This window comes from Salmo salar, chromosome 02, assembly GCF_965601325.2.
Source record: "Salmo salar chromosome 02, fSalSal1, whole genome shotgun sequence".
Taxonomy (NCBI): Eukaryota; Metazoa; Chordata; class Actinopteri; order Salmoniformes; family Salmonidae; genus Salmo; species Salmo salar.
In genome coordinates this window covers 12420981-12489047 of record NC_138292.1, presented here as the reverse complement: position 1 = coordinate 12489047, position 68067 = coordinate 12420981, and positions in this window count along the sequence as shown.

The window sequence follows — 68067 nt, the reverse complement described above, 5'->3', positions numbered from 1 at the left end:
GTGGCCAGTGGTGAGGAGGGAGGTAGTTGCTGCGTGGCCTGTGGTGAGGAGGGAGGTAGTTACTGTGTGGTCAGTGGTGAGGAGGGAGGTAATTGCTGTGTGGCCAGTGGTGAGGATGGAGGTAGTTACTGTGTGGCCTGTGGTGAGGAGGGAGGTAGTTACCGTGTGATCAGTGGTGAGGAGGGAGGTAGTTGCTGTGTGGCCAGTAGTGAGGAGGGAGGTAGTTGCTGTGTGGCCAGTGGTGAGGAGGGAGGTAGTTGCTGCGTGGCCAGTGGTGAGGAGGGAGGAGGGAGGTTGTTGCTGCGTGGCCAGTGGTGAGGAGGGAGGTAGTTGCTGCGTGGCCAGTGGTGAGGAGGGAGGAGGGAGGTAGTTGCTGCATGTCCAGTGGTGAGGAGGGAGGTAGTTGCTGTGTGGTCAGTGGTGAGAAGGGAGGTTGTTGCTGCGTGGTCAGTGATGAGGAGGGAGGTAGTTACTGCGTGGCCAGTGGTGAGGAGGGAGGTAGTTGCTGCGTGGCCAGTGGTGAGGAGATAGGAGGAGGGAGGTAGTTGCTGCATGTCCAGTGGTGAGGAGGGAGGTAGTTGCTGTGTGGTCAGTGGTGAGAAGGGAGGTTGTTGCTGCGTGGTCAGTGGTGAGGAGGGAGGTAGTTACTGTGTGGTCAGTGGTGCGCAGGGAGGTAGTTGCTGTGTGGTCAGTGGTGAGGAGGGAGGTAGTTGCTGCGTGGCCAGTGTGAGGAGGGAGGTAGTTGCTGTGTGGTCAGTGGTGAGGAGGGAGGTAGTTGCTGCGTGGCCAAGGGTGAGGAGGGAGGTAGTTGCTGCGTGGCCAAGGGTGAGGAGGGAGGTAGTTACTTTGTGGTCAGTGGTGAGGAGGGAGGTAGTTGCTGCGTGGCCAGCGGTGAGGAGGGAGGTAGTTACTGCATGGCCAGTGGTGAGGAGGGAGGTAGTTACTGCGTGGCCAGTGGTGAGGAGGGAGGTAGTTGCTGTGTGGTCAGTGGTGAGGAGGGAGGTAGTTACTGCCAGTGGTGAGGAGGGAGGTAGTTACTGTGTGGTCAGTGGTGAGGAGGGAGGTAGTTGCTGCGTGGCCAGTGGTGAGGAGGGAGGTAGTTGCTGCGTGGCCTGTGGTGAGGAGGGAGGTAGTTACTGTGTGGTCAGTGGTGAGGAGGGAGGTAGTTGCTGTGTGGCCAGTGGTGAGGAGGGAGGTAGTTACTGTGTGGCCTGTGGTGAGGAGGGAGGTAGTTACCGTGTGATCAGTGGTGAGGAGGGAGGTAGTTGCTGTGTGGCCAGTGGTGAGGAGGGAGGTAGTTGCTGTGTGGCCAGTGGTGAGGAGGGAGGTAGTTGCTGCGTGGCCAGTGGTGAGGAGGGAGGAGGGAGGTTGTTGCTGCGTGGCCAGTGGTGAGGAGGGAGGTAGTTGCTGCGTGGCCAGTGGTGAGGAGGGAGGAGGGAGGTAGTTGCTGCATGTCCAGTGGTGAGGAGGGAGGTAGTTACTGTGTGGTCAGTGGTGAGGAGGGAGGTAGTTGCTGCGTGGCCAGTGGTGAGGAGGGAGGTAGTTACTCTGTGGACAGTGGTGAGGAGGGAGGTAGTTACTGCGTGGCCAGTGGTGAGGAGGGAGGTAGTTACTGCGTGGCCAGTGGTGAGCAGGGAGGTAGTTGCTGTGTGGCCAGTGGTGAGGAGGGAGGTAGGTACTGCGTGGTCAGTGGTGAGGAGGGAGGTAGTTGCTGCGTGGCCAGTGGTGAGGAGGGAGGTAGTTACTGTGTGGCCAGTGGTGAGGAGGGAGGTAGTTACTGTGTGGCCACTGGTGAGGAGGGAGGTAGTTACTGCATGGCCAGTGGTGAGGAGGGAGGTAGTTACTGTGTGGTCAGTGGTGAGGAGGGAGGTAGTTGCTGTGTGGCCAGTGGTGAGGAGGGAGTTAGTTACTGCGTGGCCAGTGGTGAGGAGGGAGGTAGTTGCTGTGTGGCCAGTGGTGAGGAGGGAGGTAGTTACTGTGTGGCCTGTGGTGAGGAGGGAGGTAGTTACCGTGTGATCAGTGGTGAGGAGGGAGGTAGTTGCTGTGTGGCCAGTGGTGAGGAGGGAGGTAGTTGCTGTGTGGCCAGTGGTGAGGAGGGAGGTAGTTGCTGCGTGGCCAGTGGTGAGGAGGGAGGAGGGAGGTTGTTGCATGCGTGGCCACGTGGTGAGGAGGGAGGTAGTTGCTGCGTGGCCAGTGGTGAGGAGGGAGGAGGGAGGGTAGTTGCTGCATGTCCAGTGGTGAGGAGGGAGGTAGTTGCTGTGTGGTCAGTGGTGAGAAGGGAGGTTGTTGCTGCGTGGTCAGTGATGAGGAGGGAGGTAGTTACTGCGTGGCCAGTGGTGAGGAGGGAGGTAGTTGCTGCGTGGCCAGTGGTGAGGAGGGAGGTAGTTGCTGCGTGGCCAGCGGTGAGGAGGGAGGTAGTTACTGCGTGGCCAGTGGTGAGGAGGGAGGTAGTTACTGTGTGGTCAGTGGTGAGGAGGGAGGTAGTTGCTGCGTGGCCAGTGGTGAGGAGGGAGGTAGTTACTGTGTGGCCAGTAATGAGGAGGGAGGTAGTTACTGCGTGGCCAGTGGTGAGGAGGGAGGTAGTTACTGCGTGGCCAGTGGTGAGGAGGGAGGTAGTTGCTGTGTGGCCAGTGGTGAGGAGGGAGGTAGGTACTGCGTGGTCAGTGGTGAGGAGGGAGGTAGTTGCTGCGTGGCCAGTGGTGAGGAGGGAGGTAGTTACTGTGTGGCCAGTGGTGAGGAGGGAGGTAGTTACTGTGTGGCCACTGGTGAGGAGGGAGGTAGTTACTGCATGGCCAGTGGTGAGGAGGGAGGTAGTTACTGTGTGGTCAGTGGTGAGGAGGGAGGTAGTTGCTGTGTGGCCAGTGGTGAGGAGGGAGGTAGTTACTGCGTGGCCAGTGGTGAGGAGGGAGGTAGTTGCAGTGTGGCCAGTGGTGAGGAGTGAGGTAGTTGCTGCGTGTCCAGTGGTGAGGAGGGAGGAGGGAGGTTGTTGCTGCATGGCCAGTGGTGAGGAGGGAGGTAGTTGCTACATGGCCAGTGGTGAGGAGGGAGGTAGTTACTGTGTGGTCAGTGGTGAGGAGGGAGGTAGTTGCTGCATGGCCAGTGGTGAGGAGGGAGGTAGTTGTTGCGTGGCCAGTGGTGAGGAGGGAGGTAGTTGCTGCGTGGCCAGTGGTGAGGAGGGAGGTAGTTGTTGCGTGGCCAGTGGTGAGGAGGGAGGTAGTTGCTGTGTGGCCAGTGGTGAGGAGGGAGGTAGTTGCTGCGTGGCCAGTGGTGAGGAGGGAGGTAGTTACTGTGTGGTCAGTGGTGAGGAGGGAGGTAGTTGCTGTGTGGTCAGTGGTGAGGAGGGAGGTAGTTGCTGCGTGGCCAGTGGTGAGGAGGGAGGTAGTTACTGTGTGGTCAGTGGTGAGGAGGGAGGTAGTTACTGTGTGGCCTGTGGTGAGGAGGGAGATAGTTACCGTGTGATCAGTGGTGAGGAGGGAGGTAGTTGCTGTGTGGCCAGTGGTGAGGAGTGAGGTAGTTGCTGTGTGGCCAGTGGTGAGTAGGGAGGTAGTTGCTGCGTGGCCAGTGGTGAGGAGGGAGGAGGGAGGTTGTTGCTGCGTGGCCAGTGGTGAGGAGGGAGGTAGTTGCTGCGTGGCCAGTGGTGAGGAGGGAGGAGGGAGGTAGTTGCTGCATGTCCAGTGGTGAGGAGGGAGGTAGTTGCTGCGTGGCCAGTGGCGTGGCCAGTGGTGAGGAGGGAGGTAGTTACTGTGTGGCCAGTGGTGAGGAGGGAGGTAGTTACTGCGTGGCCAGTGGTGAGGAGGGAGGTAGTTACTGCGTGGCCAGTGGTGAGGAGGGAGGTAGTTGCTGTGTGGCCAGTGGTGAGGAGGGAGGTAGGTACTGCGTGGTCAGTGGTGAGGAGGGAGGTAGTTGCTGCGTGGCCAGTGGTGAGGAGGGAGGTAGTTACTGTGTGGCCAGTGGTGAGGAGGGAGGTAGTTACTGTGTGGCCACTGGTGAGGAGGGAGGTAGTTACTGCATGGCCAGTGGTGAGGAGGGAGGTAGTTACTGTGTGGTCAGTGGTGAGGAGGGAGGTAGTTGCTGTGTGGCCAGTGGTGAGGAGGGAGGTAGTTACTGCGTGGCCAGTGGTGAGGAGGGAGGTAGTTGCTGTGTGGCCAGTGGTGAGGAGGGAGGTAGTTACTGTGTGGCCTGTGGTGAGGAGGGAGGTAGTTACCGTGTGATCAGTGGTGAGGAGGGAGGTAGTTGCTGTGTGGCCAGTGGTGAGGAGGGAGGTAGTTGCTGTGTGGCCAGTGGTGAGGAGGGAGGTAGTTGCTGCGTGGCCAGTGGTGAGGAGGGAGGAGGGAGGTTGTTGCTGCGTGGCCAGTGGTGAGGAGGGAGGTAGTTGCTGCGTGGCCAGTGGTGAGGAGGGAGGAGGGAGGTAGTTGCTGCATGTCCAGTGGTGAGGAGGGAGGTAGTTACTGTGTGGTCAGTGGTGAGGAGGGAGGTAGTTGCTGCGTGGCCAGTGGTGAGGAGGGAGGTAGTTACTGTGTGGACAGTGGTGAGGAGGGAGGTAGTTACTGCGTGGCCAGTGGTGAGGAGGGAGGTAGTTACTGCGTGGCCAGTGGTGAGGAGGGAGGTAGTTGCTGTGTGGCCAGTGGTGAGGAGGGAGGTAGGTACTGCGTGGTCAGTGGTGAGGAGGGAGGTAGTTGCTGCGTGGCCAGTGGTGAGGAGGGAGGTAGTTACTGTGTGGCCAGTGGTGAGGAGGGAGGTAGTTACTGTGTGGCCACTGGTGAGGAGGGAGGTAGTTACTGCATGGCCAGTGGTGAGGAGGGAGGTAGTTACTGTGTGGTCAGTGGTGAGGAGGGAGGTAGTTGCTGTGTGGCCAGTGGTGAGGAGGGAGTTAGTTACTGCGTGGCCAGTGGTGAGGAGGGAGGTAGTTGCTGTGTGGCCAGTGGTGAGGAGGGAGGTAGTTACTGTGTGGCCTGTGGTGAGGAGGGAGGTAGTTACCGTGTGATCAGTGGTGAGGAGGGAGGTAGTTGCTGTGTGGCCAGTGGTGAGGAGGGAGGTAGTTGCTGTGTGGCCAGTGGTGAGGAGGGAGGTAGTTGCTGCGTGGCCAGTGGTGAGGAGGGAGGAGGGAGGTTGTTGCTGCGTGGCCAGTGGTGAGGAGGGAGGTAGTTGCTGCGTGGCCAGTGGTGAGGAGGGAGGAGGGAGGTAGTTGCTGCATGTCCAGTGGTGAGGAGGGAGGTAGTTGCTGTGTGGTCAGTGGTGAGAAGGGAGGTTGTTGCTGCGTGGTCAGTGATGAGGAGGGAGGTAGTTACTGCGTGGCCAGTGGTGAGGAGGGAGGTAGTTGCTGCGTGGCCAGTGGTGAGGAGGGAGGTAGTTGCTGCGTGGCCAGCGGTGAGGAGGGAGGTAGTTACTGCGTGGCCAGTGGTGAGGAGGGAGGTAGTTACTGTGTGGTCAGTGGTGAGGAGGGAGGTAGTTGCTGCGTGGCCAGTGGTGAGGAGGGAGGTAGTTACTGTGTGGCCAGTAATGAGGAGGGAGGTAGTTACTGCGTGGCCAGTGGTGAGGAGGGAGGTAGTTACTGCGTGGCCAGTGGTGAGGAGGGAGGTAGTTGCTGTGTGGCCAGTGGTGAGGAGGGAGGTAGGTACTGCGTGGTCAGTGGTGAGGAGGGAGGTAGTTGCTGCGTGGCCAGTGGTGAGGAGGGAGGTAGTTACTGTGTGGCCAGTGGTGAGGAGGGAGGTAGTTACTGTGTGGCCACTGGTGAGGAGGGAGGTAGTTACTGCATGGCCAGTGGTGAGGAGGGAGGTAGTTACTGTGTGGTCAGTGGTGAGGAGGGAGGTAGTTGCTGTGTGGCCAGTGGTGAGGAGGGAGGTAGTTACTGCGTGGCCAGTGGTGAGGAGGGAGGTAGTTGCAGTGTGGCCAGTGGTGAGGAGTGAGGTAGTTGCTGCGTGTCCAGTGGTGAGGAGGGAGGAGGGAGGTTGTTGCTGCATGGCCAGTGGTGAGGAGGGAGGTAGTTGCTACATGGCCAGTGGTGAGGAGGGAGGTAGTTACTGTGTGGTCAGTGGTGAGGAGGGAGGTAGTTGCTGCGTGGCCAGTGTGAGGAGGGAGGTAGTTGCTGTGTGGTCAGTAGTGAAGAGGGAGGTAGTTGCTGCGTGGCCAGTGGTGAGGAGGGAGGTAGTTACTGTGTGGTCAGTGGTGAGGAGGGAGGTAGTTGCTGCGTGGCCAGTGGTGAGGAGGGAGGTAGTTGTTGCGTGGCCAGTGGTGAGGAGGGAGGTAGTTGCTGTGTGGCCAGTGGTGAGGAGGGAGGTAGATGCTGCGTGGCCAGTGGTGAGGAGGGAGGTAGTTACTGTGTGGTCAGTGGTGAGGAGGGAGGTAGTTGCTGTGTGGTCAGTGGTGAGGAGGGAGGTAGTTGCTGCGTGGCCAGTGGTGAGGAGGGAGGTAGTTACTGTGTGGTCAGTGGTGAGGAGGGAGGTAGTTACTGTGTGGCCTGTGGTGAGGAGGGAGGTAGTTACCGTGTGATCAGTGGTGAGGAGGGAGGTAGTTGCTGTGTGGCCAGTGGTGAGGAGGGAGGTAGTTGCTGTTTGGCCAGTGGTGAGTAGGGAGGTAGTTGCTGCGAGGCCAGTGGTGAGGAGGGAGGAGGGAGGTTGTTGCTGCGTGGCCAGTGGTGAGGAGGGAGGTAGTTGCTGCGTGGCCAGTGGTGAGGAGGGAGGAGGGAGGTAGTTGCTGCATGTCCAGTGGTGAGGAGGGAGGTAGTTCCTGTTTGGTCAGTGGGGAGAAGGGAGGTTGTTGCTGCGTGGTCAGTGGTGAGGAGGGAGGTAGTTACTGTGTGGTCAGTGGTGCGGAGGGAGGTAGTTGCTGTGTGGTCAGTGGTGAGGAGGGAGGTAGTTGCTGCGTGGCCAGTGTGAGGAGGGAGGTAGTTGCTGTGTGGTCAGTGGTGAGGAGGGAGGTAGTTGCTGCGTGGCCAAGGGTGAGGAGGGAGGTAGTTGCTGTGTGGCCAGTGGTGAGGAGGGAGGTAGTTGCTGCGTGGCCAGTGGTGAGGAGGGAGGTAGTTACTGTGTGGTCAGTGGTGAGGAGGGAGGTAGTTGCTGTGTGGTCAGTGGTGAGGAGGGAGGTAGTTGCTGCGTGGCGAGTGGTGAGGAGGGAGGTAGTTACTGTGTGGTCAGTGGTGAGGAGGGAGGTAGTTACTGTGTGGCCTGTGGTGAGGAGCGAGATAGTTACCGTGTGATCAGTGGTGAGGAGGGAGGTAGTTGCTGTGTGGCCAGTGGTGAGGAGTGGGGTAGTTGCTGTGTGGCCAGTGGTGAGTAGGGAGGTAGTTGCTGCGTGGCCAGTGGTGAGGAGGGAGGAGGGAGGTTGTTGCTGCGTGGCCAGTGGTGAGGAGGGAGGTAGTTGCTGCGTGGCCAGTGGTGAGGAGGGAGGAGGGAGGTAGTTGCTGCATGTCCAGTGGTGAGGAGGGAGGTAGTTGCTGTGTGGTCAGTGGTGAGAAGGGAGGTTGTTGCAGCGTGGTCAGTGGTGAGGAGGGAGGTAGTTACTGTGTGGTCAGTGGTGCGGAGGGAGGTAGTTGCTGTGTGGTCAGTGGTGAGGAGGGAGGTAGTTGCTGCGTGGCCAGTGTGAGGAGGGAGGTAGTTGCTGTGTGGTCAGTGGTGAAGAGGGAGGTAGTTGCTGCGTGGCCAGTGGTGAGGAGGGAGGTAGTTACTGTGTGGTCAGTGGTGAGGAGGGAGGAAGTTGCTGCGTGGCCAGTGGTGAGGAGGGAGGTAGTTGTTGCGTGGCCAGTGGTGAGGAGGGAGGTAGTTGCTGTGTGGCCAGTGGTGAGGAGGGAGGTAGTTGCTGCGTGGCCAGTGGTGAGGAGGGAGGTAGTTACTGTGTGGTCAGTGGTGAGGAGGGAGGTAGTTGCTGTGTGGCCAGTGGTGAGGAGGGAGGTAGTTGCTGTGTGGCCAGTGGTGAGTAGGGAGGTAGTTGCTGCGAGGCCAGTGGTGAGGAGGGAGGAGGGAGGTAGTTGCTGCATGTCCAGTGGTGAGGAGGGAGGTAGTTGCTGCGTGACCAGTGGTGAGGAGGGAGGAGGGAGGTAGTTGCTGCATGTCCAGTGGTGAGGAGGGAGGTAGTTCCTGTTTGGTCAGTGGTGAGAAGGGAGGTTGTTGCTGCGTGGTCAGTGGTGAGGAGGGATGTAGTTACTGTGTGGTCAGTGGTGCGGAGGGAGGTAGTTGCTGTGTGGTCAGTGGTGAGGAGGGAGGTAGTTGCTGCGTGGCCAGTGTGAGGAGGGAGGTAGTTGCTGCGTAGCCAGTGGTGAGGAGGGAGGTAGTTGCTGCGTGGCCAGCAGTGAGGAGGGAGGTAGTTACTGCGTGGCCAGTGGTGAGGAGGGAGGTAGTTACTGTGTGGTCAGTGGTGAGGAGGGAGGTAGTTTCTGCGTGGCCAGTGGTGAGGAGGGAGGTAGTTGCTGCGTGGCCAGTGGTGAGGAGGGAGGTTGTTGCTGCGTGGCCAGTGTTGAGGAGGGAGGTAGTTACTGTGTGGTCAGTGGTGAGGAGGGAGGTAGTTGCTGTGTGGCCAGTGGTGAGGAGGGAGGTAGTTACTGTGTGGTCAGTGGTGAGGAGGGAGGTAGTTGCTGCGTGGCCAGTGGTGAGGAGGGAGGTAGTTGCTGCGTGGCCTGTGGTGAGGAGGGAGGTAGTTACTGTGTGGTCAGTGGTGAGGAGGGAGGTAGTTGCTGTGTGGCCAGTGGTGAGGAGGGAGGTAGATACTGTGTGGCCTGTGGTGAGGAGGGAGGTAGTTACCGTGTGATCAGTGGTGAGGAGGGAGGTAGTTGCTGTGTGGCCAGTGGTGAGGAGGGAGGTAGTTGCTGTTTGGCCAGTGGTGAGTAGGGAGGTAGTTGTTGCGAGGCCAGTGGTGAGGAGGGAGGAGGGAGGTTGTTGCTGCGTGGCCAGTGGTGAGGAGGGAGGTAGTTGCTGCGTGGCCAGTGGTGAGGAGGGAGGAGGGAGGTAGTTGCTGCATGTCCAGTGGTGAGGAGGGAGGTAGTTCCTGTTTGGTCAGTGGTGAGAAGGGAGGTTGTTGCTGCGTGGTCAGTGGTGAGGAGGGAGGTAGTTACTGTGTGGTCAGTGGTGCGGAGGGAGGTAGTTGCTGTGTGGTCAGTGGTGAGGAGGGAGGTAGTTGCTGCGTGGCCTGTGGTGAGGAGGGAGGTAGTTACTGTGTGGTCAGTGGTGAGGAGGGAGGTAGTTGCTGTGTGGCCAGTGGTGAGGAGGGAGGTAGTTACTGTGTGGCCTGTGGTGAGGAGGGAGGTAGTTACCGTGTGATCAGTGGTGAGGAGGGAGGTAGTTGCTGTGTGGCCAGTGGTGAGGAGGGAGGTAGTTGCTGTGTGGCCAGTGGTGAGGAGGGAGGAGGGAGGTTGTTGCTGCGTGGCCAGTGGTGAGGAGGGAGGTAGTTGCTGAGTGGCCAGTGGTGAGGAGGGAGGAGGGAGGTAGTTGCTGCATGTCCAGTGGTGAGGAGGGAGGTAGTTGCTGTGTGGTCAGTGGTGAGAAGGGAGGTTGTTGCTGCGTGGTCAGTGGTGAGGAGGGAGGTAGTTACTGTGTGGTCAGTGGTGCGGAGGGAGGTAGTTGCTGTGTGGTCAGTGGTGAGGAGGGAGGTAGTTGCTGCGTGGTCAGTGTGAGGAGGGAGGTAGTTGCTGTGTGGTTAGTGGTGAGGAGGGAGGTAGTTACTTTGTGTTCAGTGGTGAGGAGGGAGGTAGTTGCTGCGTGGCTAGTGGTGAGGAGGGAGGTAGTTACTTTGTGGTCAGTGGTGAGGAGGGAGGTAGTTGCTGCGTGGCCAGTGGTGAGGAGGGAGGTAGTTGCTGCGTGGCCAGTGGTGAGGAGGGAGGTAGTTGCTGCGTGGCCAGCGGTGAGGAGGGAGGTAGTTACTGCGTGGCCAGTGGTGAGGAGGGAGGTAGTTACTGTGTGGTCAGTGGTGAGGAGGGAGGTAGTTGCTGCGTGGCCAGTGGTGAGGAGGGAGGTAGTTTCTGCGTGGCCAGTGGTGAGGAGGGAGGTTGTTGCTGCGTGGCCAGTGGTGAGGAGGGAGGTAGTTACTGTGTGGTCAGTGGTGAGGAGGGAGGTAGTTGCTGTGTGGCCAGTGGTGAGGAGGGAGGTAGTTACTGTGTGGTCAGTGGTGAGGAGAGAGGTAGTTGCTGCGTGGCCAGTGGTGAGGAGGGAGGTAGTTGCTGCGTGGCCAGTGGTGAGGAGGGAGGTTGTTGCTGCGTGGCCAGTGGTGAGGAGGCAGGTAGTTGCTGCGTGGCCAGTGTGAGGAGGGAGGTAGTTGCTGTGTGGTCAGTGGTGAGGAGGGAGGTAGTTGCTGTGTGGTCAGTGGTGAGGAGGGAGGTAGTTGCTGCGTGGCCAGTGTGAGGAGGGAGGTAGTTGCTGTGTGGTCAGTGGTGAGGAGGGAGGTAGTTGCTGCGTGGCCAGTGGTGAGGAGGGAGGTAGTTGTTGCGTGGCCAGTGGTGAGGAGGGAGGTAGTTGCTGTCTGGCCAGTGGTGAGGAGGGAGGTAGTTGCTGCGTGGCCAGTGGTGAGGAGGGAGGTAGTTACTGTGTGGTCAGTGGTGAGGAGGGAGGTAGTTGCTGTGTGGTCAGTGGTGAGGAGGGAGGTAGTTGCTGCGTGGCCAGTGGTGAGGAGGGAGGTAGTTACTGTGTGGTCAGTGGTGAGGAGGGAGGTAGTTACTGTGTGGCCTGTGGTGAGGAGGGAGGTAGTTACCGTGTGATCAGTGGTGAGGAGGGAGGTAGCTGCTGTGTGGCCAGTGGTGAGGAGGGAGGTAGTTGCTGTGTGGCCAGTGGTGAGTAGGGAGGTAGTTGCTGCGTGGCCAGTGGTGAGGAGGGAGGAGGGAGGTTTTTGCTGCGTGGCCAGTGGTGAGGAGGGAGGTTGTTGCAGCGTGGTCAGTGGTGAGGAGGGAGGTAGTTACTGTGTGGTCAGTGGTGCGGAGGGAGGTAGTTGCTGTGTGGTCAGTGGTGAGGAGGGAGGTAGTTGCTGCGTGGCCAGTGTGAGGAGGGAGGTAGTTGCTGTGTGGTCAGTGGTGAAGAGGGAGGTAGTTGCTGCGTGGCCAGTGGTGAGGAGGGAGGTAGTTACTGTGTGGTCAGTGGTGAGGAGGGAGGTAGTTGCTGCGTGGCCAGTGGTGAGGAGGGAGGTAGTTGTTGCGTGGCCAGTGGTGAGGAGGGAGGTAGTTGCTGTGTGGCCAGTGGTGAGGAGGGAGGTAGTTGCTGTCTGGCCAGTGGTGAGGAGGGAGGTAGTTGCTGCGTGGCCAGTGGTGAGGAGGGAGGTAGTTACTGTGTGGTCAGTGGTGAGGAGGGAGGTAGTTGCTGTGTGGTCAGTGGTGAGGAGGGAGGTAGTTGCTGCGTGGCCTGTGGTGAGGAGGGAGGTAGTTACCGTGTGATCAGTGGTGAGGAGGGAGGTAGTTGCTGCGTGGCTAGTGGTGAGGAGGGAGGTAGTTACTTTGTGGTCAGTGGTGAGGAGGGAGGTAGTTGCTGCGTGGCCAGTGGTGAGGAGGGAGGTAGTTGCTGCGTGGCCAGTGGTGAGGAGGGAGGTAGTTGCTGCGTGGCCAGCGGTGAGGAGGGAGGTAGTTACTGCGTGGCCAGTGGTGAGGAGGGAGGTAGTTACTGTGTGGTCAGTGGTGAGGAGGGAGGTAGTTGCTGCGTGGCCAGTGGTGAGGAGGGAGGTAGTTTCTGCGTGGCCAGTGGTGAGGAGGGAGGTTGTTGCTGCGTGGCCAGTGGTGAGGAGGGAGGTAGTTACTGTGTGGTCAGTGGTGAGGAGGGAGGTAGTTGCTGTGTGGCCAGTGGTGAGGAGGGAGGTAGTTACTGTGTGGTCAGTGGTGAGGAGAGAGGTAGTTGCTGCGTGGCCAGTGGTGAGGAGGGAGGTAGTTGCTGCGTGGCCAGTGGTGAGGAGGGAGGTTGTTGCTGCGTGGCCAGTGGTGAGGAGGCAGGTAGTTGCTGCGTGGCCAGTGTGAGGAGGGAGGTAGTTGCTGTGTGGTCAGTGGTGAGGAGGGAGGTAGTTGCTGTGTGGTCAGTGGTGAGGAGGGAGGTAGTTGCTGCGTGGCCAGTGTGAGGAGGGAGGTAGTTGCTGTGTGGTCAGTGGTGAGGAGGGAGGTAGTTGCTGCGTGGCCAGTGGTGAGGAGGGAGGTAGTTGTTGCGTGGCCAGTGGTGAGGAGGGAGGTAGTTGCTGTCTGGCCAGTGGTGAGGAGGGAGGTAGTTGCTGCGTGGCCAGTGGTGAGGAGGGAGGTAGTTACTGTGTGGTCAGTGGTGAGGAGGGAGGTAGTTGCTGTGTGGTCAGTGGTGAGGAGGGAGGTAGTTGCTGCGTGGCCAGTGGTGAGGAGGGAGGTAGTTACTGTGTGGTCAGTGGTGAGGAGGGAGGTAGTTACTGTGTGGCCTGTGGTGAGGAGGGAGGTAGTTACCGTGTGATCAGTGGTGAGGAGGGAGGTAGCTGCTGTGTGGCCAGTGGTGAGGAGGGAGGTAGTTGCTGTGTGGCCAGTGGTGAGTAGGGAGGTAGTTGCTGCGTGGCCAGTGGTGAGGAGGGAGGAGGGAGGTTTTTGCTGCGTGGCCAGTGGTGAGGAGGGAGGTTGTTGCAGCGTGGTCAGTGGTGAGGAGGGAGGTAGTTACTGTGTGGTCAGTGGTGCGGAGGGAGGTAGTTGCTGTGTGGTCAGTGGTGAGGAGGGAGGTAGTTGCTGCGTGGCCAGTGTGAGGAGGGAGGTAGTTGCTGTGTGGTCAGTGGTGAAGAGGGAGGTAGTTGCTGCGTGGCCAGTGGTGAGGAGGGAGGTAGTTACTGTGTGGTCAGTGGTGAGGAGGGAGGTAGTTGCTGCGTGGCCAGTGGTGAGGAGGGAGGTAGTTGTTGCGTGGCCAGTGGTGAGGAGGGAGGTAGTTGCTGTGTGGCCAGTGGTGAGGAGGGAGGTAGTTGCTGTCTGGCCAGTGGTGAGGAGGGAGGTAGTTGCTGCGTGGCCAGTGGTGAGGAGGGAGGTAGTTACTGTGTGGTCAGTGGTGAGGAGGGAGGTAGTTGCTGTGTGGTCAGTGGTGAGGAGGGAGGTAGTTGCTGCGTGGCCAGTGGTGAGGAGGGAGGTAGTTACTGTGTGGTCAGTGGTGAGGAGGGAGGTAGTTACTGTGTGGCCTGTGGTGAGGAGGGAGGTAGTTACCGTGTGATCAGTGGTGAGGAGGGAGGTAGCTGCTGTGTGGCCAGTGGTGAGGAGGGAGGTAGTTGCTGTGTGGCCAGTGGTGAGTAGGGAGGTAGTTGCTGCGTGGCCAGTGGTGAGGAGGGAGGAGGGAGGTTTTTGCTGCGTGGCCAGTGGTGAGGAGGGAGGTTGTTGCAGCGTGGTCAGTGGTGAGGAGGGAGGTAGTTACTGTGTGGTCAGTGGTGCGGAGGGAGGTAGTTGCTGTGTGGTCAGTGGTGAGGAGGGAGGTAGTTGCTGCGTGGCCAGTGTGAGGAGGGAGGTAGTTGCTGTGTGGTCAGTGGTGAAGAGGGAGGTAGTTGCTGCGTGGCCAGTGGTGAGGAGGGAGGTAGTTACTGTGTGGTCAGTGGTGAGGAGGGAGGTAGTTGCTGCGTGGCCAGTGGTGAGGAGGGAGGTAGTTGTTGCGTGGCCAGTGGTGAGGAGGGAGGTAGTTGCTGTGTGGCCAGTGGTGAGGAGGGAGGTAGTTGCTGCGTGGCCAGTGGTGAGGAGGGAGGTAGTTGCTGCGTGGCCAGTGGTGAGGAGGGAGGTAGTTACTGTGTGGTCAGTGGTGAGGAGGGAGGTAGTTGCTGTGTGGTCAGTGGTGAGGAGGGAGGTAGTTGCTGCGTGGCCAGTGGTGAGGAGGGAGGTAGTTACTGTGTGGTCAGTGGTGAGGAGGGAGGTAGTTACTGTGTGGCCTGTGGTGAGGAGGGAGGTAGTTACCGTGTGATCAGTGGTGAGGAGGGAGGTAGTTGCTGTGTGGCCAGTGGTGAGGAGGGAGGTAGTTGCTGTGTGGCCAGTGGTTAGTAGGGAGGTAGTTGCTGCGAGGCCAGTGGTGAGGAGGGAGGAGGGAGGTTGTTGCTGCGTGGCCAGTGGTGAGGAGGGAGGTAGTTGCTGCGTGGCCAGTGGTGAGGAGGGAGGAGGGAGGTAGTTGCTGCATGTCCAGTGGTGAGGAGGGAGGTAGTTCCTGTTTGGTCAGTGGTGAGAAGGGAGGTTGTTGCTGCATGGTCAGTGGTGAGGAGGGAGGTAGTTACTGTGTGGTCAGTGGTGCGGAGGGAGGTAGTTGCTGTGTGGTCAGTGGTGAGGAGGGAGGTAGTTGCTGCGTGGCCAGTGTGAGGAGGGAGGTAGTTGCTGTGTGGTCAGTGGTGAGGAGGGAGGTAGTTGCTGTGTGGCCAAGGGTGAGGAGGGAGGTAGTTGCTGCGTGGCCAAGGGTCAGGAGTGAGGTAGTTACTTTGTGGTCAGTGGTGAGGAGGGAGGTAGTTGCTGCGTGGACAGTGGTGAGGATGGAGGTAGTTGCTGCGTAGCCAGTGGTGAGGAGGGAGGTAGTTGCTGCGTGGCCAGCAGTGAGGAGGGAGGTAGTTACTGCGTGGCCAGTGGTGAGGAGGGAGGTAGTTACTGTGTGGTCAGTGGTGAGGAGGGAGGTAGTTTCTGCGTGGCCAGTGGTGAGGAGGGAGGTAGTTGCTGCGTGGCCAGTGGTGAGGAGGGAGGTTGTTGCTGCGTGGCCAGTGGTGAGGAGGGAGGTAGTTACTGTGTGGTCAGTGGTGAGGAGGGAGGTAGTTGCTGTGTGGCCAGTGGTGAGGAGGGAGGTAGTTACTGTGTGGTCAGTGGTGAGGAGGGAGGTAGTTGCTGCGTGGCCAGTGGTGAGGAGGGAGGTAGTTGCTGCGTGGCCTGTGGTGAGGAGGGAGGTAGTTACTGTGTGGTCAGTGGTGAGGAGGGAGGTAGTTGCTGTGTGGCCAGTGGTGAGGAGGGAGGTAGTTACTGTGTGGCCTGTGGTGAGGAGGGAGGTAGTTACCGTGTGATCAGTGGTGAGGAGGGAGGTAGTTGCTGTGTGGCCAGTGGTGAGGAGGGAGGTAGTTGCTGTGTGGCCAGTGGTGAGGAGGGAGGAGGGAGGTTGTTGCTGCGTGGCCAGTGGTGAGGAGGGAGGTAGTTGCTGAGTGGCCAGTGGTGAGGTGGGAGGAGGGAGGTAGTTGCTGCATGTCCAGTGGTGAGGAGGGAGGTAGTTGCTGTGTGGTCAGTGGTGAGAAGGGAGGTTGTTGCTGCGTGGTCAGTGGTGAGGAGGGAGGTAGTTACTGTGTGGTCAGTGGTGCGGAGGGAGGTAGTTGCTGTGTGGTCAGTGGTGAGGAGGGAGGTAGTTGCTGCGTGGTCAGTGTGAGGAGGGAGGTAGTTGCTGTGTGGTCAGTGGTGAGGAGGGAGGTAGTTACTTTGTGTTCAGTGGTGAGGAGGGAGGTAGTTGCTGCGTGGCTAGTGGTGAGGAGGGAGGTAGTTACTTTGTGGTCAGTGGTGAGGAGGGAGGTAGTTGCTGCGTGGCCAGTGGTGAGGAGGGAGGTAGTTGCTGCGTGGCCAGTGGTGAGGAGGGAGGTAGTTGCTGCGTGGCCAGCGGTGAGGAGGGAGGTAGTTACTGCGTGGCCAGTGGTGAGGAGGGAGGTAGTTGCTGTGTGGTCAGTGGTGAGGAGGGAGGTAGTTGCTGCGTGGCCAGTGGTGAGGAGGGAGGTAGTTTCTGCGTGGCCAGTGGTGAGGAGGGAGGTTGTTGCTGCGTGGCAAGTGGTGAGGAGGGAGGTAGTTACTGTGTGGTCAGTGGTGAGGAGGGAGGTAGTTGCTGTGTGGCCAGTGGTGAGGAGGGAGGTAGTTACTGTGTGGTCAGTGGTGAGGAGAGAGGTAGTTGCTGCGTGGCCAGTGGTGAGGAGGGAGGTAGTTGCTGCGTGGCCAGTGGTGAGGAGGGAGGTTGTTGCTGCGTGGCCAGTGGTGAGGAGGCAGGTAGTTGCTGCGTGGCCAGTGTGAGGAGGGAGGTAGTTGCTGTGTGGTCAGTGGTGAGGAGGGAGGTAGTTGCTGTGTGGTCAGTGGTGAGGAGGGAGGTAGTTGCTGCGTGGCCAGTGTGAGGAGGGAGGTAGTTGCTGTGTGGTCAGTGGTGAGGAGGGAGGTAGTTGCTGCGTGGCCAGTGGTGAGGAGGGAGGTAGTTGTTGCGTGGCCAGTGGTGAGGAGGGAGGTAGTTGCTGTCTGGCCAGTGGTGAGGAGGGAGGTAGTTGCTGCGTGGCCAGTGGTGAGGAGGGAGGTAGTTACTGTGTGGTCAGTGGTGAGGATGGAGGTAGTTGCTGTGTGGTCAGTGGTGAGGAGGGAGGTAGTTGCTGCGTGGCCAGTGGTGAGGAGGGAGGTAGTTACTGTGTGGTCAGTGGTGAGGAGGGAGGTAGTTACTGTGTGGCCTGTGGTGAGGAGGGAGGTAGTTACCGTGTGATCAGTGGTGAGGAGGGAGGTAGCTGCTGTGTGGCCAGTGGTGAGGAGGGAGGTAGTTGCTGTGTGGCCAGTGGTGAGTAGGGAGGTAGTTGCTGCGTGGCCAGTGGTGAGGAGGGAGGAGGGAGGTTGTTGCTGCGTGGCCAGTGGTGAGGAGGGAGGAGGGAGGTAGTTGCTGCATGTCCAGTGGTGAGGTTGGAGGTAGTTGCTGTGTGGTCAGTGGTGAGAAGGGAGGTTGTTGCTGCGTGGTCAGTGGTGAGGAGGGAGGTAGTTACTGTGTGGTCAGTGGTGCGGAGGGAGGTAGTTGCTGTGTGGTCAGTGGTGAGGAGGGAGGTAGTTGCTGCGTGGCCAGTGTGAGGAGGGAGGTAGTTGCTGTGTGGTCAGTGGTGAGGAGGGAGGTAGTTGCTGCGTGGCCAAGGGTGAGGAGGGAGGTAGTTGCTGCGTGGCCAAGGGTGAGGAGGGAGGTAGTTAATTTGTGGTCAGTGGTGAGGAGGGAGGTAGTTGCTGCGTGGCCAGTGGTGAGGAGGGAGGTAGTTGCTGCGTAGCCAGTGGTGAGGAGGGAGGTAGTTGCTGCGTGGCCAGCAGTGAGGAGGGAGGTAGTTACTGCGTGGCCAGTGGTGAGGAGGGAGGTAGTTACTGTGTGGTCAGTGGTGAGGAGGGAGGTAGTTTCTGCGTGGCCAGTGGTGAGGAGGGAGGTAGTTGCTGCGTGGCCAGTGGTGAGGAGGGAGGTTGTTGCTGCGTGGCCAGTGGTGAGGAGGGAGGTAGTTACTGTGTGGTCAGTGGTGAGGAGGGAGGTAGTTACTGTGTGGTCAGTGGTGAGGAGGGAGGTAGTTGCTGCGTGGCCAGTGGTGAGGAGGGAGGTAGTTGCTGCGTGGCCTGTGGTGAGGAGGGAGGTAGTTACTGTGTGGTCAGTGGTGAGGAGGGAGGTAGTTGCTGTGTGGCCAGTGGTGAGGAGGGAGGTAGTTACTGTGTGGCCTGTGGTGAGGAGGGAGGTAGTTGCTGCGTGGCCAGTGGTGAGGAGGGAGGAGGGAGGTTGTTGCTGCGTGGCCAGTGGTGAGGAGGGAGGTAGTTGCTGCGTGGCCAGTGGTGAGGAGGGAGGAGGGAGGTAGTTGCTGCATGTCCAGTGGTGAGGAGGGAGGTAGTTGCTGTATGGTCAGTGGTGAGAAGGGAGGTTGTTGCTGCGTGGTCAGTGGTGAGGAGGGAGGTAGTTACTGTCTGGTCAGTGGTGCGGAGGGAGGTAGTTGCTGTGTGGTCAGTGGTGAGGAGGGAGGTAGTTGCTGCGTGGCCAGTGTGAGGAGGGAGGTAGTTGCTGTGTGGTCAGTGGTGAGGAGGGAGGTAGTTACTTTGTGTTCAGTTTTGAGGAGGGAGGTAGTTGCTGCGTGGCTAGTGGTGAGGAGGGAGGTAGTTACTTTGTGGTCAGTGGTGAGGAGGGAGGTAGTTGCTGCGTGGCCAGTGGTGAGGAGGGAGGTAGTTGCTGCGTGGCCAGTGGTGAGGAGGGAGGTAGTTGCTGCGTGGCCAGCGGTGAGGAGGGAGGTAGTTACTGCGTGGCCAGTGGTGAGGAGGGAGGTAGTTACTGTGTGGTCAGTGGTGAGGAGGGAGGTAGTTGCTGCGTGGCCAGTGGTGAGGAGGGAGGTAGTTTCTGCGTGGCCAGTGGTGAGGAGGGAGGTTGTTGCTGCGTGGCCAGTGGTGAGGAGGGAGGTAGTTACTGTGTGGTCAGTGGTGAGGAGGGAGGTAGTTGCTGTGTGGCCAGTGGTGAGGAGGGAGGTAGTTACTGTGTGGTCAGTGGTGAGGAGGGAGGTAGTGTCTGCGTGGCCAGTGGTGAGGAGGGAGGTAGTTGCTGCGTGGCCAGTGGTGAGGAGGGAGGTTGTTGCTGCGTGGCCAGTGGTGAGGAGGCAGGTAGTTGCTGCGTGGCCTGTGGTGAGGAGGGAGGTAGTTACTGTTTGGTCAGTGGTGAGGAGGGAGGTAGTTGCTGTGTGGCCAGTGGTGAGGAGGGAGGTAGTTACTGCGTGGCCAGTGGTGAGGAGGGAGGGAGTTGCTGTGTGGCCAGTGGTGAGGAGTGAGGTAGTTGCTGCGTGTCCAGTGGTGAGGAGGGAGGAAGGAGGTAGTTACTGTGTGGCCTGTGGTGAAGAGGGAGGTAGTTACCGTGTGATCAGTGGTGAGGAGGGAGGTAGTTGCTGTGTGGCCAGTGGTGAGGAGGGAGGTAGTTGCTGTGTGGCCAGTGGTGAGTAGGGAGGTAGTTGCTGCGTGGCCAGTGGTGAGGAGGGAGGAGGGAGGTTGTTGCTGCGTGGCCAGTGGTGAGGAGGGAGGTAGTTGCTGCGTGGCAAGTGGTGAGGAGGGAGGAGGGAGGTAGTTGCTGCATGTCCAGTGGTGAGGAGGGAGGTAGTTGCTGTCTGGTCAGTGGTGAGAAGGGAGGTTGTTGCTGCGTGGTCAGTGGTGAGGAGGGAGGTAGTTACTGTGTGGTCAGTGGTGCGGAGGGAGGTAGTTGCTGTGTGGTCAGTGGTGAGGAGGGAGGTAGTTGCTGCGTGGCCAGTGTGAGGAGGGAGGTAGTTGCTGTGTGGTCAGTGGTGAGGAGGGAGGTAGTTGCTGCGTGGCCAAGGGTGAGGAGGGAGGTAGTTGCTGCGTGGCCAAGGGTGAGGAGGGAGGTAGTTACTTTGTGGTCAGTGGTGAGGAGGGAGGTAGTTGCTGCGTGGCCAGTGGTGAGGAGGGAGGTAGTTGCTGCGTAGCCAGTGGTGAGGAGGGAGGTAGTTGCTGCGTGGCCAGCAGTGAGGAGGGAGGTAGTTACTGCGTGGCCAGTGGTGAGGCAGGAGGTAGTTACTGTGTGGTCAGTGGTGAGGAGGGAGGTAGTTTCTGCGTGGCCAGTGGTGAGGAGGGAGGTAGTTGCTGCGTGGCCAGTGGTGAGGAGGGAGGTTGTTGCTGCGTGGCCAGTGGTGAGGAGGGAGGTAGTTACTGTGTGGTCAGTGGTGAGGAGGGAGGTAGTTGCTGTGTGGCCAGTGGTGAGGATGGAGGTAGTTACTGTGTGGTCAGTGGTGAGGAGGGAGGTAGTTGCTGCGTGGCCAGTGTTGAGGAGGGAGGTAGTTGCTGCATGGCCTGTGGTGAGGAGGGAGGTAGTTACTGTGTGGTCAGTGGTGAGGAGGGAGGTAGTTGCTGTGTGGCCAGTGGTGAGGAGGGAGGTAGTTGCTGTGTGGCCAGTGGTGAGGAGGGAGGTAGTTACTGTGTGGCCTGTGGTGAGGAGGGAGGTAGTTACCGTGTGATCAGTGGTGAGGAGGGAGGTAGTTGCTGTGTTGCCAGTGGTGAGGAGGGAGGTAGTTGCTGTGTGGCCAGTGGTGAGGAGGGAGGTAGTTGCTGCGTGGCCAGTGGTGAGGAGGGAGGAGGGAGGTTGTTGCTGCGTGGCCAGTGGTGAGGAGGGAGGTAGTTGCTGCGTGGCCAGTGGTGAGGAGGGAGGAGGGAGGTAGTTGCTGCATGTCCAGTGGTGAGGAGGGAGGTAGTTGCTGTGTGGTCGGTGGTGAGAAGGGAGGTTGTTGCTGCGTGGTCAGTGGTGAGGAGGGAGGTAGTTACTGTGTGGTCAGTGGTGCGGAGGGAGGTAGTTGCTGTGTGGTCAGTGGTGAGGAGGGAGGTAGTTGCTGCGTGGCCAGTGTGAGGAGGGAGGTAGTTGCTGTGTGGTCAGTGGTGAGGAGGGAGGTAGTTACTTTGTGTTCAGTGGTGAGGAGGGAGGTAGTTGCTGCGTGGCCAGTGGTGAGGAGGGAGGTAGTTGCTGCGTGGCCAGTGGTGAGGCGGGAGGTAGTTGCTGCGTGGCCAGCGGTGAGGAGGGAGGTAGTTACTGCGTGGCCAGTGGTGAGGAGGGAGGTAGTTACTGTGTGGTCAGTGGTGAGGAGGGAGGTAGTTGCTGCGTGGCCAGTGGTGAGGAGGGAGGTAGTTTCTGCGTGGCCAGTGGTGAGGAGGGAGGTTGTTGCTGCGTGGCCAGTGGTGAGGAGGGAGGTAGTTACTGTGTGGTCAGTGGTGAGGAGGGAGGTAGTTGCTGTGTGGCCAGTGGTGAGGAGGGAGGTAGTTACTGTGTGGTAAGTGGTGAGGAGGGAGGTAGTTGCTGCGTGGCCAGTGGTGAGGAGGGAGGTAGTTGCTGCGTGGCCAGTGGTGAGGAGGGAGGTTGTTGCTGCGTGGCCAGTGGTGAGGAGGCAGGTAGTTGCTGCGTGGCCTGTGGTGAGGAGGGAGGTAGTTACTGTGTGGTCAGTGGTGAGGAGGGAGGTAGTTGCTGTGTGGCCAGTGGTGAGGAGGGAGGTAGTTACTGCGTGGCCAGTGGTGAGGAGGGAGGTAGTTGCTGTGTGGCCAGTGGTGAGGAGTGAGGTAGTTGCTGCGTGTCCAGTGGTGAGGAGGGAGGAGGGAGGTTGTTGCTGTGTGGCCAGTGGTGAGGAGGGAGGTATTTGCTACATGGCCAGTGGTGAGGAGGGAGGTAGTTACTGTGTGGTCAGTGGTGAGGAGGGAGGTAGTTACTGCGTGGTCAGTGTTGAGGAGGGAGGTAGTTGATGCGTGGCCAGTGGTGAGGAGGGAGGTAGTTGCTGTGTGGCCAGTGGTGAGGAGGGAGGTAGTTACTGCGTGGCCACTGGTTAGGAGGGAGGTAGTTACTGAGTGGCCAGTGGTGAGGAGGGAGGTAGTTACTGTGTGGTCAGTTGTGAGGAGGGAGGTAGTTACTGTGTTGCCAGTGGTGAGGAGGGAGGTAGCTACTGTGTGGCCAGTGGTGAGGAGGGAGGTAGTTACTGCATGGCCAGTGGTGAGGAGGGAGGTAGTTGCTGTGTGGCCAGTGGTGAGGAGGGAGGTAGTTACTGCATGGCCAGTGGTGAGGAGGGAGGTAGTTGCTGTGTGGCCAGTGGTGAGGAGGGAGGTAGTTACTGTGTGGCCAGTGGTGAGGAGGGAGGTAGTTACTGTGTGGTCAGTGGTGAGGAGGGAGGTAGTTACTGCGTGGCCAGTGGTGAGGAGGGAGGTAGTTGCTGCGTGGCCAGTGGTGAGGAGGGAGGTAGTTGCTGCGTGGCCAGTGGTGATGAGGGAGGTAGTTACTGTGTGGTCAGTGGAGAGGAGGGAAGTAGTTGCTGTGTGGTCAGTGGAGAGGAGGGAGGTAGTTGCTGCGTGGCCAGTGGTGATTAGGGAGGTAGTTGCTGTGTGGTCAGTGGTGAGGAGGTTGTTAAGTTACTGCGTGGTAAGTGGTGAGGAGGGAGGTGGTTGCTGCGTGGCCAGTGGTGAGGAGGGAGGTAGTTGCTGTGTGATCAGTGGTGAGGAGGTAGTTAAGTTACTGCGTGGTCAGTGGTGAAGACGGAGGTAGTTGCTGTGTGGCCAGTGGTGAGGAGGGAGGTAGTTGCTGTGTGGCCAGTGGTGATTAGGGAGGTAGTTGCTGTGTGGTCAGTGGTGAGGAGGGAGGTAGTTGCTGCGTGGCCAGTGGTGAGGAGGGAGGTAGTTACTGTGTGGCCAGTGGTGAGGAGGGAGGTAGTTACTGTGTGGCCAGTGGTGAGGAGGGAGGTAGTTACTGCGTGGCCAGTGGTGAGGAGGGAGGTAGTTACTGTGTGGTCAGTGGTGAGGAGGGAGGTAGTTGCTGCGTGGCCAGTGGTGAGGAGGGAGGTAGTTGCTGCGTGGCCAGTGGTGAGGAGGGAGGTAGTTGCTGCGTGGCCAGCAGTGAGGAGGGAGGTAGTTACTGCGTGGCCAGTGGTGAGGAGGGAGGTAGTTACTGTGTGGTCAGTGGTGAGGAGGGAGGTAGTTGCTGCGTGCTCAGTGGTGAGGAGGGAGGTAGTTGCTGCGTGGCCAGTGGTGAGGAGGGAGGTTGTTGCTGCGTGGCCAGTGGTGAGGAGGGAGGTAGTTACTGTGTGGTCAGTGGTGAGGAGGGAGGTAGTTGCTGTGTGGCCAGTGGTGAGGAGGGAGGTAGTTACTGTGTGGTCAGTGGTGAGGAGGGAGGTAGTTGCTGCGTGGCCAGTGGTGAGGAGGGAGGTAGTTGCTGCGTGGCCAGTGGTGAGGAGGGAGGTAGTTGCTGCGTGGCCAGTGGTGAGGAGGCAGGTAGTTGCTGTGTGGTCAGTGGTGAGGAGGTAGTTAAGTTACTGCGTGGTCAGTGGTGAAGAGGGAGGTAGTTGCTGCGTGGCCAGTGGTGATTAGGGAGGTAGTTGCTGTGTGGTCAGTGGTGAGGAGGTTGTTAAGTTACTGCGTGGTCAGTGGTGAAGAGGGAGGTAGTTGCTGCGTGGCCAGTGGTGATTAGGGAGGTAGTTGCTGCGTGGCCAGTGGTGAGGAGGGAGGTAGTTACTGTGTGGTCAGTGGTGAGGAGGGAGGTAGTTGCTGCGTGGCCAGTGGTGAGGAGGGAGGTAGTTACTGTGTGGCCAGTGGTGAGGAGGGAGGTAGTTACTGTGTGGCCAGTGGTGAGGAGGGAGGTAGTTACTGCATGGCCAGTGGTGAGGAGGGAGGTAGTTACTGTGTGGTCAGTGGTGAGGAGGGAGGTAGTTGCTGCGTGGCCAGTGGTGAGGAGGGAGGTAGTTGCTGCGTGGCCAGTGGTGAGGAGGGAGGTAGTTGCTGCGTGGCCAGCGGTGAGGAGGGAGGTAGTTACTGCATGGCCAGTGGTGAGGAGGGGGGTAGTTACTGTGTGGTCAGTGGTGAGGAGGGAGGTAGTTGCTGCGTGCCCAGTGGTGAGGAGGGAGGTAGTTGCTGCGTGGCCAGTGGTGAGGAGGGAGGTTGTTGCTGCGTGGCCAGTGGTGAGGAGGGAGGTAGTTACTGTGTGGTCAGTGGTGAGGAGGGAGGTAGTTGCTGTGTGGCCAGTGGTGAGGAGGGAGGTAGTTGCTGCATGGCCAGTGGTGAGGAGGGAGGTAGTTGCTGCGTGGCCAGTGGTGAGGAGGGAGGTAGTTGCTGCGTGGCCAGTGGTGAGGAGGCAGGTAGTTGCTGCGTGGCCTGTGGTGAGGAGGGAGGTAGTTACTGTGTGGTCAGTGGTGAGGAGGGAGGTAGTTGCTGTGTGGCCAGTGGTGAGGAGGGAGGTAGTTACTGCGTGGCCAGTGGTGAAGAGGGAGGTAGTTGCTGTGTGGCCAGTGGTGAGGAGTGAGGTAGTTGCTGCGTGTCCAGTGGTGAGGAGGGAGGAGGGAGGTTGTTGCTGCGTGGCCAGTGGTGAGGAGGGAGGTAGTTGCTACATGGCCAGTGGTGAGGAGGGAGGTAGTTACTGTGTGGTCAGTGGTGAGGAGGGAGGTAGTTTCTGCATGGCCAGTGGAGAGGAGGGAGGTAGTTGTTGCGTGGCCAGTGGTGAGGAGGGAGGTAGTTGCTGCGTGGCCAGTGGTGAGGAGGGAGGTAGTTGATGCGTGGCCAGTGGTGAGGAGGGAGGTAGTTGCTGTGTGGCCAGTGGTGAGGAGGGAGGTAGTTGCTGCGTGGCCAGTGGTGAGGAGGGAGGTAGTTACTGTGTGGTCAGTGGTGAGGAGGGAGGTAGTTGCTGTGTGGTCAGTGGTGAGGAGGGAGGTAGTTGCTGCGTGGCCAGTGGTGAGGAGGGAGGTAGTTACTGTGTGGTCAGTGGTGAGGAGGGAGGTAGTTACTGTGTGGCCTGTGGTGAGGAGGGAGGTAGTTACTGTGTGATCAGTGGTGAGGAGGGAGGTAGTTGCTGTGTGGCCAGTGGTGAGGAGGGAGGTAGTTGCTGTGTGGCCAGTGGTGAGGAGGGAGGTAGTTGCTGCGTGGCCAGTGGTGAGGAGGGAGGAGGGAGGTTTTTGCTGCGTGGCCAGTGGTGAGGAGGGAGGTAGTTGCTGCGTAGCCAGTGGTGAGGAGGGAGGAGGGAGGTAGTTGCTGCATGTCCAGTGGTGAGGAGGGAGGTAGTTGCTGCGTGGCCAGCAGTGAGGAGGGAGGTAGTTACTGCGTGGCCAGTGGTGAGGAGGGAGGTAGTTACTGTGTGGTCAGTGGTGAGGAGGGAGGTAGTTGCTGCGTGCTCAGTGGTGAGGAGGGAGGTAGTTGCTGCGTGGCCAGTGGTGAGGAGGGAGGTTGTTGCTGCGTGGCCAGTGGTGAGGAGGGAGGTAGTTACTGTGTGGTCAGTGGTGAGGAGGGAGGTAGTTGCTGTGTGGCCAGTGGTGAGGAGGGAGGTAGTTACTGTGTGGTCAGTGGTGAGGAGGGAGGTAGTTGCTGCGTGGCCAGTGGTGAGGAGGGAGGTAGTTGCTGCGTGGCCAGTGGTGAGGAGGGAGGTAGTTGCTGCGTGGCCAGTGGTGAGGAGGCAGGTAGTTGCTGTGTGGTCAGTGGTGAGGAGGTAGTTAAGTTACTGCGTGGTCAGTGGTGAAGAGGGAGGTAGTTGCTGCGTGGCCAGTGGTGATTAGGGAGGTAGTTGCTGTGTGGTCAGTGGTGAGGAGGTTGTTAAGTTACTGCGTGGTCAGTGGTGAAGAGGGAGGTAGTTGCTGCGTGGCCAGTGGTGATTAGGGAGGTAGTGGCTGCGTGGCCAGTGGTGAGGAGGGAGGTAGTTACTGTGTGGTCAGTGGTGAGGAGGGAGGTAGTTGCTGCGTGGCCAGTGGTGAGGAGGGAGGTAGTTACTGTGTGGCCAGTGGTGAGGAGGGAGGTAGTTACTGTGTGGCCAGTGGTGAGGAGGGAGGTAGTTACTGCATGGCCAGTGGTGAGGAGGGAGGTAGTTACTGTGTGGTCAGTGGTGAGGAGGGAGGTAGTTGCTGCGTGGCCAGTGGTGAGGAGGGAGGTAGTTGCTGCGTGGCCAGTGGTGAGGAGGGAGGTAGTTGCTGCGTGGCCAGCGGTGAGGAGGGAGGTAGTTACTGCATGGCCAGTGGTGAGGAGGGAGGTAGTTACTGTGTGGTCAGTGGTGAGGAGGGAGGTAGTTGCTGCGTGCCCAGTGGTGAGGAGGGAGGTAGTTGCTGCGTGGCCAGTGGTGAGGAGGGAGGTTGTTGCTGCGTGGCCAGTGGTGAGGAGGGAGGTAGTTGCTGTGTGGCCAGTGGTGAGGAGGGAGGTAGTTGCTGCGTGGCCAGTGGTGAGGAGGGAGGTAGTTACTGTGTGGTCAGTGGTGAGGAGGGAGGTAGTTGCTGTGTGGTCAGTGGTGAGGAGGGAGGTAGTTGCTGCGTGGCCAGTGGTGAGGAGGGAGGTAGTTACTGTGTGGTCAGTGGTGAGGAGGGAGGTAGTTGCTGTGTGGTCAGTGGTGAGGAGGGAGGTAGTTGCTGCGTGGCCAGTGGTGAGGAGGGAGGTAGTTACTGTGTGGTCAGTGGTGAGGAGGGAGGTAGTTACTGTGTGGCCTGTGGTGAGGAGGGAGGTAGTTACTGTGTGATCAGTGGTGAGGAGGGAGGTAGTTGCTGTGTGGCCAGTGGTGAGGAGGGAGGTAGTTGCTGTGTGGCCAGTGGTGAGGAGGGAGGTAGTTGCTGCGTGGCCAGTGGTGAGGAGGGAGGAGGGAGGTTTTTGCTGCGTGGCCAGTGGTGAGGAGGGAGGTAGTTGCTGCGTAGCCAGTGGTGAGGAGGGAGGAGGGAGGTAGTTGCTGCATGTCCAGTGGTGAGGAGGGAGGTAGTTGCTGCGTGGCCAGCAGTGAGGAGGGAGGTAGTTACTGCGTGGCCAGTGGTGAGGAGGGAGGTAGTTACTGTGTGGTCAGTGGTGAGGAGGGAGGTAGTTGCTGCGTGCTCAGTGGTGAGGAGGGAGGTAGTTGCTGCGTGGCCAGTGGTGAGGAGGGAGGTTGTTGCTGCGTGGCCAGTGGTGAGGAGGGAGGTAGTTACTGTGTGGTCAGTGGTGAGGAGGGAGGTAGTTGCTGTGTGGCCAGTGGTGAGGAGGGAGGTAGTTACTGTGTGGTCAGTGGTGAGGAGGGAGGTAGTTGCTGCGTGGCCAGTGGTGAGGAGGGAGGTAGTTGCTGCGTGGCCAGTGGTGAGGAGGGAGGTAGTTGCTGCGTGGCCAGTGGTGAGGAGGCAGGTAGTTGCTGTGTGGTCAGTGGTGAGGAGGTAGTTAAGTTACTGCGTGGTCAGTGGTGAAGAGGGAGGTAGTTGCTGCGTGGCCAGTGGTGATTAGGGAGGTAGTTGCTGTGTGGTCAGTGGTGAGGAGGTTGTTAAGTTACTGCGTGGTCAGTGGTGAAGAGGGAGGTAGTTGCTGCGTGGCCAGTGGTGATTAGGGAGGTAGTTGCTGCGTGGCCAGTGGTGAGGAGGGAGGTAGTTACTGTGTGGTCAGTGGTGAGGAGGGAGGTAGTTGCTGCGTGGCCAGTGGTGAGGAGGGAGGTAGTTACTGTGTGGCCAGTGGTGAGGAGGGAGGTAGTTACTGTGTGGCCAGTGGTGAGGAGGGAGGTAGTTACTGCATGGCCAGTGGTGAGGAGGGAGGTAGTTACTGTGTGGTCAGTGGTGAGGAGGGAGGTAGTTGCTGCGTGGCCAGTGGTGAGGAGGGAGGTAGTTGCTGCGTGGCCAGTGGTGAGGAGGGAGGTAGTTGCTGCGTGGCCAGCGGTGAGGAGGGAGGTAGTTACTGCATGGCCAGTGGTGAGGAGGGAGGTAGTTACTGTGTGGTCAGTGGTGAGGAGGGAGGTAGTTGCTGCGTGCCCAGTGGTGAGGAGGGAGGTAGTTGCTGCGTGGCCAGTGGTGAGGAGGGAGGTTGTTGCTGCGTGGCCAGTGGTGAGGAGGGAGGTAGTTACTGTGTGGTCAGTGGTGAGGAGGGAGGTAGTTGCTGTGTGGCCAGTGGTGAGGAGGGAGGTAGTTGCTGCATGGCCAGTGGTGAGGAGGGAGGTAGTTGCTGCGTGGCCAGTGGTGAGGAGGGAGGTAGTTGCTGCGTGGCCAGTGGTGAGGAGGCAGGTAGTTGCTGCGTGGCCTGTGGTGAGGAGGGAGGTAGTTACTGTGTGGTCAGTGGTGAGGAGGGAGGTAGTTGCTGTGTGGCCAGTGGTGAGGAGGGAGGTAGTTACTGCGTGGCCAGTGGTGAAGAGGGAGGTAGTTGCTGTGTGGCCAGTGGTGAGGAGTGAGGTAGTTGCTGCGTGTCCAGTGGTGAGGAGGGAGGAGGGAGGTTGTTGCTGCGTGGCCAGTGGTGAGGAGGGAGGTAGTTGCTACATGGCCAGTGGTGAGGAGGGAGGTAGTTACTGTGTGGTCAGTGGTGAGGAGGGAGGTAGTTTCTGCATGGCCAGTGGAGAGGAGGGAGGTAGTTGTTGCGTGGCCAGTGGTGAGGAGGGAGGTAGTTGCTGCGTGGCCAGTGGTGAGGAGGGAGGTAGTTGCTGCGTGGCCAGTGGTGAGGAGGGAGGTAGTTGCTGTGTGGCCAGTGGTGAGGAGGGAGGTAGTTGCTGCGTGGCCAGTGGTGAGGAGGGAGGTAGTTACTGTGTGGTCAGTGGTGAGGAGGGAGGTAGTTGCTGTGTGGTCAGTGGTGAGGAGGGAGGTAGTTGCTGCGTGGCCAGTGGTGAGGAGGGAGGTAGTTACTGTGTGGTCAGTGGTGAGGAGGGAAGTAGTTACTGTGTGGCCTGTGGTGAGGAGGGAGGTAGTTACTGTGTGATCAGTGGTGAGGAGGGAGGTAGTTGCTGTGTGGCCAGTGGTGAGGAGGGAGGTAGTTGCTGTGTGGCCAGTGGTGAGGAGGGAGGTAGTTGCTGCGTGGCCAGTGGTGAGGAGGGAGGAGGGAGGTTTTTGCTGCGTGGCCAGTGGTGAGGAGGGAGGTAGTTGCTGCGTGGCCAGTGGTGAGGAGGGAGGAGGGAGGTAGTTGCTGCATGTCCAGTGGTGAGGAGGGAGGTAGTTGCTGTGTGGTCAGTGGTGAGAAGTGAGGTTGTTGCTGCGTGGTCAGTGGTGAGGAGGGAGGTAGTTACTGTGTGGTCAGTGGTGCGGAGGGAGGTAGTTGCTGTGTTGTCAGTGGTGAGGAGGGAGGTAGTTACTGTGTGGTCAGTGGTGAGGAGGGAGATAGTTGCTGTGTGGCCAGTGGTGAGGAGGGAGGTAGTTGCTGCGTGGCCAGTGTGAGGAGGGAGGTAGTTGCTGTGTGGTCAGTGGTGAGGAGGGAGGTAGTTACTTTGTGTTCAGTGGTGAGGAAGGAGGTAGTTGCTGCGTGGCTAGTGGTGAAGAGGGAGGTAGTTACTATGTGGTCAGTGGTGAGGAGGGAGGTAGTTGCTGCGTGGCCAGTGGTGAGGAGGGAGGTAGTTGCTGCGTGGCCAGTGGTGAGGAGGGAGGTAGTTGCTGCGTGGCCAGCGGTGAGGAGGGAGGTAGTTACTGCGTGGCCAGTGGTGAGGAGGGAGGTAGTTACTGTGTGGTCAGTGGTGAGGAGGGAGGTAGTTGCTGCGTGGCCAGTGGTGAGGAGGGAGGTAGTTGCTGCGTGGCCAGTGGTGAGGAGGGAGGTTGTTGCTGCGTGGCCAGTGGTGAGGAGGGAGGTAGTTACTGTGTGGTCAGTTGTGAGGAGGGAGGTAGTTGCTGTGTGGCCAGTGGTGAGGAGGGAGGTAGTTACTGTGTGGTCAGTGGTGAGGAGGGAGGTAGTTGCTGCGTGGCCAGTGGTGAGGAGAGAGGTAGTTGCTGCGTGGCCAGTGGTGAGGAGGGAGGTTGTTGCTGCGTGGCCAGTGGTGAGGAGGCAGGTAGTTGCTGCTTGGCCTGTGGTGAGGAGGGAGGTAGTTGCTGTGTGGCCAGTGGTGAGGAGTGAGGTAGTTGCTGCGTGTCCAGTGGTGAGGAGGGAGGAGGGAGGTTGTTGCTGCGTGGCCAGTGGTGAGGAGGGAGGTAGTTGCTACATGGCCAGTGGTGAGGAGGGAGGAGGGAGGTAGTTGCTGCATGTCCAGTGGTGAGGTTGGAGGTAGTTGCTGTGTGGTCAGTGGTGAGAAGGGAGGTTGTTGCTGCGTGGTCAGTGGTGAGGAGGGAGGTAGTTACTGTGTGGTCAGTGGTGCGGAGGGAGGTAGTTGCTGTGTGGTCAGTGGTGAGGAGGGAGGTAGTTGCTGCGTGGCCAGTGTGAGGAGGGAGGTAGTTGCTGTGTGGTCAGTGGTGAGGAGGGAGGTAGTTGCTGCGTGGCCAAGGGTGAGGAGGGAGGTAGTTGCTGCGTGGCCAAGGGTGAGGAGGGAGGTAGTTAATTTGTGGTCAGTGGTGAGGAGGGAGGTAGTTGCTGCGTGGCCAGTGGTGAGGAGGGAGGTAGTTGCTGCGTAGCCAGTGGTGAGGAGGGAGGTAGTTGCTGCGTGGCCAGCAGTGAGGAGGGAGGTAGTTACTGCGTGGCCAGTGGTGAGGAGGGAGGTAGTTACTGTGTGGTCAGTGGTGAGGAGGGAGGTAGTTTCTGCGTGGCCAGTGGTGAGGAGGGAGGTAGTTGCTGCGTGGCCAGTGGTGAGGAGGGAGGTTGTTGCTGCGTGGCCAGTGGTGAGGAGGGAGGTAGTTACTGTGTTGTCAGTGGTGAGGAGGGAGGTAGTTACTGTGTGGTCAGTGGTGAGGAGGGAGGTAGTTGCTGCGTGGCCAGTGGTGAGGAGGGAGGTTGTTGCTGCGTGGCCAGTGGTGAGGAGGGAGGTAGTTACTGCGTGGCCAGTGGTGAGGAGGGAGGTAGTTACTGTGTGGTCAGTGGTGAGGAGGGAGGTAGTTTCTGCGTGGCCAGTGGTGAGGAGGGAGGTAGTTGCTGCGTGGCCAGTGGTGAGGAGGGAGGTTGTTGCTGCGTGGCCAGTGGTGAGGAGGGAGGTAGTTACTGTGTTGTCAGTGGTGAGGAGGGAGGTAGTTACTGTGTGGTCAGTGGTGAGGAGGGAGGTAGTTGCTGCGTGGCCAATGGTGAGGAGGGAGGTAGTTGCTGCGTGGCCTGTGGTGAGGAGGGAGGTAGTTACTGTGTGGTCAGTGGTGAGGAGGGAGGTAGTTGCTGTGTGGCCAGTGGTGAGGAGGGAGGTAGTTACTGTGTGGCCTGTGGTGAGGAGGGAGGTAGTTGCTGCGTGGCCAGTGGTGAGGAGGGAGGAGGGAGGTTGTTGCTGCGTGGCCAGTGGTGAGGAGGGAGGTAGTTGCTGCGTGGCCAGTGGTGAGGAGGGAGGAGGGAGGTAGTTGCTGCATGTCCAGTGGTGAGGAGGGAGGTAGTTGCTGTATGGTCAGTGGTGAGAAGGGAGGTTGTTGCTGCGTGGTCAGTGGTGAGGAGGGAGGTAGTTACTGTGTGGTCAGTGGTGCGGAGGGAGGTAGTTGCTGTGTGGTCAGTGGCAAGGAGGGAGGTAGTTGCTGCGTGGCCAGTGTGAGGAGGGAGGTAGTTGCTGTGTGGTCAGTGGTGAGGAGGGAGGTAGTTACTTTGTGTTCAGTTTTGAGGAGGGAGGTAGTTGCTGCGTGGCTATTGGTGAGGAGCGAGGTAGTTACTTTGTGGTCAGTGGTGAGGAGGGAGGTAGTTGCTGCGTGGCCAGTGGTGAGGAGGGAGGTAGTTGCTGCGTGGCCAGTGGTGAGGAGGGAGGTAGTTGCTGCGTGGCCAGCGGTGAGGAGGGAGGTAGTTACTGCGTGGCCAGTGGTGAGGAGGGAGGTAGTTACTGTGTGGTCAGTGGTGAGGAGGGAGGTAGTTGCTGCGTGGCCAGTGGTGAGGAGGGAGGTAGTTTCTGCGTGGCCAGTGGTGAGGAGGGAGGTTGTTGCTGCGTGGCCAGTGGTGAGGAGGGAGGTAGTTACTGTGTGGTCAGTGGTGAGGAGGGAGGTAGTTGCTGTGTGGCCAGTGGTGAGGAGGGAGGTAGTTACTGTGTGGTCAGTGGTGAGGAGGGAGGTAGTTACTGTGTGGTCAGTGGTGAGGAGGGAGGTAGTTGCTGTGTGGCCAGTGGTGAGGAGGGAGGTAGTTACTGTGTGGTAAGTGGTGAGGAGGGAGGTAGTTGCTGCGTGGCCAGTGGTGAGGAGGGAGGTAGTTGCTGCGTGGCCAGTGGTGAGGAGGGAGGTTGTTGCTGCGTGGCCAGTGGTGAGGAGGCAGGTAGTTGCTGCGTGGCCTGTGGTGAGGAGGGAGGTAGTTACTGTGTGGTCAGTGGTGAGGAGGGAGGTAGTTGCTGTGTGGCCAGTGGTGAGGAGGGAGGTAGTTACTGCGTGGCCAGTGGTGAGGAGGGAGGTAGTTGCTGTGTGGCCAGTGGTGAGGAGTGAGGTAGTTGCTGCGTGTCCAGTGGTGAGGAGGGAGGAGGGAGGTTGTTGCTGTGTGGCCAGTGGTGAGGAGGGAGGTATTTGCTACATGGCCAGTGGTGAGGAGGGAGGTAGTTACTGTGTGGTCAGTGGTGAGGAGGGAGGTAGTTACTGCGTGGTCAGTGTTGAGGAGGGAGGTAGTTGATGCGTGGCCAGTGGTGAGGAGGGAGGTAGTTGCTGTGTGGCCAGTGGTGAGGAGGGAGGTAGTTACTGCGTGGCCACTGGTTAGGAGGGAGGTAGTTGCTGTGTGGTCAGTGGTGAGGAGGGAGGTAGTTGCTGCGTGGCCAGTGTGAGGAGGGAGGTAGTTGCTGTGTGGTCAGTGGTGAGGAGGGAGGTAGTTACTTTGTGTTCAGTTTTGAGGAGGGAGGTAGTTGCTGCGTGGCTAGTGGTGAGGAGGGAGGTAGTTACTTTGTGGTCAGTGGTGAGGAGGGAGGTAGTTGCTGCGTGGCCAGTGGTGAGGAGTGAGGTAGTTGCTGCGTGGCCAGTGGTGAGGAGGGAGGTAGTTGCTGCGTGGCCAGCGGTGAGGAGGGAGGTAGTTACTGCGTGGCCAGTGGTGAGGAGGGAGGTAGTTACTGTGTGGTCAGTGGTGAGGAGGGAGGTAGTTGCTGCGTGGCCAGTGGTGAGGAGGGAGGTAGTTTCTGCGTGGCCAGTGGTGAGGAGGGAGGTTGTTGCTGCGTGGCCAGTGGTGAGGAGGGAGGTAGTTACTGTGTGGTCAGTGGTGAGGAGGGAGGTAGTTGCTGTGTGGCCAGTGGTGAGGAGGGAGGTAGTTACTGTGTGGTCAGTGGTGAGGAGGGAGGTAGTGTCTGCGTGGCCAGTGGTGAGGAGGGAGGTAGTTGCTGCGTGGCCAGTGGTGAGGAGGGAGGTTGTTGCTGCGTGGCCAGTGGTGAGGAGGCAGGTAGTTGCTGCGTGGCCTGTGGTGAGGAGGGAGGTAGTTACTGTGTGGTCAGTGGTGAGGAGGGAGGTAGTTGCTGTGTGGCCAGTGGTGAGGAGGGAGGTAGTTACTGCGTGGCCAGTGGTGAGGAGGGAGGGAGTTGCTGTGTGGCCAGTGGTGAGGAGTGAGGTAGTTGCTGCGTGTCCAGTGGTGAGGAGGGAGGAGGGAGGTAGTTACTGTGTGGCCTGTGGTGAAGAGGGAGGTAGTTACCGTGTGATCAGTGGTGAGGAGGGAGGTAGTTGCTGTGTGGCCAGTGGTGAGGAGGGAGGTAGTTGCTGTGTGGCCAGTGGTGAGTAGGGAGGTAGTTGCTGCGTGGCCAGTGGTGAGGAGGGAGGAGGGAGGTTGTTGCTGCGTGGCCAGTGGTGAGGAGGGAGGTAGTTGCTGCGTGGCAAGTGGTGAGGAGGGAGGAGGGAGGTAGTTGCTGCATGTCCAGTGGTGAGGAGGGAGGTAGTTGCTGTCTGGTCAGTGGTGAGAAGGGAGGTTGTTGCTGCGTGGTCAGTGGTGAGGAGGGAGGTAGTTACTGTGTGGTCAGTGGTGCGGAGGGAGGTAGTTGCTGTGTGGTCAGTGGTGAGGAGGGAGGTAGTTGCTGCGTGGCCAGTGTGAGGAGGGAGGTAGTTGCTGTGTGGTCAGTGGTGAGGAGGGAGGTAGTTGCTGCGTGGCCAAGGGTGAGGAGGGAGGTAGTTGCTGCGTGGCCAAGGGTGAGGAGGGAGGTAGTTACTTTGTGGTCAGTGGTGAGGAGGGAGGTAGTTGCTGCGTGGCCAGTGGTGAGGAGGGAGGTAGTTGCTGCGTAGCCAGTGGTGAGGAGGGAGGTAGTTGCTGCGTGGCCAGCAGTGAGGAGGGAGGTAGTTACTGCGTGGCCAGTGGTGAGGCAGGAGGTAGTTACTGTGTGGTCAGTGGTGAGGAGGGAGGTAGTTTCTGCGTGGCCAGTGGTGAGGAGGGAGGTAGTTGCTGCGTGGCCAGTGGTGAGGAGGGAGGTTGTTGCTGCGTGGCCAGTGGTGAGGAGGGAGGTAGTTACTGTGTGGTCAGTGGTGAGGAGGGAGGTAGTTGCTGTGTGGCCAGTGGTGAGGATGGAGGTAGTTACTGTGTGGTCAGTGGTGAGGAGGGAGGTAGTTGCTGCGTGGCCAGTGGTGAGGAGGGAGGTAGTTGCTGCGTGGCCTGTGGTGAGGAGGGAGGTAGTTACTGTGTGGTCAGTGGTGAGGAGGGAGGTAGTTGCTGTGTGGCCAGTGGTGAGGAGGGAGGTAGTTACTGTGTGGCCTGTGGTGAGGAGGGAGGTAGTTACCGTGTGATCAGTGGTGAGGAGGGAGGTAGTTGCTGTGTTGCCAGTGGTGAGGAGGGAGGTAGTTGCTGTGTGGCCAGTGGTGAGGAGGGAGGTAGTTGCTGCGTGGCCAGTGGTGAGGAGGGAGGAGGGAGGTTGTTGCTGCGTGGCCAGTGGTGAGGAGGGAGGTAGTTGCTGCGTGGCCAGTGGTGAGGAGGGAGGAGGGAGGTAGTTGCTGCATGTCCAGTGGTGAGGAGGGAGGTAGTTGCTGTGTGGTCAGTGGTGAGGAGGGAGGTAGTTGCTGTGTGGCCAGTGGTGAGGAGGGAGGTAGTTACTGTGTGGTAAGTGGTGAGGAGGGAGGTAGTTGCTGCGTGGCCAGTGGTGAGGAGGGAGGTAGTTGCTGCGTGGCCAGTGGTGAGGAGGGAGGTTGTTGCTGCGTGGCCAGTGGTGAGGAGGCAGGTAGTTGCTGCGTGGCCTGTGGTGAGGAGGGAGGTAGTTACTGTGTGGTCAGTGGTGAGGAGGGAGGTAGTTGCTGTGTGGCCAGTGGTGAGGAGGGAGGTAGTTACTGCGTGGCCAGTGGTGAGGAGGGAGGTAGTTGCTGTGTGGCCAGTGGTGAGGAGTGAGGTAGTTGCTGCGTGTCCAGTGGTGAGGAGGGAGGAGGGAGGTTGTTGCTGTGTGGCCAGTGGTGAGGAGGGAGGTATTTGCTACATGGCCAGTGGTGAGGAGGGAGGTAGTTACTGTGTGGTCAGTGGTGAGGAGGGAGGTAGTTACTGCGTGGTCAGTGTTGAGGAGGGAGGTAGTTGATGCGTGGCCAGTGGTGAGGAGGGAGGTAGTTGCTGTGTGGCCAGTGGTGAGGAGGGAGGTAGTTACTGCGTGGCCACTGGTTAGGAGGGAGGTAGTTGCTGTGTGGTCAGTGGTGAGGAGGGAGGTAGTTGCTGCGTGGCCAGTGTGAGGAGGGAGGTAGTTGCTGTGTGGTCAGTGGTGAGGAGGGAGGTAGTTACTTTGTGTTCAGTTTTGAGGAGGGAGGTAGTTGCTGCGTGGCTAGTGGTGAGGAGGGAGGTAGTTACTTTGTGGTCAGTGGTGAGGAGGGAGGTAGTTGCTGCGTGGCCAGTGGTGAGGAGTGAGGTAGTTGCTGCGTGGCCAGTGGTGAGGAGGGAGGTAGTTGCTGCGTGGCCAGCGGTGAGGAGGGAGGTAGTTACTGCGTGGCCAGTGGTGAGGAGGGAGGTAGTTACTGTGTGGTCAGTGGTGAGGAGGGAGGTAGTTGCTGCGTGGCCAGTGGTGAGGAGGGAGGTAGTTTCTGCGTGGCCAGTGGATGAGGAGGGAGGTTGTTGCTGCGTGGCCAGTGGTGAGGAGGGAGGTAGTTACTGTGTGGTCAGTGGTGAGGAGGGAGGTAGTTGCTGTGTGGCCAGTGGTGAGGAGGGAGGTAGTTACTGTGTGGTCAGTGGTGAGGAGGGAGGTAGTGTCTGCGTGGCCAGTGGTGAGGAGGGAGGTAGTTGCTGCGTGGCCAGTGGTGAGGAGGGAGGTTGTTGCTGCGTGGCCAGTGGTGAGGAGGCAGGTAGTTGCTGCGTGGCCTGTGGTGAGGAGGGAGGTAGTTACTGTGTGGTCAGTGGTGAGGAGGGAGGTAGTTGCTGTGTGGCCAGTGGTGAGGAGGGAGGTAGTTACTGCGTGGCCAGTGGTGAGGAGGGAGGGAGTTGCTGTGTGGCCAGTGGTGAGGAGTGAGGTAGTTGCTGCGTGTCCAGTGGTGAGGAGGGAGGAGGGAGGTAGTTACTGTGTGGCCTGTGGTGAAGAGGGAGGTAGTTACCGTGTGATCAGTGGTGAGGAGGGAGGTAGTTGCTGTGTGGCCAGTGGTGAGGAGGGAGGTAGTTGCTGTGTGGCCAGTGGTGAGTAGGGAGGTAGTTGCTGCGTGGCCAGTGGTGAGGAGGGAGGAGGGAGGTTGTTGCTGCGTGGCCAGTGGTGAGGAGGGAGGTAGTTGCTGCGTGGCAAGTGGTGAGGAGGGAGGAGGGAGGTAGTTGCTGCATGTCCAGTGGTGAGGAGGGAGGTAGTTGCTGTCTGGTCAGTGGTGAGGAGGGAGGTAGTTGCTGCGTGGCCAGTGGTGAGGAGGGAGGTTGTTGCTGCGTGGTCAGTGGTGAGGAGGGAGGTAGTTACTGTGTGGTCAGTGGTGCGGAGGGAGGTAGTTGCTGTGTGGTCAGTGGTGAGGAGGGAGGTAGTTGCTGCGTGGCCAGTGTGAGGAGGGAGGTAGTTGCTGTGTGGTCAGTGGTGAGGAGGGAGGTAGTTGCTGCGTGGCCAAGGGTGAGGAGGGAGGTAGTTGCTGCGTGGCCAAGGGTGAGGAGGGAGGTAGTTACTTTGTGGTCAGTGGTGAGGAGGGAGGTAGTTGCTGCGTGGCCAGTGGTGAGGAGGGAGGTAGTTGCTGCGTAGCCAGTGGTGAGGAGGGAGGTAGTTGCTGCGTGGCCAGCAGTGAGGAGGGAGGTAGTTACTGCGTGGCCAGTGGTGAGGCAGGAGGTAGTTACTGTGTGGTCAGTGGTGAGGAGGGAGGTAGTTTCTGCGTGGCCAGTGGTGAGGAGGGAGGTAGTTGCTGCGTGGCCAGTGGTGAGGAGGGAGGTTGTTGCTGCGTGGCCAGTGGTGAGGAGGGAGGTAGTTACTGTGTGGTCAGTGGTGAGGAGGGAGGTAGTTGCTGTGTGGCCAGTGGTGAGGATGGAGGTAGTTACTGTGTGGTCAGTGGTGAGGAGGGAGGTAGTTGCTGCGTGGCCAGTGGTGAGGAGGGAGGTAGTTGCTGCGTGGCCTGTGGTGAGGAGGGAGGTAGTTACTGTGTGGTCAGTGGTGAGGAGGGAGGTAGTTGCTGTGTGGCCAGTGGTGAGGAGGGAGGTAGTTACTGTGTGGCCTGTGGTGAGGAGGGAGGTAGTTACCGTGTGATCAGTGGTGAGGAGGGAGGTAGTTGCTGTGTTGCCAGTGGTGAGGAGGGAGGTAGTTGCTGTGTGGCCAGTGGTGAGGAGGGAGGTAGTTGCTGCGTGGCCAGTGGTGAGGAGGGAGGAGGGAGGTTGTTGCTGCGTGGCCAGTGGTGAGGAGGGAGGTAGTTGCTGCGTGGCCAGTGGTGAGGAGGGAGGAGGGAGGTAGTTGCTGCATGTCCAGTGGTGAGGAGGGAGGTAGTTGCTGTGTGGTCGGTGGTGAGAAGGGAGGTTGTTGCTGCGTGGTCAGTGGTGAGGAGGGAGGTAGTTACTGTGTGGTCAGTGGTGCGGAGGGAGGTAGTTGCTGTGTGGTCAGTGGTGAGGAGGGAGGTAGTTGCTGCGTGGCCAGTGTGAGGAGGGAGGTAGTTGCTGTGTGGTCAGTGGTGAGGAGGGAGGTAGTTACTTTGTGTTCAGTGGTGAGGAGGGAGGTAGTTGCTGCGTGGCCAGTGGTGAGGAGGGAGGTAGTTGCTGCGTGGCCAGTGGTGAGGAGGGAGGTAGTTGCTGCGTGGCCAGCGGTGAGGAGGGAGGTAGTTACTGCGTGGCCAGTGGTGAGGAGGGAGGTATTTACTGTGTGGTCAGTGGTGAGGAGGGAGGTAGTTGCTGCGTGGCCAGTGGTGAGGAGGGAGGGTAGTTTCTGCGTGGCCAGTGGTGAGGAGGGAGGTTGTTGCTGCGTGGCCAGTGGTGAGGAGGGAGGTAGTTACTGTGTGGTCAGTGGTGAGGAGGGAGGTAGTTGCTGTGTGGCCAGTGGTGAGGAGGGAGGTAGTTACTGTGTGGTAAGTGGTGAGGAGGGAGGTAGTTGCTGCGTGGCCAGTGGTGAGGAGGGAGGTAGTTGCTGCGTGGCCAGTGGTGAGGAGGGAGGTTGTTGCTGCGTGGCCAGTGGTGAGGAGGCAGGTAGTTCGCTGCGTGGCCTGTGGTGAGGAGGGAGGTAGTTACTGTGTGGTCAGTGGTGAGGAGGGAGGTAGTTGCTGTGTGGCCAGTGGTGAGGAGGGAGGTAGTTACTGCGTGGCCAGTGGTGAGGAGGGGAGGTAGTTGCTGTGTGGCCAGTGGTGAGGAGTGAGGTAGTTGCTGCGTGTCCAGTGGTGAGGAGGGAGGAGGGGAGGTTGTTGCTGTGTGGCCAGTGGTGAGGAGGGAGGTATTTGCTACATGGCCAGTGGTGAGGAGGGAGGTAGTTACTGTGTGGTCAGTGGTGAGGAGCGGAGGTAGTTACTGCGTGGTCAGTGTTGAGGAGGGAGGTAGTTGATGCGTGGCCAGTGGTGAGGAGGGAGGTAGTTGCTGTGTGGACAGTGGTGAGGAGGGAGGTAGTTACTGCGTGGCCACTGGTTAGGAGGGAGGTAGTTACTGAGTGGCCAGTGGTGAGGAGGGAGGTAGTTACTGTGTGGTCAGTTGTGAGGAGGGAGGTAGTTACTGTGTTGCCAGTGGTGAGGAGGGAGGTAGCTACTGTGTGGCCAGTGGTGAGGAGGGAGGTAGTTACTGCATGGCCAGTGGTGAGGAGGGAGGTAGTTGCTGTGTGGCCAGTGGTGAGGAGGGAGGTAGTTACTGCATGGCCAGTGGTGAGGAGGGAGGTAGTTGCTGTGTGGCCAGTGGTGAGGAGGGAGGTAGTTACTGTGTGGCCAGTGGTGAGGAGGGAGGTAGTTACTGTGTGGTCAGTGGTGAGGAGGGAGGTAGTTACTGCGTGGCCAGTGGTGAGGAGGGAGGTAGTTGCTGCGTGGCCAGTGGTGAGGAGGGAGGTAGTTGCTGCGTGGCCAGTGGTGATGAGGGAGGTAGTTACTGTGTGGTCAGTGGAGAGGAGGGAAGTAGTTGCTGTGTGGTCAGTGGAGAGGAGGGAGGTAGTTGCTGCGTGGCCAGTGGTGATTAGGGAGGTAGTTGCTGTGTGGTCAGTGGTGAGGAGGTTGTTAAGTTACTGCGTGGTCAGTGGTGAGGAGGGAGGTGGTTGCTGCGTGGCCAGTGGTGAGGAGGGAGGTAGTTGCTGTGTGGTCAGTGGTGAGGAGGTAGTTAAGTTACTGCGTGGTCAGTGGTGAAGACGGAGGTAGTTGCTGTGTGGCCAGTGGTGAGGAGGGAGGTAGTTGCTGTGTGGCCAGTGGTGATTAGGGAGGTAGTTGCTGTGTGGTCAGTGGTGAGGAGGGAGGTAGTTGCTGTGTGGTCAGTGGTGAGGAGGGAGGTAGTTGCTGCGTGGCCAGTGTGAGGAGGGAGGTAGTTGCTGTGTGGTCAGTGGTGAGGAGGGAGGTAGTTACTTTGTGTTCAGTGGTGAGGAGGGAGGTAGTTGCTGCGTGGCCAGTGGTGAGGAGGGAGGTAGTTGCTGCGTGGCCAGTGGTGAGGAGGGAGGTAGTTGCTGCGTGGCCAGCGGTGAGGAGGGAGGTAGTTACTGCGTGGCCAGTGGTGAGGAGGGAGGTAGTTACTGTGTGGTCAGTGGTGAGGAGGGAGGTAGTTGCTGCGTGGCCAGTGGTGAGGAGGGAGGTAGTTTCTGCGTGGCCAGTGGTGAGGAGGGAGGTTGTTGCTGCGTGGCCAGTGGTGAGGAGGGAGGTAGTTACTGTGTGGTCAGTGGTGAGGAGGGAGGTAGTTGCTGTGTGGCCAGTGGTGAGGAGGGAGGTAGTTACTGTGTGGTAAGTGGTGAGGAGGGAGGTAGTTGCTGCGTGGCCAGTGGTGAGGAGGGAGGTAGTTGCTGCATGGCCAGTGGTGAGGAGGGAGGTTGTTGCTGCGTGGCCAGTGGTGAGGAGGCAGGTAGTTGCTGCGTGGCCTGTGGTGAGGAGGGAGGTAGTTACTGTGTGGTCAGTGGTGAGGAGGGAGGTAGTTGCTGTGTGGCCAGTGGTGAGGAGGGAGGTAGTTACTGCGTGGCCAGTGGTGAGGAGGGAGGTAGTTGCTGTGTGGCCAGTGGTGAGGAGTGAGGTAGTTGCTGCGTGTCCAGTGGTGAGGAGGGAGGAGGGAGGTTGTTGCTGTGTGGCCAGTGGTGAGGAGGGAGGTATTTGCTACATGGCCAGTGGTGAGGAGGGAGGTAGTTACTGTGTGGTCAGTGGTGAGGAGGGAGGTAGTTACTGCGTGGTCAGTGTTGAGGAGGGAGGTAGTTGATGCGTGGCCAGTGGTGAGGAGGGAGGTAGTTGCTGCATGGTCAGTGGTGAGGAGGGAGGTAGTTACTGTGTGGCCAGTGGTGAGGAGGGAGGTAGTTACTGTGTGGCCAGTGGTGAGGAGGGAGGTAGTTGCTGTGTGGCCAGTGGTGAGGAGGGAGGTAGTTACTGTGTGGCCAGTGGTGAGGAGGGAGGTAGTTAGTGTGTGGTCAGTGGTGAGGAGGGAGGTAGTTGCTGTGTGGCCAGTGGTGAGGAGGGAGGTAGTTACTGTGTGGCCAGTGGTGAGGAGGGAGGTAGTTACTGTGTGGTCAGTGGTGAGGAGGGAGGTAGTTGCTGCGTGGTCAGTGGTGAGGATGTAGGTAGTTACTGTGTGGTCAGTGGTGAGGAGGGAGGTAGTTACTGCGTGGTCAGTGGTAAGGAGGGAGGTAGTTACTGTGTGGCCAGGGGTGAGGAGGAAGGTAGTTGCTGTGTGGCCAGTGGTGAGGAGGGAGGTAGTTACTGTGTGGCCAGTGGTGAGGAGGGAGGTAGTTAGTGTGAGGTCAGTGGTGAGGAGGGAGGTAGTTGCTGTGTGGCCAGTGGTGAGGAGGGAGGTAGTTACTGTGTGGCCAGTGGTGAGGAGGGAGGTAGTTAGTGTGAGGTCAGTGGTGAGGAGGGAGGTAGTTGCTGTGTGGCCAGTGGTGAGGAGGGAGGTAGTTACTGTGTGGTCAGTGGTGAGGAGGGAGGTAGCTACTGTGTGGCCAGTGGTGAGGAGGGAGGTATTTACTGTGTGGCCAGTAGTGAGGAGGGAGGTAGTTGCTGTGTGGTAAGTGGTGAGGAGGGAGGTAGTTACTGTGTGGCCAGTGGTGAGGTGGGAGGTAGTTACTGTGTGGCCAGTGGTGAGGAGGGAGGTAGTTGCTGCGTGGCCAGTGGTGAGGATGGAGGTAGTTACTGTGTGGTCAGTGGTGAGGAGGGAGGTAGTTGTTGTGTGGTCAGTGGTGAGGAGGGAGGTAGTTACTGCGTGGCCAGTGATGAGGAGGGAGGTAGTTACTGTGTGGTCAGTGGTGAGGAGGGAGGTAGTTACTGTGTGGTCAGTGGTGAGGAGGGAGGTAGTTACTGCTTGGCCAGTGATGAGGAGGGAGGTAGTTGCTGCATGGCCAGTGGTGAGGATGGAGGTAGTTGCTGTGTGGTCAGTGGTGAGGAGGGAGGTAGTTACTGTGTGGGCAGTGGTGAGGAGGGAGGTAGTTACTGTGTGGCCAGTGGTGAGGAGGGAGGTAGTTACTGTGTGGTCAGTGGTGAGGAGGGAGGTAGTTACTGCATGGCCAGTGGTGAGGAGGGAGGTAGTTGCTGTGTGGCCAGTGATGAGGAGGGAGGTAGTTACTGTGTGGTCAGTGGTGAGGAGGGAGGTAGTTACTGTGTGGCCAGTGGTGAGGAGGGAGGTAGTTGCTGTGTGGCCAGTGGTGAGGAGGGAGGTAGTTACTGTGTGGCCAGTGGTGAGGAGGGAAGTAGTTACTGTGTGGCCAGTGGTGAGGAGGGAGGTAGTTACTGTGTGGTCAGTGGTGAGGAGGGAGGTAGTTACTGTGTGGCCAGTGGTGAGGAGGGAGGTAGTTGCTGCGTGGCCAGTGGTGAGGATGGAGGTAGTTACTGTGTGGTCAGTGGTGAGGAGGGAGGTAGTTGCTGTGTGGTCAGTGGTGAGGAGGGAGGTAGTTACTGCGTGGCCAGTGATGAGGAGGGAGGTAGTTACTGTGTGGTCAGTGGTGAGAAGGGAGGTAGTTACTGTGTGGTCAGTGGTGAGGAGGGAGGTAGTTACTGCTTGGCCAGTGATGAGGAGGGAGGTAGTTGCTGCGTGGCCAGTGGTGAGGATGGAGGTAGTTGCTGTGTGGTCAGTGGTGAGGAGGGAGGTAGTTACTGTGTGGTCAGTGGTGAGGAGGGAGGTAGTTACTGTGTGGCCAGTGGTGAGGAGGGAGGTAGTTGCTGTGTGGCCAGTGGTGAGGAGGGAGGTAGTTACTGTGTGGCCAGTGGTGAGGAGGGAGGTAGTTACTGTGTGGCCAGTGGTGAGGAGGGAGGTAGTTGCTGTGTGGTCAGTGGTGAGGAGGGAGGTAGTTACTGTGTGGCCAGTGGTGAGGAGGGAGGTTGTTACTGTGTGGCCAGTGGTGAGGAGGGAGGTAGTTGCTGTGTGGTCAGTGGTGAGGAGGGAGGTAGTTGCTGCTTGGCCAGTGGTGAGGAGGGAGGTAGTTACTGTGTGGTCAGTGGTGAGGAGGGAGGTAGTTGCTGCGTGGCCAGTGGTGAGGAGGGAGGTAGTTACTGTGTGGTCAGTGGTGAGGAGGGAGGTAGTTACTGTGTGGTCAGTGGTGAGGAGGGAGGTAGTTACTGTGTGGCCAGTGGTGAGGAGGGAGGTAGTGACTGCGTGGTCAGTGGTGAGGAGGGAGGTAGTTACTGTGTGGCCAGTGGTGAGGAGGGAGGTAGTTACTGTGTGGTCAGTGGTGAGGATGGAGGTAGTTACTGTGTGGCCAGTGGTGAGGAGGGAGGTAGTTACTGTGTGGTCAGTGGTGAGGAGGGAGGTAGTTACTGTGTGGCCAGTGGTGAGGAGGGAGGTAGTTGCTGCGTGGCCAGTGGTGAGGATGGAGGTAGTTACTGTGTGGCCAGTGGTGAGGAGGGAGGTAGTTACTGTGTGGCCAGTGGTGAGGAGGGAGGTAGTTGCTGCGTGGCCAGTGGTGAGGATGGAGGTAGTTACTGTGTGGCCAGTGGTGAGGAGGGAGGTAGTTACTGTGTGGTCAGTGGTGAGGAAGGAGGTAGTTACTGTGTGGTCAGTTGTAAGGAGGGAGGTAGTTACTGTGTGGCCAGTGGTGAGGAGGAAGGTAGTTACTGCGTGGCCAGTGGTGAGGATGGAGGTAGTTACTGTGTGGCCAGTGGTGAGGATGGAGGTAGTTACTGCGTGGCCAGTGGTGAGGAGGGAGGTAGTTACTGTGTGGCCAGTGGTGAGGAGGGAGGTAGTTACTGTGTGGCCAGTGGTGAGGATGGAGGTAGTTGCTGTGTGGCCAGTGGTGAGGATGGAGGTAGTTGCTGCGTGGCCAGTGGTGAGGAGGGAGGTAGTTACTGTGTGGCCAGTGGTGAGGAGGGAGGTAGTTACTGTGTGGCCAGTGGTGAGGATGGAGGTAGTTGCTGTGTGGCCAGTGGTGAGGATGGAGGTAGTTACTGCGTGGCCAGTGGTGAGGAGGGAGGTAGTTGCTGTGTGGCCAGTGGTGAGGAGGGAGGTAGTTACTGCGTGGCCAGTGGTGAGGAGGGAGGTAGTTACTGCGTGGCCAGTGGTGAGTAGGGAGGTAGTTACTGCGTGGCCAGTGGTGAGAAGGGAGGTACTGTTGGTAGAAGAGAGGACTACAATCTGTCACAACTCCACTGCTGTCTTTTCAATTAGTTTGTCCTTTCCTGCAGCCCTATAGCATCTCTCAGCACCTGAGGACGACGGCACGGCACCATGTGAGATTCTGTTTGTCCTCCCCTTCCATCCTCCTTTCCACTCCAAACCTGTTCTGTTAGTCCTTACCTTCCATCCTCCTTTCCACTCCAAACCTGTTCTGTTAGTCCTTACCTTCCATCCTCCTTTCCACTCCAAACCTGTTCTGTTAGTCCTTACCTTCCATCCTCCTTTCCACTCCAAACCTGTTCTGTTAGTCCTTACCTTCCATCCTCCTTTCCACTCCAAACCTGTTCTGTTAGTCCTTACCTTCCATCCTCCTTTCCACTCCAAACCTGTTCTGTTAGTCCTTACCTTCCATCCTCCTTTCCACTCCAAACCTGTTCTGTTAGTCCTTACCTTCCATCCTCCTTTCCACTCCAAACCTGTTCTGTTAGTCCTTACCTTCCATCCTCCTTTCCACTCCAAACCTGTTCTGTTAGTCCTTACCTTCCATCCTCCTTTCCACTCCAAACCTGTTCTGTTAGTCCTTACCTTCCATCCTCCTTTCCACTCCAAACCTGTTCTGTTAGTCCTTACCTTCCATCCTCCTTTCCACTCCAAACCTGTTCTGTTAGTCCTTACCTTCCATCCTCCTTTCCACTCCAAACCTGTTCTGTTAGTCCTTACCTTCCATCCTCCTTTCCACTCCAAACCTGTTCTGTTAGTCCTTACCTTCCATCCTCCTTTCCACTCCAAACCTGTTCTGTTAGTCCTTACCTTCCATCCTCCTTTCCACTCCAAACCTGTTCTGTTAGTCCTTACCTTCCATCCTCCTTTCCACTCCAAACCTGTTCTGTTAGTCCTTACCTTCCATCCTCCTTTCCACTCCAAACCTGTTCTGTTAGTCCTTACCTTCCATCCTCCTTTCCACTCCAAACCTGTTCTGTTAGTCCTTACCTTCCATCCTCCTTTCCACTCCAAACCTGTTCTGTTAGTCCTTACCTTCCATCCTCCTTTCCACTCCAAACCTGTTCTGTTAGTCCTTACCTTCCATCCTCCTTTCCACTCCAAACCTGTTCTGTTAGTCCTTACCTTCCATCCTCCTTTCCACTCCAAACCTGTTCTGTTAGTCCTTACCTTCCATCCTCCTTTCCACTCCAAACCTGTTCTGTTAGTCCTTACCTTCCATCCTCCTTTCCACTCCAAACCTGTTCTGTTAGTCCTTACCTTCCATCCTCCTTTCCACTCCAAACCTGTTCTGTTAGTCCTTACCTTCCATCCTCCTTTCCACTCCAAACCTGTTCTGTTAGTCCTTACCTTCCATCCTCCTTTCCACTCCAAACCTGTTCTGTTAGTCCTTACCTTCCATCCTCCTTTCCACTCCAAACCTGTTCTGTTAGTCCTTACCTTCCATCCTCCTTTCCACTCCAAACCTGTTCTGTTAGTCCTTACCTTCCATCCTCCTTTCCACTCCAAACCTGTTCTGTTAGTCCTTACCTTCCATCCTCCTTTCCACTCCAAACCTGTTCTGTTAGTCCTTACCTTCCATCCTCCTTTCCACTCCAAACCTGTTCTGTTAGTCCTTACCTTCCATCCTCCTTTCCACTCCAAACCTGTTCTGTTAGTCCTTACCTTCCATCCTCCTTTCCACTCCAAACCTGTTCTGTTAGTCCTTACCTTCCATCCTCCTTTCCACTCCAAACCTGTTCTGTTAGTCCTTACCTTCCATCCTCCTTTCCACTCCAAACCTGTTCTGTTAGTCCTCCCCTTCCATCCTCCTTTCCACTCCAAACCTGTTCTGTTAGTCCTTACCTTCCATCCTCCTTTCCACTCCAAACCTGTTCTGTTAGTCCTTACCTTCCATCCTCCTTTCCACTCCAAACCTGTTCTGTTAGTCCTCACCTTCCATCCTCCTTTCCACTCCAAACCTGTTCTGTTAGTCCTTACCTTCCATCCTCCTTTCCACTCCAAACCTGTTCTGTTAGTCCTTACCTTCCATCCTCCTTTCCACTCCAAACCTGTTCTGTTAGTCCTTACCTTCCATCCTCCTTTCCACTCCAAACCTGTTCTGTTAGTCCTTACCTTCCATCCTCCTTTCCACTCCAAACCTGTTCTGTTAGTCCTTACCTTCCATCCTCCTTTCCACTCCAAACCTGTTCTGTTAGTCCTTACCTTCCATCCTCCTTTCCACTCCAAACCTGTTCTGTTAGTCCTTACCTTCCATCCTCCTTTCCACTCCAAACCTGTTCTGTTAGTCCTTACCTTCCATCCTCCTTTCCACTCCAAACCTGTTCTGTTAGTCCTTCCCTTCCATCCTCCTTTCCACTCCAAACCTGTTCTGTTAGTCCTTACCTTCCATCCTCCTTTCCACTCCAAACCTGTTCTGTTAGTCCTCACCTTCCATCCTCCTTTCCACTCCAAACCTGTTCTGTTAGTCCTCCCCTTCCATCCTCCTTTCCACTCCAAACCTGTTCTGTTAGTCCTTACCTTCCATCCTCCTTTCCACTCCAAACCTGTTCTGTTAGTCCTCCCCTTCCATCCTCCTTTCCACTCCAAACCTGTTCTGTTAGTCCTCCCCTTCCATCCTCCTTTCCACTCCAAACCTGTTCTGTTAGTCCTTACCTTCCATCCTCCTTTCCACTCCAAACCTGTTCTGTTAGTCCTTACCTTCCATCCTCCTTTCCACTCCAAACCTGTTCTGTTAGTCCTCCCCTTCCATCCTCCTTTCCACTCCAAACCTGTTCTGTTAGTCCTTACCTTCCATCCTCCTTTCCACTCCAAACCTGTTCTGTTAGTCTTCTCCTCAGCTTTCCTCTCGCCCACCTTCACCGCACTCATAACATGTTTCTAATGTTCTTAAATAATATTCAGTGGACAAATGATTTAGGAGGTCTTCTCCTAACAGTCTGAATGGTAGGTAGTGAGGGCGGTCATGTTTGAACAGCTCTCTACTCAGTGAGTCCAACCGGTGCCTGGCTCTTTGGCTTGTCTCTTTGAGGCTGTGTCCCAAATGGCACCCTATTCCCTACATAGTGCACTACTTTTGACCAGACTTCTATGGGTTCTGATCAAAAACGGTGCACTATATAGGGAATAGGGGGCATTTGGGCCACAACCTGGTGCTCTGAAGCTTTGTGGGGGACAACAATGTCATTATCCATTAAATGTGGGACAGAGTCTATCAATGTCATGAGTCTGAGATCAGATGGAGAGGGATGAGGAGGCCTACAGATAACCCCACTGTCTGAGATTGATAGCAGGGCTGGTCTGGACAGCTTATCACTGTGGACTTGCTCTTTGATGACTATCTTATGAGAACAAATCATCACATCAAGGGTAACAAGAGATGGGCAGTTGTTGGTTAATAAAGACAGACTGTGGACGGGGAGGGAGGAGCACAGCACCACTACAACAGTAGGACCTCTTATTCTACTTTTTGTTTCCTCATCTGACCTGAACAATTTAGAGTTACATCTTACATCTTTTTGGACTTTAAAAAAATTATTGTTTGATTTTAAGTGTGGATTTTTCAAGACTTATACCACCTGTAGAGTAAACAGATTTCTGACTTGCCCCAGAACATAGCTGCTATGGAATGATACAGAGTAGAGAGTCTATTATCAGATCAAGGTAACATGGTACAGAGTAGAGAGTCTATTATCAGATCAAGGTAACATGGTACAGAGTAGAGAGTCTATTATCAGATCAAGGTAACATGGTACAGAGTAGAGAGTCTATTATCAGATCAAGGTAACATGGTACAGAGTAGAGAGTCTATTGTCAGATGATGGTAACATGCTACAGAGTAGAGAGTCTATTGTCAGATGATGGTAACATGGTGCAGAGTAGAGAGTCTATTGTCAGATGATGGTAACATGGTGCAGAGTAGAGAGTCTATTGTCAGATCAAGGTAACATGCTACAGAGTAGAGAGTCTATTGTCAGATCAAGGTAACATGCTACAGAGTAGAGAGTCTATTGTCAGATGATGGTAACATGGTACAGAGAGAGAGTCTATTGTCAGATCAAGGTAACATGCTACAGAGTAGAGAGTCTATTGTCAGATGATGGTAATATGGTACAGAGAGAGAGTCTATTGTCAGATCAAGGTAACATGCTACAGAGTAGAGAGTCTATTGTCAGATCAAGGTAACATGGTGCAGAGTAGAGAGTCTATTGTCAGATCAAGGTAACATGGTGCAGAGTAGAGAGTCTATTGTCAGATCAAGGTAACATGGTGCAGAGTAGAGAGTCTATTGTCAGATCAAGGTAACATGGTGCAGAGTAGAGAGTCTATTGTCAGATGATGGTAACATGGTACAGAGAGAGAGTCTATTGTCAGATCAAGGTAACATGCTACAGAGTAGAGAGTCTATTGTCAGATCAAGGTAACATGCTACAGAGTAGAGAGTCTATTGTCAGATCAAGGTAACATGCTACAGAGTAGAGAGTCTATTATCAGATCAAGGTAACATGGTACAGAGTAGAGAGTCTATTGTCAGATCAAGGTAACATGCTACAGAGTAGAGAGTCTATTGTCAGATCAAGGTAACATGGTGCAGAGTAGAGAGTCTATTGTCAGATCAAGGTAACATGCTACAGAGTAGAGAGTCTATTGTCAGATTATGGTAACATGGTGCAGAGTAGAGAGTCTATTGTCAGATGATGGTAACATGGTGCAGAGTAGAGAGTCTATTGTCAGATTATGGTAACATGGAAACAAAACAGACCATCCTGACTCTCAGATCAAGTGTATTGGACAGTAAGGCTCTATACCAGTTGATGGAATTCTAGAAGGAAATCAGGTGCAAGATGAAAACAGTGATTAACATGACAAATGACCACACACATCCATGTGTGGGTAATGAGGGCTGGGCTGCTTGTGGAGGGCTGAGGAGGAGGGGTGTTGTGAAGGCCCCCCTTGGAGCTCCAACATGCTCAGACCCAACGCCTTCTTCTCCAGATGGTGCAGGTGACTCAGTGTGTCTGGCACACACACACACACACACACACACACACACACACACACACACACACACACACACACACACACACACACACACACACACACACACCTACTATCACTGCACACGTTCCATTAGACATACAGTATGCAGCCTGCCAGCAATATGTAAATGACTGCAGTGCTTTGACAGAGTTTGATTAATTACTCCAGATAGACTGTCTCAATTTATCTGCTGTGGCTAATGAACAATCGCACATTTATAAAGAAAGCCCCTCTGTCACCACAAGCACAAGTTCCCTCCTTTATGTTTCTGGACTTCTGACCTTTGATGAGAAGAAGCCTACTGGAGCGGCTTGCAGCGTGACCTTTGGAGAACAGAAACCTACTGTACAGGAACTGGAGGGTCTTGCAGCGTGACCTTTGGAGAACAGAAACCTACTGTACAGGAACTGGAGGGTCTTGCAGCGTGACCTTTGGTGAACAGAAAACTACTGTACAGGAACTGGAGGGTCTTGCAGCATGACCTGTGGTGAACAGAAACCTACTATACAGGAACTGAAGGGTCTTGCAGCATGATCTGTGGTGAACAGAAACCTACTGTACAGGAACTGAAGGGTCTTGCAGCATGACCTGTGGTGAACAGAAACCTACTGTACAGGGACTGAAGGGTCTTGCAGCATGACCTGTGGTGAACAGAAATCTACTGTACAGGAACTGAAGGGTCTTGCAGAATGACCTGTGGTGAACAGAAACCTACTGTACAGGAACTGGAGGGTCTTGCAGCGTGACCTTTGGAGAACAGAAACCTACTGTACAGGAACTGGAGGGTCTTGCAGCATGACCTTTGGAGAACAGAAACCTACTGTACAGGAACTGGAGGGTCTTGCAGCGTGACCTTTGGAGAACAGAAACCTACTGTACAGGAACTGGAGGGTCTTGCAGCGTGACCTTTGGAGAACAGAAACCTACTGTACAGGAACTGGAGGGTCTTGCAGCGTGACCTTTGGTGAACAGAAACCTACTGTACAGGAACTGATCCTTTTACAATTAGTGGAGTCTTCTCTCTCTGTGTGAAATCAGTTAGCAGAGCTGCACTACCCGAACACGGCCTTCCTGTCTGTATGGAACCAACAGATATCCTGGTTTACTGTCTGTATGGAACCAACAGATATCCTGGTTTACTGTCTGTATGGAACCAACAGATATCCTGGTTTACTATCTGTATGGAACCAACATATATCCTGGTTTACTGTCTGTATGGAACGAACAGAGAACCTGGTTTACTGTGTGTATGGAACCAACAGAGATCCTGGTTTACTGTCTGTATGGAACCAACAGATATCCTGGTTTACTGTCTGTATGTAACGAACATATATCCTGGTTTACTGTCTGTATGGAACCAACAGAGATCCTGGTTTACTGTCTGTATGGAACGAACAGAGATCCTGGTTTACTGTCTGTATGTAACCAACATATATCCTGGTTTACTGTCTGTATGGAACCAACAGAGATCCTGGTTTACTGTCTGTATGGAACGAACAGATATCCTGATATACTGTCTGTATGGAACGAACAGAGAACCTGGTGTACTGTCTGTATGGAACCAACATATATCCTGATTTACTGTCTGTATGGAACCAACATATATCCTGATTTACTGTCTGTATGTAACGAACATATATCCTGGTTTACTGTCTGTATGGAACCAACATATATCCTGATTTACTGTCTGTATGTAACGAACATATATCCTGGTTTACTGTCTGTATGGAACGAACAGATATCCTGGTTTACTGTCTGTATGGAACCAACATATATCCTGATTTACTGTCTGTATGGAACCAACATATATCCTGATTTACTGTCTGTATGTAACGAACATATATCCTGGTTTACTGTCTGTATGGAACCAACATATATCCTGGTTTACTGTCTGTATGGAACGAACAGCTATCCTGGTTTACTGTCTGTATGGAACGAACAGATATCCTGGTTTACTGTCTGTATGGAACGAACAGATATCCTGGTTTACTGTCTGTATGGAACCAACAGAGAGCCTGGTTTACTGTCTGTATGGAACCAACAGAGAACCTGGTTTACTGTCTGTATGGAACCAACATATATCCTGATTTACTGTCTGTATGTAACGAACATATATCCTGGTTTACTGTCTGTATGGAACGAACAGAGAACCTGGTTTACTGTCTGTATGGAACCAACATATATCCTGATTTACTGTCTGTATGGAACCAACATATATCCTGATTTACTGTCTGTATGTAACGAACATATATCCTGGTTTACTGTCTGTATGTAACGAACATATATCCTGGTTTACTGTCTGTATGGAACCAACATATATCCTGATTTACTGTCTGTATGGAACCAACATATATCCTGATTTACTGTCTGTATGTAACGAACATATATCCTGGTTTACTGTCTGTATGTAACGAACAGAGAACCTGGTTTACTGTCTGTATGGAACCAACATATATCCTGATTTACTGTCTGTATGGAACCAACATATATCCTGATTTACTGTCTGTATGTAACGAACATATATCCTGGTTTACTGTCTGTATGGAACCAACAGATATCCTGGTTTACTGTCTGTATGGAATGAACAGCTATGCTGGTTTACTGTCTGTATGGAACCAACATATATCCTGGTTTACTGTCTGTATGGAACGAACAGCTATCCTGGTTTACTGTCTGTATGGAACGAACAGAGAGCCTGGTTTACTGTCTGTATGGAACCAACAGAGAACCTGGTTTACTGTCTGTATGGAACCAACATATATCCTGATTTACTGTCTGTATGTAACGAACATATATCCTGGTTTACTGTCTGTATGGAACGAACAGAGAACCTGGTTTACTGTCTGTATGGAACCAACATATATCCTGATTTACTGTCTGTATGGAACCAACATATATCCTGATTTACTGTCTGTATGGAACCAACATATATCCTGGTTTACTGTCTGTATGGAACGAACATATATCCTGGTTTACTGTCTGTATGGAACCAACATATATCCTGGTTTACTGTCTGTATGGAACCAACATATATCCTGGTTTACTGTCTGTATGTAACGAACATATATCCTGGTTTACTGTCTGTATGGAACCAACATATATCCTGATTTACTGTCTGTATGTAACGAACATATATCCTGGTTTACTGTCTGTATGGAACGAACATATATCCTGGTTTACTGTCTGTATGGAACGAACAGATATCCTGGTTTACTGTCTGTATGGAACCGAACATATATCCTGGTTTACTGTCTGTATGGAACCAACATATATCCTGGTTTACTGTCTGTATGGAACCAACATATATCCTGATTTATTGTCTGTATGTAACGAACATATATCCTGGTTTACTGTCTGTATGGAACCAACATATATCCTGATTTACTGTCTGTATGTAACGAACATATATCCTGGTTTACTGTCTGTATGTAACGAACATATATCCTGGTTTACTGTCTGTATGGAACCAACATATATCCTGGTTTACTGTCTGTATGGAACGAACAGCTATCCTGGTTTACTGTCTGTATGGAACGAACAGATATCCTGGTTTACTGTCTGTATGGAACGAACAGATATCCTGGTTTACTGTCTGTATGGAACCAACAGAGAGCCTGGTTTATACTGCCTTCCTGTGGGTATGGAATGAACAGAGAACCTGGTTTACTGTCTGTATGGAACTAACATATATCCTGGTTCATACTGCCTTCCTGTGGGTATGGAACGAACAGAGAACCTGGTTTACTGTCTGTATGGAACGAACAGAGAACCTGGTTCATACGGCCTTCCTGTGGGTATGCAACGAACAGAGAACCTGGTTTATACTGCCTTCCTGTGGGAATGGAACGAACAGAGAGCCTGGTTTACTGTCTGCATGGAACGAACAGAGAACCTGGTTTATACTGCCTTCCTGTGGGAATGGAACGAACAGAGAACCTGGTTTATATTGCCTTCCTGTGGGTATGGAACGAACAGAGAACCTGGTTCATATGGCCTTCCTGTGGGTATGCAACGAACAGAGAACCTGGTTTATACTGCCTTCCTGTGGGAATGGAACGAACAGAGAGCCTGGTTTACTGTCTGCATGGAACGAACAGAGAACCTGGTTTATACTGCCTTCCTGTGGGAATGGAACGAACAGAGAACCTGGTTTATATTGCCTTCCTGTGGGTATGGAACGAACAGAGAACCTGGTTTACGCTGCCAGCTGGGCTGCAGGCTCTCCAGAGGGAAGCTCACACTCACTCACACACACACACACACACACACACACACACACACACACACACACACACACACACACACACACACACACACACACACACACAGGTAATCCTTACTGCAGCTGAATGACCACATACCACCAGGAGCTGCTGGTGTGTGTGTATGTATGCATTCCTGTGACGTTAGTGTGTTTGTGTGTGTGTGTGTGTGTGTGTGTGTGTGTGTGTGTGTGTGTGTGTGTGTGTGTGTGTGTGTGTGTGTGTGTGTGTGTGTGTGTGTGTGTGTGTATGGTTTTGTTTGTTGCCGTGTGTATGCGTGTGTTTGTGTGTGGGGGGTGTTTGTGTGTGTGTGTGGGGGGGGGGGGTGTTTGCGGCTGTTGACAGATTTAAATCTACTAAACTGCAGTGATCATACTGTAACAGTGGAGCTCACCAGTGTCTTAACACAATGATCTGCTCTGTGAACTCTGCAGTGAGATTTGTGGATAGAGAGAGAGAGAGAGAGAGAGAGAGAGAGAGGCAGAGAGAGAGAGAGAGAGAGAGAGAGAGGTAGAGAGAGAGAGAGAGAGAGAGAGAGGCAGAGAGAGAAAGACAGAGGTGGTGTGAGAGAGAGGTAGAGAAAGAGAGAGGTAGTGATCATACTGTAACAGTGGAGCTCACCATTGTCTTAACACCATGATCTCCTCTCAGAGAGAGAGAGAGGTAGAGAGAGAGAGGGAGAGAGAGAGGTAGAGAAAGAGAGAGGTAGTGATCATACTGTAACAGTGGAGCTCACCATTGTCTTAACACCATGATCTCCTCTCAGAGAGAGAGAGAGGTAGAGAGAGAGGGAGAGAGAGAGGTAGAGAGAGAGAGGCAGTGATCATACTGTAACAGTGGAGCTCACCATTGTCTTAACACCATGATCTCCTCTCAGAGAGAGAGAGAGGTAGAGAGAGAGAGGTAGAGAGAGAGGTAGAGAGAGAGAGGCAGTGATCATACTGTAACAGTGGAGCTCACCATTGTCTTAACACCATGATCTCCTCTCAGAGAGAGAGAGGTAGAGAGAGAGAGGTAGAGAGAGAGGTAGAAAGAGAGAGAGAGAGAGAGAGAGAGGTAGAGAGAGAGAGGTAGAGAGAGAGAAAGTACTTCCGGCGCCGACAGAGGTGGCCGTCTCGCTTCGCGTTCCTAGGAAACTATGCAGTATTTTGTTTTTTTATGTATCATTTCTTACATTGTTACCCCAGGAAATCTTAGGTTTTATTACATACAGTCGGGAGGAACTATTGGATATAAGAGCAACGTCAACTCACCAACATTACGACCAGGAATACGACTTTCCCGAAGCGGATCCTCTGTTTGGCCCACCACCCAGGACAATGGATCGGATCCCAGCCGGCGACCCAAAACACTGTAGAAGAAGGGGCAGACGGAGTGGTCTTCTGGTCAGGCTCCGTAGACGGGCACATCGTGCACCGCTCCCGAGCATACTACTCGCCAATGTCCAGTCTCTTGACAACAAGGTAGACGGAATCCGAGCAAGGGTAGCATTCCAGAGAGACATCCGAGACTGTAATGTTCTTTGTTTCACGGAAACATGGCTCACTCGAGACACGCTATCTGAGTCGGTACAGCCACCTGGTTTCTTCACGCATCGCGCCGAAAGAAACAAGCATCTCTCTGGTAAGAAGAAGGGCGGGGGTGTATGCCTTATGATTAACGAGACGTGGTGTGATCATAACAATATACAGGAACTCAAGTCCTTTTGTTCACCTGACTTAGAATTCCTCACTATCAAATGCCGACCGCATTATCTACCAAGAGAATTCTCTTCGATCATAATCACAGTCGTGTATATCCCCCCCAAGCAGACACATCGACGGCCCTGAAAGAACTTCATTGGACTCTATGTAAACTGGAAACCACATACCCTGAGGCTGCATTTATTGTAGCCGGGGATTTTAACAAGGCTAATCTGAAAATAAGACTCCCTAAATTCTATCAGCATATCGGTTGTGCAACCAGGGGTAGCAAAACCCTGGATCATTGTTATTCTCACTTCCGCGACGCATATAAGGCCCTCCCCTGCCCTCCCTTCGGAAAAGCTGACCACGACTCCATTTTGTTGCTTCCAGCCTATAGACAGAAACTAAAACAGGAAGCTCCCGCCCTCAGGTCTGTTCAACGCTGGTCCGACCAATCAGATTCCACGCTTCAAGATTGCTTCGATCACGTGGACTGGGATATGTTCCGCATTGCGTCGAACAACAACATTAACGAATAAGCTGATTCGGTGTGCGAAACAGTGTAGCTATTCCCTCCGCAAGGCAATCAAACAAGCTAAGCGTCAGTATAGAGACAAAGTGGAGTCGCAATTCAACGGCTCAGACACGAGAGGTATGTGGCAGGGTCTACAGTCAATCACAGACTACAAAAGAAAAACCAGCCCCGTCGCGGATCACGATGCCTTGCTCCCAGACAGACTGAACAACTTTTTTGCTCGCTTTGAGGACAACACAGTGCCACTGACACGGCCCACTACCAAAACCTGCAGGCTCTCCTTCACTGTAGCCAATGTGAGTAAAACATTTAGACGTGTTAACCCTCGCAAGGCTGCAGGCCCAGACGACATCCTCAGCCGCGTCCTCAGAGCATGCGCAGACCAGCTGGCTGGTGTGTTTACAGACATATTCAATCAATCCTTATCCCAGTCTGTTGTCCCCACATGCTTCAAGAGGGCCCCCATTGTTCCTGTTCCCAAGAAAGCTAAGGTAACTGAGCTAAATGACTACCGCCCTGTAGCACTCACTTCCGTCATCATGAAGTGCTTTGAGAGACTAGTCAAGGACCATATCACCTCCACCCTACCTGACACCCTAGACCCACTCCAATTTGCTTACCGCCACAATAGGTCCACAGACGACGCAATCGCCATCACACTGCACACTGCCCTAACCCATCTGGACAAGAGGAATACCTATGTAAGAATGCTGTTCATCAATTACAGCTCAGCATTTAACACCATAGTACCCCCCAAACTCGTCATTAAGCTCGAGACCCTGGGTCTCGACCCCGCCCTGTGCAACTGGGTCCTGGACTTCCTGACGGGACGCCCCCAGGTGGTGAGGGTAGGTAACAACATCTCCACCCCGCTGATCCTCAACACTGGGGCCCCACAAGGGTGAGTTCTCAGCCCTCTACTGTACTCCCTGTTCACCCATGACTGCGTGGCCATGCACGCCTCCAACTCAATCATCAAGTTTGCACTACGACACTACAGTGGTAGGCTTGATTACCAACAACGACGAGACGGCCTACAGGGAGGAGGTGAGGGCCCTCGGAGTGTGGTGTCAGGAAAATAACCTCACACTCATTGTCAACAAAACAAAGGAGATGATCGTGGACTTCAGGAAACAGCAGAGGGAGCAGCCCCCTATCTACATTGACGGGACAGTAGTGGAGAGGGTGGAGAGATTTAAGTTCCTCGGTGTACACATCACGGACAAACTGAAATGGTCCACCCACACAGACAGCGTGGTGAAGAAGGCACAGCAGCGCCTCTTCAACCTCAGGAGGCTGAAGAAATTCTGCTTGTCACCAAAAACACTCACAAACTTTTACAGATGCACAATCGAGAGCATCCTGTTGGGCTGTATCACCGCCTGGTACGGCAGCTGCTCCGCCCATAACCGGAAGGCTCTCCAGAGGGTAGTGAGGTCTGCACAACGCATCACCGGGTGCAAACTACCTGCCCTCCAGGACACCTACACCACCCGATGTCACAGGAAGGCCAAAAAGATCATCAAGGACAACAACCACCCGAGCTACTGCCTGTTCACCCGCTATCATCCAGAAGGCGAGGTCAGTACAGGTGCATCAAAGCGGGGACCGAGAGACTAAAAAAACAGCTTCTATCTCAAGGCCATCAGACTGTTAAACAGCCAGCACTAACATTGAGTGGCTGCTGCCAACATACTGACTCAACTCCACCCACTTTAATAATTGGTAAAATTGATATAATCAATTTATCACTAGCCACTTTATATTATATAATGTTTACTTACCCTACATTACTCATCTCTTATGTATATACTGTACTCTATACCATCTACTGCATCTTGCCATCTGATGTAATTAAATGTATCACTAGCCACTTTAAACAATGCCACTTTATATAATGTTCTCATACCCTACATTGCTCATCTCATGTGTATATACTGTACGCTATACCATCTACTGCATCTTGCCATCTTGATGTAATGTATCACTAGCCACTTTAAACAATGTCACTTCATATAATGTTTTCATACCCTGCATTGCTCATCTCATATGTATATACTGTACTCTATACTATCTACTGCATCTTGCCTATGCCGTTCGGCCATCACTCATTTATATATTTTATGTACATATTCATATTCATTCCTTTACACTTGTGTGTATAAGGTAGTTGTTGTGAAATTGTTAGGTTATATTACTTGTTAGATATTACTGCATGGTCGGAACTAGAAGCACAAGCATTTCGCTACACTTGCATTAACACCTGCTAACCATGTGTATGTGACAAATACATTTGATTTGATGTGATTTGAGAGAGGTAGAGAGAGAGATAGGTAGAGAGAGAGGTAGAGAGAGAGGTAGAGAGAGATAGGTAGAGAGAGATAGGTAGAGAGAGAGGTAGACACAGGGCCGTGGGGTGAGACAGGGATGCAGCTTAAGCCCCATCCTCTTCAACATATATATCAACAAATTGGCAAGGGAACTAGAACAGTCTGCAGGACCCGGCCTCACCCTACTAGAATCTGAAGTCAAATGTCTGCTGTTTGCTGATGATCTGGTGCTTCTGTCACCAACCAAGGAGGGCCTACAGCAGCACCTAGATCTTCTACACAGATTCTACCAGACCTGGGCCCTGACAGTAAATCTCAGTAAGACCAAAATAATGACTTCTAAAAAATGTCCAGTCGCCAGGACCACAAATAAAATTCCATCTAGACACCGTTGCCGTAGAGCACACAAAAAACTATACATGCCTTGGCCTAAACATCAGCGCCACAGGTAACTTCCACAAAGCTGTGAACGATCTGCGAGACAAGGCAAGAAGGGCATTCTATGCCATCAAAAGGAACATAAAATCTGGCTAAAAATACTTGAATCAGTTATAGAACCCATTGCCCTTCATGGTTGTGAAGTCTGGGGTCCGCTCACCAACCAAGAATTCACAAAATGGGACAAACACCAAATTGAGACCCTGCATGCAGAATTCTGCAAAAATATCCTCCGTGTACAATGTAGAACACCAAATAATGCCGATACCCGCTAATTATCAAAATCCAGAAAAGAGCCGTTAAATTCTACAACCACCTAAAAGGAAGTGATTCCCAGACCTTCCATAACAAAGCCATCACCAACAGAGAGATGAACCTGGAGAAGAGTCCCCTAAGCAAGCTGGTCCTATGTTCACAAACACAAGCACATCCCACAGAGCCCCAGGACAGCAACACAATTAGACCCAACCAAATCATGAGAAAACAAAAAGATAATTACTTGACACATTGGAAAGAATTAACAAAAAACTGAGCAAACTAGAATGCTATTTGGTCCTAAACAGAGAGTAAACAGAGGCAAAATACCTGACCACTGTGGCTGACCCAAACTTAAGGAAAGCTTTGACTGTGTACAGACTCAGTGAGCATAGCCTTGCTATTGAGAAAGGCCGCCGTAGGCAGACCTGGCTCTCAAGAGAAGACATGTACACTGCCCACAAAATGAGGTGGAAACTGAGCTGCACTTCCTAACCTCCTGCCCAATGTATGACCATATTAGAGATACATATTTCCCTCAGATTACGCAGATCCACAAAGAATTCGAAAACAAACCCGATTTTGATAAACTCCCATATCTACTGGGTGAAATACCACAGTGTGCCATCACAGCAGCAGGATTTGTGACCTTTTGCCACAAGAAAAGGTCAACCAGTGAAGAACAAACACCATTGTAAATACAACCCATATTTATGCTTATTTATTTTCCCTTTTGTACTTTAACCATTTGCACAACGTTACAATACTGTATATATACATAATAGGACATTTGTAATGTCTTTATTCTTTTGGAACTTCTGTGAGTGTAATGTTTACTGTTAATTTTTATTGTTTATTTCACTTTTGTATATTATCTACTTCACTTGCTTTGGCAATATGTTTCCCATGCCAATAAAGCCCCTTGAATTGAATTGAGAGATAGGTTGATATAGAGAGAGGTAGAGAGAGAGAGAGGTAGAGAGAGAGAGAGAGAGAGAGAGAGAGAGAGAGGGTAGAGCGAGAGAGAAGGAGAGAGAGGCAGAGAGAGAGAGAGGTAGAGAGAGAGAGAGAGAGAGGTAGAGAGAGAGAAGTAGAGAGAGGCAGAGAGAGAGAGGTAGAGGTAGAGAGAGAGGTAGAGAGAGAGAAGTAGAGAGAGAGAGAGAAGTAGAGAGAGGCAGAGAGAGAGGTAGAGAGAGAGAGGTAGAGAGAGAGAAGTAGAGAGAGAGAGAGAGAGTAGACCGAGAGAGGTAGCAAGAGAGAGAGAGAGAGGTAGAGAGAGAGAGGTAGAGAGAGAGAGGTAGAGAGAGAGAGCGGTAGAGAGGTAGAGAGAGATGTAGAGAGCTGTAAAGAGAGAGAGGTGAAGAGAGAGAGAGAGGTAAAGAGAGAGAGAAAGGTAGAGAGAGAGAGCGGTAAAGAGAGGGGGGTGAAGAGAGAGAGAGAGAGAGAGAGAGAGGGTAAAGAGAGAGAGAGGTAGAAAGCGGTAAAGAGAGAGAGAAAGGTAAAGAGAGAGAGGTAGAGAGAGAGAGAGAGGCAGTAAAGAGAGAGAGAGGTAAAGAGAGAGAGAAAGGTAGAGAGAGAGAGCGGTAAAGAGAGAGGGGGTAAAGAGAGAGAGAGGTAAAAGAGAGAGAGAGGTAAAGAGAGAGAGAAAGGTAGAGAGAGAGAGAGAAAGAGAGAGAGAGAGAGGTGGAGAGAGAGAGGTAAAGAGAGAGACGGGGGTGAAGGAGGAGAAGGACTAGAGAACATCACCACTGATACCTTATCGTATTTCAGCTGCATCCATCACCTTCATGATCATACCAAGGACATTTTGGAAGGCATTTTGGCATAATGTTATTTATTATACAGATAACAACACCACTATAACATGTTGAACTTCAATCAATCACTTTATGAAGCCATTTTTTACATCAGCAGTTGTCACAAAGTGCTTTACAGTGGCCCGGCCCAGTTACCCATCCCAGTTACCCGTCCCAGTGACCCGGCCCAGTGACCCGGCCCAGTGACCCAGCCCAGTTACCCAGCCCAGTGACACAGCCCAGTGACCTGGCCCAGTTACCCAGCCCAGTGACCCAGCCCAGTGACTTGGCCCAGTTACCCAGCCCAGTGACCCAGCCCAGTTACCCAGCCCAGTGACTCAGCCCAGTGACCTGGCCCAGTTACCCAGCCCAGTGACCCAGCCCAGTGACTTGGTCCAGTTACCCAGCCCAGTGACCCGGCCCAGTCACCCGGCCCAGGTCAGTGACTGTACGTCCCGATGTTTTGAACTAGCCCACTGACCATCTATCACTTCTGGTGAAGTGGCTCAGCATCTCAGATGTGCTTTTGAAGACGAGAGAGAGACGCAATCAGAGGGCTGATAGGGGTAGGTCTAAGAGACGCCATAAGGGCTGATAGGGGTAGGTCTAAGAGACTCCATAAGGGCTGATAGGGGTAGGTCTAAGAGACGCCATCAGAGGGCTGATAGGGGTAGGTCTAAGAGACGCCATCAGAGGGCTGATAGGGGTAGGTCTAAGAGACGCCATCAGAGGGCTGATAGGGGTAGGTCTAAGAGACGCCATCAGAGGGCTGATAGGGGTAGGTCTAAGAGACGCCATCAGAGGGCTGATAGGGGTAGGTCTAAGAGACGCCATCAGAGGGCTGATAGGGGTAGGTCTAAGAGACGCCATCAGAGGGCTGATAGGGGTAGGTCTAAGAGACGCCATCAGAGGGCTGATAGGTCTAAGCTGGGATCCCATGTGGTGGACAATCCCTTTTCTTCCAATTTGGAGCAATTAACTTGGAGTTGAAACATCTGAACCCCCCTCCCCCCCACCCTGGGCTACCCAGGGTGAGGCCAGTAAAGCAGGCCATGCCCCTACCCCCCTTCCCCCCTGCCTCCACTGGCTCAGCTGTGTTAAACCCTCCTGTGACATCTAAACTTTTAATTCATGGCAACATTAACACCATTGATTAACATATGTGCCAGTGGCAGTCTGCTGGAGAATTCCCCATTGATCTGTAAAGAGAGGCCGCTGTGATGTTGCATCTTTGTACTCTGGCTGTCTGTGTCTGCCTCCCAAATTATACCCTATTGCCTTGAAAGTGCACTCCTTTTGACTAGAGCCCTGGATTAAAGTAGTGCACTGTAGAGGGAATAGGGTGCCATTTAGGATGTTTACTATGTCTGGCCATTAACTGTAGACTAGAGCTTTGTGTTATTATGAGGGAGGCAGGGGAGAGTTCCCTTTGAAATGACTGGGGGTAAAAGGGGAGAGGAGGGGGCAGAAGGAGGGAGAAGGGGGCAGGAAGGGGGCATGAAGGGTGCAGGAAGAGGCAGGAGGTGAGGGCGATGGGCCATCGCTTTACAGAATATGTCAGTTTATTCTAATGTTTTCCCCCTTAAGTTAGAGACTTTAAGAAAGGAAGACATGAGGGGTGGTTTGGTCGACTGTTCTGCCACAACCCTTAATCTATTATTCAGTTAATTGGTGAGAGTGAGTGAGTGAGTGAGTGAGTGAGTGAGTGAGTGAGTGAGTGAGTGAGTGAGTGAGTGAGTGAGTGAGTGAGTGAGTGAGAGTGAGAGTGAGAGAGAGTGAGTGAGAGAGCAATGCCACCACCAAAAATAAGAGTGCTTTTCATCGTTGACACAGAGTGAAAGTAAAACATATACAGTATCTCACAAAAGTGAGTACACCCCTCACATTTTTGTAAGTATTGAAGTATATCTTTTCATGTGACAACACTGAAGAAATGACACTTTGCTACAATGTAAAGTAGTGAGTGTACAGCTTGTAAATTTGCTGTCCCCTCAAAATAACTCAACACACAGCCATTTAATGTCTAAACCGCTGGCAACAAAAGTGTCCAGCACTGCCTTAACCCTCTTGGGCATGGAGTTCACCAGAGCTTCACAGGTTGCCACTGGAGTCCTCTTCCACTCCTCCATGACGACATCACGGAGCTGGTGGATGTTAGAGACCTTGCACTCCTCCACCTTCCGTTTGAGGATGCCCCACAGATGCTCAATAGGGTTTAGGTCTGGAGACATGCTTGGCCAGTCCATCACCTTTACCCTCAGCTTCTTTAGCAAGGCAGTGGTCGTCATGGAGGTGTGTTTGGGGTCGTTATCATGTTGGAATACTGCCCTGCGGCCCAGTCTCCGAAGGGAGGGGATCATGCTCTGCTTCAGTATGTCACAGTACATGTTGGCATTCATGGTTCCCTCAATGAACTGTAGCTCCCCAGTGCCGGCAGCACTCATGCAGCCCCAGACCATGACACTCCCACCACCATGCTTGACTGCAGGCAAGACACACTTGTCTTTGTACTCCTCACCTGGTTGCCGACACACACACTTGACACCATCTGAACCAAATAAGTTTATCTTGGTCTCATCAGACCACAGGACATGGTTCCAGTAATCCATGTCCTTAGTCTGCTTGTCTTCAGCAAACAGTTTGCGGGCTTTCTTGTGCATCATCTTTAGAAGAGGCTTTCTTCTGGGACGACAGCCATGCAGACCAATTTGATGCAGTGTGCGGCGTATGGTCTGAGCACTGACAGGCTGACCCCCCCACCCCTTCAACCTCTGCAGCAATTCTGGCAGCACTCATACGTCTATTTCCCAAAGACAACCTCTGGATGTGACGCTGAGCACGTGCACTCAACTTCTTTGGTCGACCATGGCGAGGCCTGTTCTGAGTGGAACCTGTCCGGTTAAACCGCTGTATGGTCTTGGCCACCGTGCTGCAGCTCAGTTTCAGGGTCTTTGCAATCTTCTTATAGCCCAGGCCATCTTTATATAGAGCAACAATTCTTTTTTTCAGATCCTCAGAGAGTTCTTTGCCATGAGGTGCCATGTTGAACTTCCAGTGACCAGACCGTATGAGGGAGTGTGAGAGCGATGACACCAAATTTAACACATCTGCTCCCCATTCACACCTGAGACCTTGTAACACTAACGAGTCACATGATACCGGGGAGGGAAAATGGCTAATTGGGCCCAATTTGGATATTTTCACTTAGGGGTGTACTCAGTTTTGTTAGACTCACTACTTTACATTGTAGCAAAGTGTCATTTCTTCAGTGTTGTCACATGAAAATATATACTCAAATATTTAAAAAAATGTGAGGGGTGTACTCACTTTTGTGATATACTGTACTTTTGCTGATGCACATTAAGAGTAAAATCCATCATAGGTCCGCCCTGCCATAGCTTGTCTCCCCGGCCATTGGCCTGTCATGCGGTGGACATTGTGGACTCTGCACTCACAATCCCTCTCATCTCCTGAGATTTCCATGGTGACAGCTTAACGTCGCAGCCCCGTCCCTGCAGTACAGAGGTGGACTGTAGTAGACCAATGTTGCTTTGTAGTCTAATATATGTGGCAGATTGGATGAACAGCGAGCATACTGGGACATATCTGTGCACTCTTTGGCTGCAGCATGGCTGGATGCCTTCTCTTTGGCTGCAGGATGGCTGGATGCCTTCTCTTTGGCTGCAGCATGGCTGGATGCCTTCTCTTTGGCTGCAGGATGGCTGGATGCCTTCTCTTTGGCTGCAGCATGGCTGAATGCCTTCTCTTTGGCTGCACGATGGCTGAATGCCTTCTCTTTGGCTGCAACATGGCTGAATGCCTTCTCTTTGGCTGCAGGATGGCTGGATGCCTTCTCTTTGGCTGCAACATGGCTGGAAACCTTCTCTTTGGCTGCAGCATGGCTAGATGCCTTCTCTTTGGCTGCAGGATGGCTGGATGCCTTCTCTTTGGCTGCAGCATGGCTGGATGCCTTCTCTTTGGCTGCAGCATGGCTAGATGCCTTCTCTTTGGCTGCAACATGGCTGAATGCCTTCTCTTTGGCTGCAGGATGGCTGAATGCCTTCTCTTTGGCTGCAACATGGCTGGATGCCTTCTCTTTGGTTGCAACATGGCTGGAAACCTCTTTGGCTGCAACATGGCTGGAAACCTTCTCTTTGGCTGCAACATGGCTGGAAACCTTCTCTTTGGCTGCAACATGGCTGGAAACCTTCTCTTTGGCTGCAACATGGATGGAAACCTTCTCTTTGGCTGCAACATGGCTGGAAACCTCTTTGGCTGCAACATGGCTGGAAACCTTCTCTTTGGCTGCAGCATGGCTGGAAACCTTCTCTTTGGCTGCAACATGGATGGAAACCTTCTCTTTGGCTGCAACATGGCTGGAAACCTTCTCTTTGGCTGCAACATGGCTTGGAGCAGGGCTGGATCCCTTCTCTGTTCCTTGGAAGATGAGACAAGTGAATGGCCTTTAACGGTTTCACTGAACACAAACATAATTATGCTTAACTTCCTCACTGGCTGTTAGTGAGTTCATTACGCCGCTGTTCTGCCGACACAGAGGCATGTGCCAGGGGAGATGAGCAGATAGGGTAGGAGGATGCAGGGAGGCAAAAAGGGAGAGAAATGAGGGAGAGAGAGAAATGATGATGTTCAAAAGGCTGCTGATTGGAAGATAAGTGATTCTCCTGAAGGAGGAGAGGGTTTCGTCTCTTGCTTCATGGTGCTGCTGCCTGAAAGGAATATCCACCTGCTTCCAGGCTCAATTGGTTCTTGTGTTCGTTTTTTTTGTTGCTTTTTCTGCTCTGTTCTTTTTCTCTGAGGCCCTGTGTTTTCCCCCTCAGTGTGGGATTTGGAGCTGTGAATGTGACTATAAGATTGAGTCCCAAATGGCACCCTATTCCCTATATATAGTGCACTACTTTTGACCAAAGCCCTATGGACCATGGTTAAAAGAAGTGCACTAAATAGGGAATGGAGTGCCATTTGGGATACACCCTAAGCCACTCAGAGCGCTCCACCTCATTAAGTTCAGTGGAGACGAGAGCCTTAAGACGTTTTTGTTGATTTTTCTGCATGGAATCAACACTGTCCTGTTTTTCAACCCGACTCCCTCCCTCCCCCCTCTATTTCTTTCTCTCACTCTCTTTAGTAAAAATACTTTAAAGTACTACATAAGTTGTTTTTTGGGCGTATCTGTACTTTACTATTTATATTTTGGGCAACTTTTACTTCACTACATTACTTAAGAAATGATGTACTTTTTTACTCCATACATTTTCCCTGACACCTAAAAGTACTTGTTACATTTTGAATGCTTAGCAGGACAGGAAAATGATCCAATTCACGCACTTATCAAGAGAACATCCCTGGTCATCTCTACTGCCTTTGATCTGACGAACTCACTAAACACAAAAGCATATCTTATAAATTATGTCTGAGTGTTGGAGTGTGCCCCTGGCTATCCGTAAATTTTAAAAACAAGAAAATGGTGCCATCTGCTTTGCGTAATATAAGGAATTTGAAATGATTTATACTTTTACTTTTGATACTTAAGTATATTTAGAAACAAATACTTTGAGACTTTTACTCAAGTAGTATTTTACTGGGCGACTTCCACTTTTACTTGAGTAACTTTCTATTAATGTACAGTATCTCACAAAAGTGAGTACACCCCTCACATTTTTGTAAACTACTTTACATTGTAGCAAAGTCTCATTTCTTCAGTGTTGTCACATGAAAAGATATACTCAAATATTTACAAAAAATGTGAGGGGTGTACTCACTTTTGTGAGATACTGTATCTATACTTTTACTCAAGTATGACAATTGGGTACTTTTTCCACCACTGTCCTTTTATGCGCTGTAGTTGATCAGGAAGTACTGCTGCCCTGTTTGTCTTTATGGTTCTCTCCTAATATTTCCTAGACTGTTTATCCTTTTCACCTAGCTGCCTATTAGGAATCCAAGCAGGGTGTCTCCAGTTGTTAAGATGCATGGACTGTAGCAGTCTGTACCTAACCACAGGGGTGTACTAGTACAGCTGACAGGTGGTGTTTCTCTCAGATTTACACGCTATTGTCAAAGCATATCCTCATTTGGCCCACATTTTACCTTCCTCAATGCTTCGACAAAATGACTGTAACCTTCAATACACCTACTAATGCATTCTACTACACACAGTATTCATGTTATCCCTGAGCAGTGCCAGAGATATGGGATTTGGTTAAAGTAACTTAATCCATGAAGAGCCACAATATTAGACATTTTGCACGCTCTGTGTTATGAGCACAGCATTTACATAATCTGCTTTCATAATTGCCTTTGCGTGGCTCCCATTTTGCATTTCATTCATAATCCACACCATTAAAACATGTATTATTTCATTGAAAATACCACACCCATTATTTAAACGTAATTGCTACCAATGTATCAGAATCACACTGTAAGATGAAGCATCTCACAGAACATTAGTAATATCCAGGAAGTCACCTTGCTAAAGATTAGCAGGAGGCTGATCACTGAAGCTCCAGCTAGTTATCAGAATTCTGCTCACACTAATGTGATAGTGGTGCTGCTCAATGGAACAGGGAGGTGTTGCCCATATTAATGCACCTACCTACCCAACATGCAGCAGCAGCAGCAGCAATGGGAGACGGGACTGGCTCAGCAACGCCCTGCTTTACTGTTGATCACACAAAGCTTGGGCTGGGGCAGATGAGGACCAGATAGCATGATTAATGTCAAGCCCGTATTAAAAACCCCAATACATATTAAGCAAATGTCAGTGGTGTCTTTAACCCAGCAGGCAGCAAGGTTACATGTGGTGCCTTTAACCCATCAAGGTTACATGTGGTGCCTTTAACCCAGCAGGCAGCAAGGTTACATGTAGTGTCTTTAACCCATCAAGGTTACATGTGGTGTCTTTAACCCATCAAGGTTACATGTGGTGCCTTTAACCCATCAAGGTTACATGTGGTGTCTTTAACCCATCAAGGTTACATGTAGTGCCTTTAACCCATCAAGGTTACATGTGGTGTCTTTAACCCATCAAGGTTACATGTGGTGCCTTTAACCCATCAAGGTTACATGTGGTGTCTTTAACCCATCAAGGTTACATGTGGTGCCTTTAACCCATCAAGGTTACATGTGGTGCCTTTAACCCAGCAGGCAGCAAGGTTACATGTGGTGTCTTTAACCCATCAAGGTTACATGTGGTGTCTTTAACCCATCAAGGTTACATGTGGTGCCTTTAACCCATCAAGGTTACATGTGGTGCCTTTAACCCATCAAGGTTACATGTGGTATCTTTAACCCATCAAGGTTACATGTGGTGTCTTTAACCCAGCAGGCAGCAAGGTTACATGTGGTGTCTTTAACCCAGCAGGCAGCAAGGTTACATGTGGTGCCTTTAACACATCAAGGTTACATGTGGTGCCTTTAACCCAGCAGGCAGCAAGCCCAGATGACCCCTGGATGGCAGGTTAATAAAGCTCAAGAGCAATCCCATGGCCCTGTTTCTGTGTCAACACAGCCTTATCTGACTGTGTGCCTCTTGATAGAGCCTCAGGCCTGTTGAGTAAACACTAATGAAACTCTGATTCAGCCACATAAACACAGAAACACAAGCTGTGCTATAACATCCACACACACAGGTTCACACACCTTCACGCACTCTGGTGTTAAGCATCCTTGGACAAAGCCGTTTTTCTCCATGTCTCTCTAGTCTCTCTGCTCGACCTTGGCTCGACAGCACAAGGCTCCGTTTCGTTGTACTCCAGGTCATCACATCAACCCGGTGGATGGATATCATCCCAGAACGCGGCTGGGGCATGGTTTGTTGTATGAGGACCATGTGCAGGCCACAGCAGCAGCACCTCCAGCCCTGTTCTCTCTGGCTGGTGGAGATTGCTCTTCCTTTCCTTTTTCAATCTCCTGCATTCTGGACAAGCTGCCAAGATGAAAGAGGAAGGTAACGAGTGGTGAAAGGGAAGAATGAGCGATGGATCGGATCAGACCCCCCCCCCCCCCCCCCACCTGGCTTCCCACCATGTCCAGGAAGAGACTGAATAATCTTCCACAGGCAGACAAACCACATATCCAGAGACGTGGCTGGATTCGCCCCACCCTCCCTTAAAAGATCAGAGGGAAACCTGCTGGCCATATAGGTGCATCTCCACTTGATGTCAGACAGAATCTGGGTTGGAGTATTGTAGAAAGGACCGAGATGTGTAGGAATCGAGATCATAGATTATAATGAAGCTATGATAGCCAGGTGCATTCAGCCATCTTCCCCTTTTTGAAACGTCTTTGATGCCAACCGACCACATAGGAAAGCTCATAGCGCTCTGGTCAGAATGCACTGAAGGGATAGGGGGCCATTTCAGACAGAGGGTGACGTGTCTGGTTCTCCTGATACAGACCACCTCCTGCTACTGGACCCAGGTGGTCCTACTGATCTTGTCCCTGCCACTGGTGAGGGCTTTGGGGAGCTTTGGGTGCAGGCTTCCCCCGTGGGACAGAAAAAGTAGACAATCCCTCGATCATATGGGAAAGGAAACTATATATTTTTCCTCCCAAAATTATAATTTGTCTGTTGCATCTGGTGATTGTTTTGATAATCTTCTCCATTGATTGGTTGTGAAGTTGTGGCAGCATTAAAAGTGGAACTGACAGCGTTTTAGCACCATGAAATCTTATTCAAATCTGTTCGTATACACCCCCAGGAAGAACATCTTTTTTTAACATTTTCTGAAAAGCGAGCCGTCATAGAATGTTTGAGAATGGCTTGGACTAAGGCATTTGTGAAAATTCTATAGCAGTATAGAGTGGCAAAGCAGCCATGTGTTTGAACAATTAATAGACACTGCAGTAAATAAAACCTAATAAAAACATCTGTCTTGTCCAGGAACGGATGC